Raw genomic sequence first — 72,089 nt, 5'->3', positions numbered from 1 at the left:
TTCCCATACTGAGCCCCTTCCTTCCTCTCCCCCTCGCCCCCCTCTCCATCCCCCCCATCTTACCTCCTTCCCTTCCCCACAGCACCTGTACATATGTATATATGTTTGTACATATTTATTACTCTATTTATTTATTTTATTTGTACATATCTATTCTATTTATTTTATTTTGTAAGTATGTTTGGTTTTGTTCTCTGCCTCCCCCTTTTAGACTGTGAGCCCACTGTTGGGTAGGGACTGTCTCTATATGTTGCCAATTTGTACTTCCCAAGCGCTTAGTACAGTGCTCTGCACATAGTAAGCACTCAATAAATACGATTGATTGATTGATTGAAATGACTCTCAAATCTCCCTCTCCAGTCCCCATCTCTTACCAAATCTGCAATCCCATATCTCCTTCTTCTTCCTCCAAGACATCGTCATGTGGATGCTCCACCAGAACCTCAAATTCAACATGTCCAAACTCATCTCCCCTTCATAATAAGAATAATAATAATAATGATGGCATTTGTTAAGCACTTACTATGTGCAAAGCACTGTTCTAAGCACTGGGGAGGATACAAGGTGATCAGGTTGTCTGTCCCACATGGGGCTCACAGTCTTAATCCCCATTTTACAGATGAGGTAACTGAGGCACGGAGAAGTTAAGTGACTTGCCCAAAGTCACACAGCTGACAAGCGGCTGAGCCGGGATTTGAACCCATGACCTCTGACTCCCAAGCCCGGGCTCTTTCCACTGAGCCACGCTGCTTTTCAATTGTGGTATTTGTTAAGCGCTTACTATGTGCCCAAGCACAAGATCATTCATTCATTCATTCAATCCTATTTACTGAGTGCTTACTGTGTGCAGAGCACTGTACTAAGCACTTGGAAAGTACAATTCAGCAATAAGGAGAGACGATAATCAGGTTGGACACAGTCCATGTCCCTCTTGGGGGTGGGGGGTGTCTCAATCTTGATGTCCATTTGACAGATGTGGTAACAGAGGCCCAGAGAAGTTAAGTGACTTTCCCAAAGTCACACAGTAGACTGTGGCAGAGCTGTGATTAGAACCCATGACCTCTGACTCACGGGCCCATGCTCTTTCCACTAGGCCGGGCTGCTTCATAACCCAATCCTCCTCCTCACTTTTGTATCTCTTCTGATCACCCCACCCTCCTTCCAAAAGCCCACCAGCTTGACGCCATCCTTGACTCCCCACAATCTGTCAGACTTCACATTCAATCAACTGCTAAATCTTGCTGATTTTTCCTGTGTAACATATCCTGGATCATCATCATCATCATCAATCGTATTTATTGAGCACTTACTATGTTCAGAGCACTGTACTAAGCGCTTGGGAAGTACAAATTGGCAACACATAGAGACAGTCCCTACCCAACAGTGGGCTCACAGTCTAAAAGGGGAGACAGAGAACAAAACCAAACATACTAACAAAATAAAATCTGCCCCTGGATCTGCCCCTTTTCTGTCTACTCAAAAAGCTATCATCCTGGTCCAAGTTTTTGTCATATTGGAGAAGCAGCGTGGCTCAGTGGAAAGAGCCCGGGCTTTGGAGTCAGAGGTCATGGGTTCAAATCCCGGCTCCGCCAGCTGTCAGCTGTGTGACTTTGGGCAAGTCACTTAACCTCTCTGTGCCTCAGTTACCTCATCTGTAAAATGGGGATTAAAGCTGTGAGCCCCCCGTGGGACAACCTGATCACCTTGTAACCTCCCCAGAGCTTAGAACAGTGGTTTGCACATAGTAAGCACTTAACAAATACCATTATTATTATTATTATTATTACATCCCAAATAGACTATTGTAGCAACCTTCTGGTCTCCTTGTCCTGGATCCGCCACTTGTCTGCTGTGTGTTCTTGGGCAAGTCACTTCACTTTTCTGGGCCTCAGTTACTTCATCTGTAAAATGGGGATTGAAACTGTGAGACCCACGTGGGACAGAGACTGTGTCTAACCCGATTTGCTTGTATCCACCCCAGTGCTTAGTAATAATAATGATGGTATTTGTTAAGCACTTACTATGTGCAAAGCACTGTTCTAAGCACTGGGGGGGTTACAAGGTGATCAGGTTGTCCCACGGGGGGCTCACAGTCTTAATCCCCATTTTACAGATGAGGGAACTGAGGCCCAGAGAAGTGAAGTGAGTTGCCCAAAGTCACACAGCTGACCATTGGCAGAGCTGGGATTTGAACCCATGACCTCTGACTCCAAAGCCCGTGCTCTTTCCACTGAGCCACGCTGCTTCTCCTTAGTACATTGTCTGACACAAAATAAGCACTTAACAAATACCATAATTATTAGTATTGTTGTTATTATTGAAGCAGCTCTTGGGACTCATCTTCCTATTCCTCAAAAATATCTAACAGCTATCCATCTCTCCCTACATCAAGTAGAAGCTCCTTTCTATTGGCCTCAAGGCTGTCTACCAACTGTCTCCATCTTACATATCAGCTCTCTGCTTCACTCACTTCTCCCTAGCTTGCAATTTTCGTTCCTCCCTACGTCACCTTCTAGCTGTACCTTGCTGTCAACATTTCCGCCACTGATCCCTTCCTCATGCTGTTCCACCAGTCTAGGTTTCCCTCCTATCAAACGAATACACCAGGCCACAGTTCTCCCCCATCTAAAACCCATCTCCTACAAACTTCCCATTTTCCCTGATTACACCACAATACCACAATTACATCAGCCCGACATTCACCCTTAGCTCTTTTGTATTTAATTTCTAACCTCAGTCTTCATGCACATACTTATTCATTTATATATTTTCTTGCACATTCAATTATGGATTCAAGGATGTCACACTGATATATTTGTACTACTTCCTGCTACAGACTTGTTCTTCTTTCTCTTTTTGCTATCTGCAAATTATTATTTGACTCCCCACTGAAGGTAGGGAATGTGTGAATTGTCACTCTTGAGATGGTAGTAGTAATAGTATTTACTGTGCCATGCACTTAGTAAGGCGTTTAGGCACAAAGTAGGAGCTCAAGAAATTCCACTGATTGATTGATTGATCGATCCATTCCAGGTCAGCGCAGGTCACTTCCCATCTCTGGGGTCACCCTGAGGTTCCTGCAGCCTATTCTTTGGGAAACCAGCCCTGAGTGGCTTAGTGTCACTTTTAAGGCCAAGCTGACCACATCAAATTATGAAACACAGAGCAATTTCAACCAAATTTTCCCCAAAATCGTAAGGCTCATAAATCCAGGAGTTAACACTCTGCAGTTATTGATTTTGTCAGTCAGAGTGTCACTGGAAACTGGCACGAGACAGACTTCCGCATGGACTCAGGTCGGCCTTTGAGACGGGGCTGCTCAGGCCAGAAACCAAAGTACAATGGGCCAAAGCTAGTTTTGGGTTAAGGTCCAAGGGGACCACAGAACAGCAGTGGCGGTGCTACTTTCTCCCAGACACAAAAAACATATTTTAAAATGTTTCTTACTCACTGATTTCTGGTTTCTCCAGTTATTGTGCTCCACGCAAGACCTGAAATGCTACTGCCTCCCAGTGGGTTGCCCAACTTTATGGGGCAAAGCTTATATATACACCTCTGGAATCATCAGATGGCATCAGAGTCCATAGATCAAAGATCTTACAGTAATAATAATTGTGGTATTTTCTAAGTGCTTACTTTAACACTATACTAAGCGCTGGGGTAGATACAAGGTAATACAAGATAGAGAAGCAGCGTGGCTCAGTGGAAAGAGCACGAGCTTTGGAGTCAGAGGTCATGGGTTCGAATCCCAACTCCACCACGTCGCCTGTGTGACCTTGGGCAAGTCACTTAACTTCTCTGAGCCTCAGTTACCTCATCTGTAAAATGGGGATTAAGACTGTGAGCCCCCCATTGGACAACCTGATCACCTTCTATCCCCCCCAGGGCTTAGAACAGTGCTTTGCACATAGTAAGCACTTAACAAATGCCATTATTATTATTATTATAATCAAATCCCACATGGACTCACATTCTAAGGAGGAGGGAGCACAGGTCCCCATTTTTCAGATGAGGGAACTGAGGCACTGAAGAGTGAAGTGACTTGCCCAAGGTCCCACAACAGGTAAGAGGCAGAGCCATGATTAGAACCCAGGTCCTCTGACTCCCAAGCTCGTGCTCTTTCCACTAGGCCACGGTGCTTCTCAGCACTTAGTACAGTGCCTGGCACGTAGTAAGCGCTTAACAAATACCATAATTATTATTCCACATGTAGAGGTTTAGTGCCTACAGCTAATTGATGGATTCTTTCTGTGATGCCCATTCCAACTTCCCAGTCAAATAATAATAATAATGATGGCATTTGTTAAGTGTTTACTATGTGCAAAGCACTGTTCTAAGCACTGGGGATGTTACAAAGTGACCAGGTTGTCCCACGTGGGGCTCACAGTCTTAATCCCCATTTTACAGATGAGGGAACTGAGGCACAGAGAAGTTAAGTGACTGGCCCAAAGTCACCCAGCTGACAATTGGCGGAGTGGGGATTTGAACCCATGCCCTCTGACTCCAAAGCCCGTGCTCTTTCCACTGAGCCACGCTGCTTCTCTAGAGACAAAGGAAGATACTATTTCCCCAAATGGACAGTTCCAGCCGTGACTCTCGGGGAAGTGCGGAAAGAGGAAGGAGGTCAGATGGGACAGTCGGTAATTCTCTTTGGGTCTAGTGCTATGGGGAATTGGGGGGTGAGGGTTGGGGGGCTGGGTGGAGGCTGTGACGAGGGGAGAGCTGCCGAAGAATGGAACCCCCAAGATAAACCTTGGTGTGCAGGACTTGGCCCCTGCAGTCCCCTCAGCGTCTCCCCCGGGGAAATGACACACAACTGAACGGACACAGTTGGCGAAATGCAAATTGGTGCTGGGAACACCAGCTCTGTGGGTGCTCGCTGCCACGCTGCCATGTATGTTTGCCAGATTCATTCTCACCCCCACACCGAAACCCCACTTCCTTTTTCCTCCTGTGCCCCTTCCTCTTATGGTCATTACGCCCCCTCCCCCCTCCCCATCTGTTACTGTTTTGCGGTTGGGTTGAAGAAATGTTTGTCATTCAGGAAGTGCACAGTGGTTAAAAATTTCTTGTAACCACCCTTGGTGAACTTCGGAGAAAAAAAGATGTTATGGAGGCTTAGTCTGAAGAGCTTGCTACAGTATGCTGCACAAAGGAAGCACTTGATAATTAACACTGATGGATTGATTGACTGAACGGAGATGGAAGCGATGCCTGCGGAGCTCAGGGAAGGCAATGCCTATCAATAAACTGCCTTGCTCCCCAATTCTGCCCCCATTCATTCATTCAATCAATCCTATTTTTTAAGTGCTTACTGTGGGCAGAGTACTGTACTGAGCTTGGGAGAGTGCAATATAACAATGAACAGACATATTCCCCCACCCTGCGGTTTCCTAGCAGTCTGGTTCCCCAGCTTGGTTCCGGTACCCGGGGGGGAAAGCTTCAAAGTGACCATCCCATTTTCAGACTTTTGTCCCCAGCTTGTCTGCTTCCAACCCGTCACCAAAACCTGCCGGTCTCACCTCCACAACATCGCCGAGATCCACCTTTTCATCTCCATCCAAACCGCTACCTTACTGGTTCCATCTCTCATCCAATCCCGACTGTATTACTGCACCAGCCCCCTCTCTGATCTCCCATCCTCCTGTCTCTCACTTCTTCAGTCTATACTTCACTCTGCTGCCTGGATTATCTTTGTACAGAAATGCTCTGGGCATGTCACTCCGCTCCTCAAAAATCTCCAGTCGAATCAAGCAAAAACTCTTCACTCTCGGCTTCGAGGCTCTCCGTCACCTCGCCCGCTCCTACCTCACCTCCCTTCTCTCCTTCTCCAGCCCAGCCCGCACCCTCCGCTCCTCTGCCGCTAACTTCCTCACTGTACCTCGTTCTCGCCTGTCCCGCCGTCGACCCCTGACCCACGTCCCACCTCTGGCCTGGAATTCCCTCCCTCCCCACATCCACCAAACTAGCTCTCTTCCTCCCTTCAAAGCCCTATTGAGAGCTCACCTCCTCCAGGAGGCCTTCCCATACTGAGCCCTCTTTATTACTCTATTTGATTAATGATATATATGCAGCTATAATCCTATTTATTCTGATGGTATTAACTCCTGTCTACTTGTTTTATTTTGTTGTCTGTCTCCCCCTTCTAGACTGTGAGCCCATTGTTGGGTAAGGATCATCTCTACGTGTTGCCGATTTGTGCTTCCCAAGCACTTAGTACAGTGCTCTGCACACAGTAAGTTCTCAATAAATACAATTGAATGAACGAATGAACCCCATATTCTCTGTCCCTGCTCCCACATTCCCCAGTCTTGAGCTATTGAGCTACCGCTGTTTCCAAAAGACCAGTGGATTTTGCATTAAGGGCAAAGTATCCTATCTCTGAGATGCTGGTCCCCACGTGACCTTGAGTTCCTGGCCAGCTGGGACGGTTCAAAGGCATCAGCTCCTCAACTTGTCATGTCAGCAAGAGGTTTGAGGCCTCTGGTTTATCTGATTCCAGTGATCCTGGAGGGGAGAATGACATAGCCAAACTAGCCTGAGTTGGGGAGGCAGAGCATGTGCCCGGAGGAGATGCAAAGTCAACAAAGTCAACAACCGATTATGATCCCTCAGGCGTTCAGCCGGAGCCTGGCAGGGAGGCCAAACAAGTGGCAGGGCTCTGGGGGCTGAACTGAGAAGCAGTATGGCATAGTGGATACAGCACGGGCCTGGGACGCTGAAGGCTGTGGTTCTAATGCTGGCTCTGCCACTTGTCTGCTGTGTGACCTTGGGCAACTCACTTCACTTCTCTGTGCCTCAGTTACCTCATCCGTAAAATGGGGATTGAGACTGTAAGCCCCACCTGGGGCAGGGACTGTGTTCAACCCAATCTTCTTGTATTTATTCATTCAATCGTATTTATTGAGCGCTTACTGTGTGCAGAGCACTGTACTAAGCACTTGGGAAGTACAAGTTGGCAACATATAGAGAATAGAGGCGGTCCCTACCCAACAGCGGGCTCACAGTCTAGAAGTGTATCCACTCCAATGCTGAGTATAGTGCCTGGCACATAGTAAGCACTTAAATACCACAGTTATTATGGTTATCATTATTATTATTATTAGAGGAGGCTAAGCCAAAGAGCCCTGCTCTGGGCAGCCCCTGGCTCCTGAGAAACCCAAGTCTGAGGGTCAGGTGGGTTTGGGACCCAAAACTTGGTTGCAGGGGGGCTGGTTCAGATTGGCCTGCTCATGCCCCTTTTCAGAGGTTTCAGGCCCGAGAAGGACCACTGCACAGTGGCTAAGGGGAAAATGTTAGGATGTTGCGAAGTTGCTCCCAGAAAATACGTTTATACTCCTCTGGAGTGTTGGGACTACAGAATCCAGAAGCCCCAGGGGCAACTGCACATACGCAGAAGGGTCCCCACAACCTGGGGTTAATTCTGGTCCAAAATGGCTATAGTGGGGGAATTATAATGGGTCAATTCAGGTCAGACCAGGCCCCAGGCCTGCGACCCCGGGCATGGTTCTATAGGACCATATCTGGCCTCTTTTATACCAGTGGCATAACCCCTCCCCAATGATTTTCCTGGCCACCTCTTTCTATCTAGGTATTGGTAGAGTTGAGGGGACTGGGGGGGGAGGTATTGGAGAGGAGGGAGAAGGACCTGACGGCAGAGAGGGATTGAGCCCATGCCAACCCAGCCAAGCCAGAAAGATGCTCTTGTACGGGAAAGCAGAAGGACTGTACTCTCTCTCTGGCGCTCTCTCTGTCTCTATTTCTGTCTATTTCTCTCTTCCTGCCGCTCTTTCTCTCACTGGGGGAAGGTAATGTGTCTGTCTATTGTTATTCATTCATTCAATTGTATTTATTGAGTGCTTACTGTGTGCAGAGCACTGTACTAAGCGCTTGGGAAGTTGGCAACATCTAGAGATGGTCCCTACCCAACAACAACGGGCTCACAGTCTAGAAGGGGGAGGCAGACAACAAAACAAAACATGTGGATGGGTGTCAAGTCATCAGAATAAACAGAAGTAAAGCTAGATGCATATCATTTACAAAATAAATAGAATAGTAAACACAGACAAGTAAAATAAATAGAGTAATAAATCTGCACAGACATTTACAGGCGCTGTGGGGAGGGGAAGGAGGTAGGGCAGAGGGGATGGGGAGGAGGAGAGGAAAAAGGGGGCTCAGTGTGGGAAGGCCTCCTGGAGGAGGTGAGCTCTCAGTAGGGCTTTGAAGGGAGGAAGAGAGCTAGCTTGGCGGATGTGTGGAGGGAGGACATTCCAGGCCAGGGGTCGACGGCAGGACAGGCGAGAACGAGGCCCAGTGAGGAGGTTAGTGGTGGCAGAGGAGCGGAGGGTGCGGGCTGGGCTGGAGAAGGAAAGAAGGGAGGTGAGGTAGGAGGGGGCGAGGGGATGGACAGCCTTGAAGCCAAGAGTGGGGAGAGTTATATTGTACTCTCCCCAGTGCTTAGCTAGGAACTCGGCACCCAGTAAGTGCTCAATAAATAAAACTGACTGACTGGCCTCCAAGGGCACGCTCGAGTCTTCAGGCCCTAGCTCCGGCTGGAGTAGGAGAGAGATTGATTGAGAGAACCTGAGGCTGGGAGTCCCACAGTCTGGGCCGGACCCATCCAGAGAACTCCCGGGTCCTGGACACAGATTCCGCCCAGTACCTGGAGAAGAACTCTTGCTTCATTGCCCGGAGAGCAACTGGAACTGGATTATCTTGTTGGCATTTTGCTGGGGCAAGAGAGTGAGGGCCTGGGTAACCCTGCTGAGATTGTGGGTTCAGTTTTAATAACCAGGCGTCGACCCCTCGCCCACGTCCTATCTTTGGCCTGGAATGCCGTCCCTCCACACATCCGCCAAACTAGCTCTCTTCCTCCCTTCAAAGCCCTACTGAGAGCTCACCTCCTCCAGGAGGCCTTCCCAGACTAAGCCCCCCCTTTTCCTCTGCTCCTCCTCCCTTCCCCATTGCCCCAACTTCTTCCCTCTGCTCAACCCCCTTAATAATAATAATAATAATAATGACATTTATTAAGCGCTTACTATGTGCAGAGCACTGTTCTACGCGCTGGGGAGGTGATCCGGTTGTCCCACGGGGGGCTCACAGTCTTCATCCCCATTTTACAGACGAGGTCACTGAGGCCCAGAGAAGTGAAGTGACTTGCCCAAGGTCACACAGCAAACATGTGGCAGAGCCCCTTCCCCTCCCCACAGCACTGGTGTATATTTGTACATATTTATTGCTCTCCGTCCCCCTCATCTTACCTCCTTCCCTTCCCCACAGCACCTGTATATACGTTTGTACATATTTTTTACTCTATTTATTTATTTATTTATTTTATTTGTACATATCTATTCTATTTATTTTATTTTGTTAGTATGTTTGGTTTTGTTCTCTGTCTCCCCCTTTTAGACTGTGAGCCCACTGTTGGGTAGGGACTGTCTCTATATGTTGTCAATTTGTACTTCCCAAGTGCTTAGTACAGTGCTCTGCACATAGTAAGCGCTCAATAAATACGACTGATGATGATGATGATGATTTATTTTATTAATGATGTGTATACAGCTATAATTCTATTTATTCGGATGGTACTGACACCTGTCTACTTGTTTTGTTGTCTGTCTCCCCCTTGTAGACAGTGAGCCCGTTGTTGGGTAGGGACCGTCTCTGTTGCCGATTTGTACTTCCCAAGCGCTTAGTACAGTGCTCTGCACACAGTAAGCGCTCAATAAATATGATTGAATGAATGAAACCACTGCATTCTTATTGCAAGGTTGTGGGTGGATGTGTCCTGGGTTTCTGGGTGGGGATTCAAGCTAAGAAGAAGGCGGTTCCTCCAGGAAAGTAATCATAGCCCTGGTCTTTCTGAGACACCCTTCTTGTCTCTGCCTTTTTCTCTTCCTCCCTCTGTCTTTCTTTCTCTCCCCCTGCTCCTCACTCCATCCATCAATCAGTAGTATTTATTATTTTGTTATTGATATTAATAATGGTACCTATTAAGCACTTACTATTAGCCGAACACTGTTCTAAGCACTGGGGTAGATACAAGTTAATCAGGTTGGACACAGTCCCTGTCCCAAATGGGGCTCGCACTCTTAACCCCCATTTTGCAGATGAGGGAACTGAGGCCCAGAGAAGTTAAAAAAAAGCAAATACCAAAATAATAATAATAATTATTATTATTAAGCTCAAAGTCACAGAGCAGACTTGCGGCAGAGCCCAGGGATGAGGAGGGTGGAGGGGGTCTTTGCCCTTGGGGTGGGTACACAATGCCAACCAGGGGTCTAAGGCTGGGACTCTCCCTCTCGTCCTCCTCTCCATCCCCCCGTCTTACCTCCTTCCCTTCCCCACAGCACCTGTATATATGTATATATGTTTGTACATATTTATTACTCTATTTATTTTACTTGTACATATCTATTCCATTTATTTTATTTTGTTAATATGTTTGGTTTTGTTCTCTGTCTCCCCCTTCTAGACTGTGAGCCCACTGTTGGGTAGGGACTGTCTCTAGATGTTGCCAACTTGTACTTCCCAAGCGCTTAGTACAGTGCTCTGCACACAGTAAGCGCTCAATAAATACAATCGATTGATTGACTCTCAGGTTCTCATCTTTGCAGCCAATTTGTGCTCCTTCCAAACTTCCAGATTGGCCGTGACCCAGTCAGTGGCCACATCTGGGAGAAAATGGCCAAAATGGCCAGCGTTCGCTAATGGATAGAGCCCAGGCCTGGGGGTCAGGAGGACCTGAGTTCCAGTCCCGGCTCTACCGTTTGTCTGCTATGTGACTTGGGGCAAGTCACTTCATTCTCTGTGCCTCAGTTACCTCATCTTTAAAATGGGGATTAAGACTGGGAGTCTCAAGTGGGACAGGGATTTTGTCCAGACCGATTTGCTTGCATCCACCCCAGCGCTTAGTACAGTGCCTGGCACGTCGTTGTCACTTAACAAATATCAAATTTATATATTCTTCTAGACCGTGCTCTTTCCACTGAGCCACGCTGCTTCTCTATTTGTTACTCTTACTGTACCATGCACTGTACTAAGCGCTGGGGTAGATACGCAACCATCAGGTCCCATATGGAGCTCCCCGCCTGAGTTGGAGTGAGAACAGGGACTGAATCCCCATTGTGCAGAGAGGGAACTGAGGCCCAGAGAAGTGAAGTGCCTTACCCAAAGTCACACAGCAGGTATAATAATAATAATAATAATAATAATAGTGATGGCATTTGTTAAGTGCTTACTATGTACCAGGCACTGTACTAAGTGCTGGGGTGGATACAAGCAAATTGAGTTGGACACAGTCCCTGTCCCAGGTGGGGCTCACAATCTCAATCCCCATTTTACAGACGGTGAGCCCGCTGTTGGGTAGGGACCATCTCTATGTTGCCAACTTGTACTTCCCAAGCACTTAGTACAGTGCTCTGCACACAGTAAGCGCTCAATAAATACGATTGAATAAATTAATGAATGAATATTTACTTACCCCAATGCTTAGAACAGAGCCCGGCCCATAGTTAGAGTTTAGCAGCGTGGCTCCGTGGAAAGAGCCCGGGCTTGGAAGTCAGAGGTCATGAGTTCTAATCCCCCCTCCACCGCTTGTCAGCTGTGTGACTTTGGGCCAGTCACTTGACTTCTCTGTGCCTCAGTGACCTCTTCTGTAAAATGGGGATTAAGACTGTTGGCCCCACATGGGATAACCAGATGACCTTGTATCTCCCCCAGTGCTTAGAACAGTGCTTGGCACATAGTAAGCGCTTAACAAATGCCACCCTTATTATTATAATTATTATTAAAATGTGAGCCCATCGTGGGCAAGGAAGCTGTCTGTTTATTGTTGTATTGGCCTCTCCCAAGTGCTTAGTACAGGGCTTGACGCTTAGTACAGGGCTTGACGCGGTAAGTGCTCAATACGATTGAATGACAATGAATGAAAGAAGAAATGCCATTAAAAATGGGTTTAGTGGCCCCTCAGCCCCCCACCCGACAGCCGCGCTCCCGCCAAAATAGGCCTTGGAACCATTCATTCATTTCATTCATTCAATCGTATTTATTGAGCGCTTACTGTGTGCTGAGCACTGTACTAAGCATTTGGGAAGTCCAAGTTGGCAACATATAGAGACGGTCCCTACCCAACAGTGGGCTCACAGTCTAGAAGGGGGGAACCCTCTGTACACATATATTCATTCATTGTATTTATTGAGCGCTTACCGTGTGCAGAGCCCTGGACTAAGCGCTTGGGAAGTACAATTTGGCAACATGTAGAGACGATCCCTACCCAACAACGGAGTCACAGTCTAGAAGGAGACGGACGACAAAACGCAACATGCAGACAGGCACAGCCTTGCCCCAGCCCGGCCAACCAATAACCCCAGGGCCACAGGGAGGGAGGAGGGAGAACAGTGCCTGGCACATAGTAAGCGCTTAATAAATATTATCATTATTGTCGTTATTATGGGGCAGGGGAAGGGGAGGGAAAGTGGGGGGCAATACAGAGGAGGGACCCCAGCTATTCGGGTGCCCTCGGAGGGGCAGGGTGCGAAAGCAAGCTGGGCCAGGACCGGTTGGGGTCACGGCAGCAATCCCCCTTCATTCATTCAATCGTACTTACTGAGCGCTTACTGTGTGCAGAGCACTGTACTAAGCGCTTGGGAAGTCCAAGTCAGCAACAGATAGAGACGGTCCCTACCCAACAACGGGCTCACAGTGTAGAAGGGGGAGACAGACAACAAAACAAAACATTCATTCATTCACTCAATCGTATTTGAGCGCTTACTGCGTGCAGAGCACTGTACTAAGCGCTTGGGAAGTACAAGTTGGCAACATCTAGAGACGGTCCCTACCCAACAACGGGCTCACAGTCTAGAAGGGGAGACAGACAACAAAACAAAACATTCATTCATTCATTCAATCGTATTTATTGAGCGCTTACTGTGTGCAGAGCACTGTACTAAGCGCTTAGGAAGTACAAGTTGGCAACATATAGAGACAGTCCCTACCCAACAACAGGCTCACAGTCTAGAAGGGGGAGACAGACAACAAAACAAAACATTCATTCATTCAATCATATTTTTTGAGCGCTTACTGTGTGCAGAGCACTGTACTAAGCGCTTGGGAAGTACAAGTTGGCAACATATAGAGACGGTGCCTACCCAACAACGGGCTCACAGTTTAAAAGGGGGAGACAGACAACAAAACAAAACATTCATTCATTCAATCGTATTTATTGAGCACTTACTGTGTGCACAGCACTGTACTAAGCGCTCGGGAAGTACAAGTTGGCAACATATTCATTCATTCAATCGTATTTACTGAGCGCTTACTGTGTGCAGAGCACTGTACTAAGCGCTTGGGAAGTACAAGTTGGCAACATATTCATTCAATCGTATTTACTGAGTGCTTACTGTGTGCAGAGCACTGTACCAAGCGCTTGTAACTATGTACAAATCACTTCCCAAGCGCTTAGTACAGTGCTCTGCACACAGTAAGCGCTCAGTAAATACGATTGAATGAATGAATGAATGAACAAGTTGGCAACATCTAGAGACGGTCCCTACCCAACAGGGGGTTCCCAGTCCAGAATCAATCAATCAATCAATCGTATTTATTGAGCGCTTACTGTGTGCAGAGCACTGTACTAAGCGCTTGGGAAGTACAAGTTGGGGGGCAGACAACGAGACAAAACATACTAACAACATAAAATAAATAGGCAAAATAAAATAAACAGTGGACGGGTGTCAAGTCGGCAGAACAAACAGAATTAAAGCTAAATCCTGCACACAGTAAGCGCTCAATAAATACGACTGAATGGGTGAATAAATCCTGCGCATCATTACCAAATAAATAGCAAATATGTACAAGTAAAATAGAGTGATAGATCTGTACAAACATATATCCAGGTGCTGTGGGGAGGGGAAGGAGGTAGGGCGCGGGGGATGGGGAAGGGGAGAGGAAAAAGGGGGCCCAGTTTGGTCGGGATTCCCCAAGGAAGGGACTACCTGGCAACGCTGGGATTCTCCCTCCTCCCTGGGAGAAGCGACCCGGGAAAATCCCGTCCGGCTCCCGGTTGGGTTTATTATTTTCCTACTTTTCCCCGGGCCACGTGGCAGTCCTGGAACCGAGGCACCTGGGGTGGGAGGGCCGCCTGGCCTGGGCCTGCGAGTCGGGACACGTTCCCTGCCATCGGAATAATAATAATAATAATAATAATAATAATGGCATTTGTTAAGCGCTTACTATGTGCAAAGCGCTGTTCTAAGCGCTGACCTTTTGGGGGAAGATCTGCCCCCCAAATCCCGGGGCAACCAGAGCCCTTCAAAGCCCTGACTGTATAATAATAATAATAATAATAATAATAGTGGCATTTATTAAGCTCTTACTATGTTCCAAGCACTGTTCTAAGCGCTGGGGAGGTTACAAGGTGATCAGGTTGTCCCACGGGGGGCTCATAGTCTCAATCCCCATTTTTTAATAATAATAATAATGATGACATGTATTAAGCACTTACTGTGTACAAAGGACTGTTCTAAGCGACGGGGAGGTTACAAGGTGATCAGGTTGTCCCACGGGGGGCTCACAGCCTTCATCCCCATTTTACAGAGGAGGGAACTGAGGTACGGAGAGGTGTCGTGCCCCGAATCACACAGCTGACAAGTGGGAGAAGTTAAGTGTCTTGCCCCAAATCACACAGCTGACAAGTGGGAGAAGTTAAGTGTCTTGCCCAAAATCACACAGCTGATAAGTGGCGGGGGCCGGGATTTGAACCCATGACCTCTGACTCCAGAGTCCTGGCTCTTTCCACTGAGCCGCGCTGCTTCTCAGAGGACTGGCAATAATAATAGTAGTAATAGTAGTAGTAGTAGTATTTGCGAAGCACTGTTCTAAGCACTGGGGGGGGGGGGGATACAAGGTGATCAGGTTGTCCCACGGGGGGCTCACAATCTTAATCCCCATTTTACAGATGAGGTAACTGAGGCCCAGAGAATAATAATAATGATGGTATTTATTAAGCACTTACTATGTGCAAAGCACTGTTCTAAGCACTGGGGGGGATACAAGGTGATCCCCATTTTACAGATGAGGTAACTGAGGCACAGAGAAGTGAAGTGACTTGCCCAAAGTCACACAGCTGACAAGTGGTGGAGCCGGGATTTGAACCGATGACCTCTGACTCCAAAGCCCGGGCTCTTTCCACTGAGCCACGCTGCTTCTCAGAGGACTAATAATAATAATAATAATAATAATAATAATAATATTTGTTAAGTGCTTACTATGTGCAAAGCACTGTTCTAAGCACTGGGGGCATACAAGGTGATCAGGTTGTCCCACGGGGGGCTCACAATCTTAATCCCCATTTTACAGAGGAGGTAACTGAAGCCCAGAGAATAATAATAATAATGATGGTATTTATTAAGCGCTTACTATGTGCAAAGCACTGTTCTAAGCACTGGGGGGATACAAGGTGATCAGGTTGTCCAACGGAGGGCTCACAATCTTAGTCCCCATTTTACAGAGGAGGTAACTGAGGCCCAGAGAATAATAATAATGATGATGGTATTTATTAAGCGCTTACTATGTGCAAAGCACTGTTCTAAGCACTGGGGGGATACAAGGTGATCAGGTTGTCCCACGGGGGGCTCACAATCTTAATCCCCATTTTACAGATGAGGTAACTGAGGCACAGAGAAGTGAAGTGACTTGCCCAAAGTCACACAGCTGACAAGTGGCGGAGTGGGGATTTGAACCCATGACCTCTGACTCCAAAGCCCATGCTCTTTCCACTGAACCACGCTGCTTCTAGATATATAAGGGAAGTTAAAACAAGAGAGGGGAAAAAAAGGAAAACAACATAAAAGATAAGAATGGTGGAAAATATGAAAAGAGAATCAAAAAAGGAGAAGAGTCCTAGGTTGGAAGAGCAGAGTTTCAGGTGTCGCAAGGCTCAGAGTTCAAGTTCAGAGGCAGCCATAGTAACTGCCACAATTTATCAAGATTACACAGCAGACAAGTGGCAGAGCCAGGATTAGAACCCAAGACCTCTGAGTCCCAAGTCTGAGCACTTTCCACTTACGCCATGCTGGGAAAGAGTATAGGGGCAAGAATTAGACATGGTTTCAGGTCCAAACTAAGAATAAAGGGGAAATAATAATAATAATAATAATGGCATTTATTAAGCGCTTACTATGTGTAAAGCACTGTTCTGAGCGCTGGGGATTATCACTATGCATTATTTTACAGTAATTCATTCATTCATTCAATTGTATTTATTGAGCGCTTACTGTGTGCAGAGCACTGGACTAAGGGCTTGGGAAGTCCAAGTTGGCAACATATAGAGACGGTCCCTACCAAACAGTGGGCTTACACTATTACTTTTACAGTACTATCTCTGCTCCCTATGGAAGAATATCTTTATTATTATTAATTACTATCAATCAAACAATCAATCAATCAATCGTATTTATTGCGCGCTTACTGTGTGCAGAGCACTGTACTAAGCGCTTAGGAAGTCCAAGTTGTTAACATATAGAGACAGTCCCTACCCAACAGTGGGCTCACAGTCTAGAAGGGGGAGACACAGAACAAAACTAAACATACTAACAAAATCAAATAAATAGAATAGATATTTACAAGTAAAATAAATAAACAAATAAAGTAATAAATATGTACAAGCATGTATACATATATACAGGTGCTGTGGGGAAGGGAAGGAGGTAAGATGCGGGGGATGGAGAGGGGAACGAGGGGGAGAGGAAGGAAGGGGCTCTCCATCCCCCCATCTTACCCCCTTCCCTTCCGCACAGCACCTGTATATATGGATATATGTTTGTACATATTTATTACTCTATTTATTTATCTTACTTGTACATATCTATTCTATTTATTTTATTTTGTTAGTATGTTTGGTTTTGTTCTCTGTCTCCCCCTTCTAGACTGTGAGCCCGCTGTTGGGTAGTGACCGTCTCTATCTGTTGCCAACTTGGACTTACCAAGCGCTTAGTCCAGTGCTCTGCACACAGTAAACTCTCAATAAATACGATTGATTGATTGAATGATTGATTGATTGATTGATTGAATGAACCGGTCCCCAAGGCGAGCCGGGAGCCCCGCTCGGCCCCAGACCTCTGCCGCCCTCCTGTGGCCGAACGGCGCATCTGCAAGGGCGCTTCTTCCGCCCAGCCGCGCTTCCCGCCAAGAGGTTACTTTCATTCATTCAATCGTATTTATTGAGCGCTTACTGTGTGCAGAGCACTGTACTAAACGCTTGGGAAGCACTTCATCATAATCATAATCATAATAATGGCAGTTGTTAAGCGCTTACTATGTGCAAAGCACTGTTCTAAGCGCTGGGGGGATACAAGGTAATCAGGGAGAGCTCACCTCCTCCAGGAGGTTGTGGGTTCAAATTGAGACTCCGCCAATTGTCAGCTGTGGGACTTTGGGCAAGTCACTTCACTTCTCTGGGCCTCAGTTAACTCATCGGGAAAATGGGGATGAAGACTGTGAGCCCCACGTGGGACAACCTGATCACCTTGTAACCTCCCCAGCGCTTAGAACAGTGCTTTGCACACAATAATAATAATAATAACAATAATGGAATTTATTAAGCGCTTACTGTGTAGTAAGTGCTTAATAAATTCCATTATTATTATTATTATTATTATTATTATTATTATTATTATTATTATTATTATTATTCCCAGACTGAGACCCCTCCTTCCTCTCCTCCTCCTCCCCCTTCCCATCTCCCCGGCCTTACCTCCTTCCCCTCCCCACAGCACCTGTATCTATGTTTGTACATATTTATTACTCTATTTTACTTGCACATGTTTATTCTATTATTTTATTTTGTTAATATGTTTTGTTTTGTTGTCTGTCTCCCCCTTCTAGACTGTGAACCCGCTGTTGGGTAGGGACCGTCTCTATATGTTGCCCACTTGTACTTCCCAAGCGCTTAGTCCAGTGCTCTGCACACAGAAAGCGCTCAATAAATACAATTGAATGAATGACTGAAAGCAGGATTTGATGAATTCAAGAACCGCTTGCCTCCATGTAACAAAAATGCTCAGAGAGGCCTAGGCCATTCCAATAATAATAGCATGTATTAAGCGCTTACTATGTGCAAAGCACTGTTCTAAGCGCTTGGGAGGTTACAAGGTGATCAGGTTGTTCCACGGGGGGCTCACACTCTTCACCCCCCCATTTTACAGATGAGGTAACTGAGGCCCAGAGAAGTGAAGTACGTATTTAGTACTCTATTTTATTTGTACATATTTATTCTATTTATTATATTTTGTTAATATGTTTTGTTTTGTTCTCTGTCTCCCCCTTCTAGACTGTGAGCCCACTGTTGGGTAGGGACCGTCTGTATATGTTGCCAACTTACTTCTCAAGCGCTTAGTACAGTGCTCTGCACACGGTAAGTGCTCAATAAATACGATTGATTGATTGATATTTATTCTGTTCACTTTATTTTGTTAATATGTTTTGTTCTCTGTCTCCCCCTTCTAGACTGTGAGCCCACTGTTGGGTAGGGACCGTCTCTATCTGTTGCCAATTTGGACTTCCCAAGCGCTTAGTACAGTGCTCTGCACACAGTAAGAGCTCAATAAATACGATTGATTGGTTGATATTTATTCTGTTTATTTTATTTTGTTAATATGTTTTGTTCTCTGTCTCCCCCTTCTAGACTGTGAGCCCACTGTTGGGTAGGGACCGTCTCTACATGTTTCCAACTTGGACTTCCCAAGCGCTTAGTCCAGTGCTCTGCACACGGTGAGCGCTCAATAAATACGATTGAATGAAGTGACTTGCCCAAAGTCAACTTGTACTTCCCAAGCGCTTAGTCCAGTGGTCTGCACACGGTGAGCGCTCAATAAATACGATTGAATGAATAATAATAATAATGGCATTTATTAAGTGCTCACTATGAAGTGACTTGCCCAAAGTCAACTTGTACTTCCCAAGCGCTTAGTCCACTGCTCTGCACACAGTGAGCGCTCAATAAATACGATTGAATGAATAATAATGGCATTTATTAGGTGCTCACTATGAAGTGACTTGCCCAAAGTCAACTTGTACTTCCCAAGCGCTTAGTCCAGTGCTCTGCACACAGTAAGCACTCAATAAATACGATTGAATGAAGTGACTTGCCCAAAGTCACACAGCTGACAAGTGGGGGAGCGGGATTTGAACCCATGACTTCTGACTCCAAAGCCCGGGCTCTTTCCACGGAGCCACGCTGCTTCTCCGGTTGCCCCCGCTGCAGGCGTTTAGAACATAGTAAGCGCTTAACAAATACCATCATTATTATTCTTCTTCTTGGTTTCCTAATTTGTGTAATGTAGATGGGGTAAAGTCCGGCTACTTTTTGGCCCAACATAGTAAGCGCTTAACAAATACCATCATTATTATTATTCTTCTTGGTTTCCTAATTTGTGTAATGTAGATGGGGTAAAGTCCGGCTACTTTTTGGCCCAACATAGTAAGCGCTTAACAAATACCATCATTATTATTCTTCTTCTTGGTTTCCTAATTTGTGTAATGTAGATGGGGTAAAGTCCGGCTACTTTTTGGCCCAACATAGTAAGCGCTTAACAAATACCATCATTATTATTATTCTTCTTGGTTTCCTAATTTGTGTAATGTAGATGGGGTAAAGTCCGGCTACTTTTTGGCCCAACATAGTAAGCGCTTAACAAATACCATCATTATTATTATTCTTCTTGGTTTCCTAATTTGTGTAATGTAGATGGGGTAAAGTCCGGCTACTTTTTGGCCCAACATAGTAAGCGCTTAACAAATACCATCATTATTATTCTTCTTCTTGGTTTCCTAATTTGTGTAATGTAGATGGGGTAAAGTCCGGCTACTTTTTGACCCGAGGGCCAAAATATTTTTTAAAAAAAGGCCAACCCCTTGCCGTGCCATTGCGTTCGCAATGCCGTGACTCGGATTCGAACCGAGGTTGCTGCGGCCACAACGCAGAGTACTAACCACTATACGATCACGGCGAGCTACTGGGGAGATGCCACCAGGGTAGCTGCTGGACGCCACTTCTCACCTGCTCACCCCGCTGCGGCCTTCCCATTTTGATAGAGGAGTTTTCTTTCGATTAATCAATCAATCGTATTTATTGAGCGCTTACTATGTGCAGAGCACTGGACTAAGCGCTTGGGAAGTACAAGTTGGCAACAGAGACAGTCCCTACCCAACAGCGGGCTCACAGTCTAGAAGGGGGAGACAGAGAACAAAACCAAACATATTAACAAATAAAATAAATGGAATAAATATGTACAAATAAAATAAATAAATAGAGTAATAAATATTAAGAGCTTACTATGAGCCAAGCACTACGGTGGATACAAGCAAATCAGGTTGGACACAGGCTGTCATTCACTCAATCGTATTTATTGAGCGCTTACTATGTGCAGAGCACTGGACTAAGCGCTTGGGAAGTCCAAGTTGCCAACATTCACTCAATCGTATTTATTGAGCGCTTACTGTGTGCAGAGCACCGGACTAAGCGCTTGGGAAGTCCAAGTTAGCAACATTCACTCAATCGTATTTATTGAGCGCTTACTGTGTGCAGAGCACCGTACTAAGCGCTTGGGAAGTACAAGTAACTAGGCCCCCTCCTCCCCCTCCCCACAGCACCTGTATATATCATCATCATCATCATCATCAATCGTATTTATTGAGCGCTTACTATGTGCAGAGCACTGGACTAAGCGCTTGGGAAGTACAAATTGGCAACATCTAGAGACAGTCCCTACCCAACAGTGGGCTCACAGTCTAAAAGGGGAAGATGGAGAACAAAAGCAAACATACTAACAAAATAAAATAAATAGAATAGATATGTACAAGTAAAATAAATAAATAAATAAATAGAGTAATATATATGTTTGTACGGATTTATTACTCTATTTATTTTATTTGTACATATTTCACCTCCTCCAGGAGGCCTTCCCAGACTGAGCCCTTTCCTTCCTCTCCCCCTCGTCCCCCTCTCCATCCCCCCCATCTTACCTCCTTCCCTTCCCCACAGCACCTGTATATATGGGTTTGTACATATTTATTACTCTATTTATTTATTTATTTGACTTGTACATATCTATTCTATTTATTTTATTTTGTTAGTATGTTTGGTTTTGTTCTCCGTCTCCCCCTTTTAGACTGTGAGCCCACTGTTGGGTAGGGACCGTCTCTATATGTTGCCAACTTGTACTTCCCAAGCGCTTAGTACAGTGCTCTGCACACAGTAAGCGCTCAATAAATACGATTGATTGAAGTTGGCAACATTCACTCAATCGCATTTATTGAGCGCTTACTATGTGCTCATTCATTCTACCGTATTTAGTGAGCGCTTACTATTCATTCAATCTTAAGACTGTGAGCCCATTGTCGGGTAGGGACCATCTCTATATGTTGCCAACTTGGACTTCCCAAGCGCTTAGTACAGTGCTCTGTACACAGTAACCGCTCAATAAATACGATTGAGTGAATGACAGCCTGTCCAACCTGATTTGCTTGTATCCACCGTAGCGCTTGGCTCATAGTAAGCTCTTAATATTTATTACTCTATTTTATTTGTACATATTTATTCCATTTATTTTATTTGTTAATATGTTTTGTTTTGTTCTCTGTCTCCCCCTTCTAGACTTTGAGCCCACTGTTGGGTAGGGACTGTCTCTGTTGACAACTTGTACTTCCCAAGCGCTTAGTTCAGTGCTCTGCACACAGTAAGCGCTCAATAAATATGATTGATGATGATGATGATGAATAAATACGATTGAATGAATGACAGCCTGTGTCCAACCTGATTTGCTTGCATCCACCGTAGTGCTTGGCTCATAGTAAGCTCTTAATATTTATTACTCTATTTTATTTTTACTTATTTATTCTATTTATTGTATTTGTTAATATGTTTTGTTTTGTTCTCTGTCTCCCCCTTCTAGACTGTGAGCCCGCTGTTGGGTAGGGACTGTCTCTGTTGCAAACTTGTACTTCCCAAGCGCTTAGTCCAGTGCTCTGCACACAGTGAGCGCTCAATAAATACGATTGAATGAATGAATTTATTGAGTGCTTACTGTGCGCAGAGCACTGTACTGAGCACTTGGGAAGTCCAAGTTGGCAACATCTAGAGATGGTCCTTACCCAACAGTGGGCTCACAGTCTAGAAGGGGAAGACGGACAACAAAACAAATTAACAAAATAAAATAAATAGAATCGTAAATATATACGAGGAAAATAGAGTAATCAATCTGTAATCAATCTGTACAAATCAATCAATCAATCAATCAATCGTATTTATTGAGCGCTTACTGTGTGCAGAGCACTGTACTAAGCGCTTGGGAAGTACAAGTTGGCAACATATAGAGACAGTCCCTACCCAACAGTGGGCTCACAGTCTAAAAGGGGGAGACAAGAGAACAAAACCAAAAATACTAACAAAATAAAATATAGTAAGCGCTTAACAAATACCAAAAATAAAAAAGCAGGCCAAAGCCTATGATGAGGACTGTGAGCCCCCTCCGTGGGACAACCTGATCACCTTGTAACCTCCCCAGCGCTTAGAACAGTGCTTGGCACATAGTAAGCGCTTAACAAATACCAAAAATAGAAAAGATCAAAGCCTATGATGAAGACTGTGAGCCGCCCCTCGGTGGGACAACCTGATCACCTTGTAACCTCCCCAGTGGTTAGAACAGTGCTTGGCACATAGTAAGAGCTTAACAAATACCAAAAATAGAAAAGGAGATCAAAGCCTATGATGAAGACTGTGAGCCGCCCCTCCGTGGGAGAACCTGATCACCTTGTAACCTCCCCAGTGCTTAGAACAGTGCTTGGCAATCAACCAATCATATTTATTGAGCGCTTACTGTGTGCAGAGCACTGTACTAAGCGCTTGGGAAGTACAAGTTGGCAACATATACAGACAGTCCCTACCCTACAGTGGGCTCACAGTCTAAAAGGGGGAGACAGAGAACAAAACCAAACATACTAACAAAATAAAATATAGTAAGCGCTTAACAAATACCAAAATAGAAAAGTAGGCCAAAGCCTATGATGAAGACTTTGAGCCCCCTCCGTGGGACAAACTGATCACCTTGTAACCTCGCCAGTGGTTAGAACAGTGCTTGGCACATAGTAAGTGCTTAACAAATACCAAAAATAGAAAAGTAGGCCAAAGCCTATGATGAAGACTGTGAGCCGCCCCTCGGTGGGACAACCTGATCACCTTGTAACCTCCCCAGCGCTTAGAACAGGCTTGGCACGTAGTAAGCGCTTAACAAATATCAAAAATAGAAAAGTAGGTCAAAGCCTATGATGAAGACTGTGAGCCCCCCACCGTGGGACAACCTGATCACCTTGTAACCTCCCCAGTGCTTAGAACAGTGCTTGGCAATCAATCAATCATATTTATTGAGCGCTTACTGTGTGCAGAGCACTGTACTAAGCGCTTGGGAAGTACAAGTTGGCAACATATACAGACAGTCCCTACCCTACAGTGGGCTCACAGTCTAAAAGGGGGAGACAGAGAACAAAACCAAACATACTAACAAAATAAAATATAGTAAGCGCTTAACAAATACCAAAATAGAAAAGTAGGCCAAAGCCTATGATGAAGACTTTGAGCCCCCTCCGTGGGACAACCTGATCACCTTGTAACCTCCCCAGCGGTTAGAACAGTGCTTGGCACATAGTAAGTGCTTAACAAATACCAAAAATAGAAAAGTAGGCCAAAGCCTATGATGAAGACTGTGAGCCACCCCTCGGTGGGACAACCTGATCACCTTGTAACCTCCCCAGCGCTTAGAACAGGCTTGGCACGTAGTAAGCGCTTAACAAATATCAAAAATAGAAAAGTAGGTCAAAGCCTATGATGAAGACTGTGAGCCCCCCACCGTGGGACAACCTGATCACCTTGTAACCTCCCCAGTGCTTAGAACAGTGCTTGGCAATCAATCAATCATATTTATTGAGCGCTTACTATGTGCAGAGCACTGTACTAAGCGCTTGGGAAGTACAAGTTGGCAACATATAGAGACAGTCCCTACCCAACAGTGGGCTCACAGTCTAAAAGGGGGAGACAGAGAACAAAACCAAACATACTAACAAAATAAAATATAGTAAGCGCTTAACAAATACCAAAAATAGAAAAGTAGGCCAAAGCCTACGATGCAGACTGTGAGCCCCCCACCGTGGGACAACCTGATCACCTTGTAACCTCCCCAGCGCTTAGAAAAGTCCTTGGCACATAGTAAGCGCTTAACAAATACCAAAAATAGAAAAGTAGGCCAAAGCCTATGATGAAGACTGTGAGCCCCCCGTGGGACAACCTGATCACCTTGTAACCTCCCCAGCGTTTAGAAAAGTGCTTGGCACATAGTAAGCGCTTAACAAATACCAAAAATAGAAAAGTAGGCCAAAGCTTATGATGAAGACTGTGAGCCGCTCCTCCGTGGGACAACCTGATCACCTTGTAACCTCCCCAGTGCTTAGAAAAGTCCTTGGCACATAGTAAGCGCTTAACAAATACCAAAAATAGAAAAGTAGGCCAAAGCCTATGATGAAGACTGTGAGCCGCCCCTCGGTGTGACAACCTGATCACCTTGTAACCTCCCCAGCGCTTAGAACAGTGCTTGGCACCTAGTAAGCGCTTAACAAATACCCAAAATAGAAAAGCAGGCCAAAGCTTATGATGAAGACTGTGAACCGCCTCTCGGTGGGACAACCTGATCACCTTGTAACTTCCCCAGCGCTTAGAACAGTGCTTGGCACATAGTAAGCGCTTAACAAATACCAAAAATAGAAAAGTAGGCCAAAGCCTATGATGAAGACTGTGAGCCCCCCACCGTGGGACAACCTATCACCTTGTAACCTCCCCAGCGCTTAGAACAGTGCTTGGCACCTAGTAAGCGCTTAACAAATACCAAAAATAGAAAAGTAGGCCAAAGCTTATGATGAAGACTGTGAGCCGCTCCTCCGTGGGACAACCTGATCACCTTGTAACCTCCCCAGCGCTTAGAGCAGTGCTTGGCACGTAGTAAGCGCTTAACAAATATCAGAAATAGAAAAATAGGCCAAAGCCTATGATATAATCGGTGAAACTCGGAGGGGCGGAGCCGAGAACAGAGAAGAAAGCGCGGGAGGAGCGTAGGAAACACCGCCCCAGTAGCTCGCCGTGATCGTATAGTGGTTAGTACTCTGCGTTGTGGCCGCAGCAACCTCGGTTCGAATCCGAGTCACGGCATTGCGAACGCAATGGCACGGCAAGGGGCTTTCTTTTTATACGTCCAATACACTCGGAAAGCCGACAGCGGTCTGGACGCCCAGGGATCCTCCTCGGGAATTCATTCGTTCATTCATTCAATCGTATTTATTGAGCGCTTACTGTTGTGCCCCTGTCCTTCTCGCCCGACCCCAAATCTCTCCGTTTGCCAGAGGCTATATATATGTTTGTGTGTATTTATTATTCTATTTATTTGTTTTATTTGTACACATTTATTCTATTCATTTTATTTTGTTGATATGTTTTGTTTTGTTCTCTGTCTCCCCTCCTAGACTGTGAGCCCGCTGGTGGGTAGGGACCGTCCCTCTATGTTGCCAACTTTGACTTCCCAAGCGCTTAGTCCAGTGCTCTGCACACAGCAAGCGCTCAATAATTACGATTGAATGAATGCACACAGCAAGCGCTCAATAAATACGATTGAATGAATGAATGAAAAGTGAGCCCGCTGTTGGGTAGGGACCGTCTCTCTATTTTTCCAACTTGGACTCCCCAAGCGCTTAGTCCAGTGCTCTGCACACAGTAAGCGCTCAATAAATATGATTGAATGAATGAATGCACACAGAAAGTGCTCAATAAATACGATTGAATGAATGAATGAATGCACACAGCAAGCGCTCAATAAAGACGATCGAATGAATGAATGCACACAGCAAGCGCTCAATAAATACGATTGAATGAATGAATACATGTACACAGCAAGCGCTCAATAAATACGATCGAATGAATGAATGAATGCACACAGCAAGCGCTCAATAAAGACGATTGAATGAATGAATGCACACAGCAAGCGCTCAATAAATACGATTGAATGAATGAATGCATGCACACAGCAAGCGCTCAATAAATACGATTGAATGAATGAATGCATGCACACAGCAAGCGCTCAATAAATACGATTGAATGAGTGAATGAATGCACCCAGCAAGCGCTCAATAAATATGATTGAATGAGTGAATGAATGCACACAGCAAGCACTCAATAAATACGATTGAATGAATGAATGAATGAATGCACACAGCAAGCGCTCAATAAATACGATTGACTGAATGAATGAATGCACACAGGAAGCGCTCAATAAATACGATTGAATGAATGAATGCACACAGCAAGCGCTCAATAAATACGATTGAATGAATGAATGAATGCACACAGCAAGCGCTCAATAAATACGATTGAATGAATGAATGCACATAGAAAGCGCTCAATAAATACGATTGAATGTGTGAATGAATGAACGCACACAGCAAGCGCTCAATAAATACGATTGATTGAATGAATGAATGAATGCACACAGCAAGCGCTCAATAAATACGATTGAATGAATGAATACATGCACACAGCAAGCGCTCAATAAAGATGACTGAATGAATGAATGAATGCACTCAGCAAGCGCTCAATAAAGACGACTGAATGAATGAATGAATGCACACAGCAAGCGCTCAATATATACGATTGAATGAATGCATGCACACAGCAAGCGCTCAATAAATACGATTGAATGAATGAATGCACACAGCAAGCGCTCAATAAATATGATTGAATGAATGAATGCACATAGAAAGCACTCAATAAATACGATTGAATGAATACACACAGCAAGCGCTCAATAAATATGATTGAATGAATGAATGCACACAGCAAGCGCTCAATAAATACGATTGAATCAATGAATGAATGCACACAGCAAGAGCTCAATAAATATGATTGAATGAATGAATGCACACAGCAAGCACTCAATAAATACGATTGAATTAATGAATGAATGCACACAGCAAGCGCTCAATAAATACGATTGAATGAATGAATGCACACAGCAAGCGCTCAATAAATATGATCAAATGAATGAATGCACACAGCAAGCGCTCAATAAATACGATTGAATGAATGAATGCACACAGCAAGCACTCAATAAATATGATCGAATGAATGAATGAATGCACAGAAAGCGCTCAATAAATACGATTGAATGAATGAATGAAAAGTGAGCCCGCTGTTGAGTAGGGACCATCTATGTTGCCAACTTGGACTTCCCAAGCGCTTAGTCCAGTGTTCTGCACACAGCACGTGTGCAATAAATACGATTGAATGAATGAATGCACACAGCAAGCGCTCAATAAAGATGATTGAATGAATGAATGCACACAGCAAGCGCTCAATAAATACGATTGAACGAATGAATACATGCACACAGCATGCGCTCAATAAATACGATTGAATGAATGAATGAATGCACACAGCAAGCGCTCAATAAATACGACTGAATGAATGAATGCATGCACACAGCAAGCGCTCAATAAATACGATTGAATGAATGAATGAATGCACACAGCAAGCGTTCAATAAATACGATTGATTGAATGAATGAGTGAATGCACACAGGAAGCGCTCAATAAATACGATTGAATGAACGAATGAATGCACACAGCAAGCGCTCAATAAATACGATTGAATGAATGAATGAATGAATACACACAGCAAGCGCTCAATAAATACGATTGAATGAGTGAATGAATGAATGCACACAGCAAGCACTCAATAAATACGATTGAATGAGTGAATGAGTGAATGCACACAGCAAGCACTCAATAAATACGATTGATTGAATGAATGAATGAATGCACACAGCAAGCACTCAATAAATACGATTGATTGAATGAATGAATGAATGCACACAGCAAGCACTCAATAAATACGATTGATTGAATGAATGAATGAATGCACACAGCAAGCGCTCAATAAATGCGATTGAATGAATGAATGAAAAGTGAGCCCGCTGTTGGGTAGGGACCGTCTTTCTATGTTGCCAACTTGGACTTCCCAAGAGCTTAGTCCAGTGCTCTGCACACGGCAAGCGCTCAATAAATACGATTGAATGAGTGAATGCACACAGCAAGCGCTCAATAAATACGATCGAATGAATGAATGCATGCACGCAGCAAGCGCTCAATAAATACGATTGAACGAATGAATGAATGCATGCACACAGCAAGCGCTCAATAAATACGATTGAGTGAATGAATGAAAAGTGAGCCTGCTGTTGGGTAGGGACCGTCTCTCTATGTTGCCAACTTGGACTTCCCAGGCGCTTAGTCCAGTGCTCTGCACACAGCAAGCGCTCAATAAATACGATTGAATGAATGAATAAATGAATGCATGCATGCACACAGCAAGCGCTCAATAAATACAATCGAATGAATGAATGCATGCACACAGCAAGCGCTCAATAAATACGATTGAATGAATGCATGCACACAGCAAGCGCTCAATAAATACGATTGAACGAATGACTTTGCAGAGCCCAAGCCTAGCGCACACACTGCGCATGCGCCGTTCGAAGCCCTCCCCGCGCGCCTTGGCCCCGCCGGCGGTAACGGACGGGATGACGTCACCAGAAACCCCGCCTATAGGCGGAGCGGGATCAGGCCACGGCGCTGACTAACCAATCAGGCGCGGCGAGAGACAGAGAAGAGCGCTCGGGGCGGGGCGGCCTCGCACAGCCCCGGTAGCTCGCCGTGATCGTATAGTGGTTAGTACTCTGCGTTGTGGCCGCAGCAACCTCGGTTCGAATCCGAGTCACGGCATTGCGAACGCAATGGCACGGCAAGGGGCTTCTTTTTTTTTTCCTTTATTTTTCTCATTTTTGCCTTCTAAGATAAGGCCCAATTACCCCTCTGGGGTTTTGGAAATCCCCAACTATATCCATAGAGTCGCTAGGAATCGGAAACTACTCGACGGCACTAGACAATAATAATAAACTACTATTCATTCATTCAATCGTATTTATTCCCCCCCTCCATCCCCCCCATCTTACCTCCTTCCCTTCTCCACAGCACCTGGATATATGTATATATGTTTGTACATATTTATTACTTTATTTATTTATTTATTGCTTTATTTATTTATCTTACTTGTACATATTTTTCCCCCTCTCCATCCCCCCATCTTACCTCCTTCCCTTCCCCACAGCACCTGTGTATATGTATATATGTTTGAACATATTTATTACTCTTTTTATCTTACTTGTACATATTTTCCCCCCTCCATCCCCCATCTTACCCTCTTCCCTTCCCCACAGCACCTGTATATATGTATATATGTTTGTACATATTTATTACTCTATTTATTTATTTATTTATTTATCTATTTATTTATTTATTTATCTTGTGCATATTTTTCCCCCTCTCCATCCCCCTATCTTACCTCCTTCCCTTCCCCACAGCACCTGTATATATGTATATATGTTTGTCATATTTATTACTCTATTTATCTTACTTGTACATATTTCCCCCCCTCCATCCCCCATCTTACCTCCTTCCCTTCCCCACAGCACCTGTATATATGGATATATGTTTGTACATATTTATTACTCTATTTATCTTGTACATATTTTTCCCCCTCTCCATCCCCCATCTTACCTCCTTCCCTTCCCCACAGCACCTGTATATATGTACATATGTTTGTACATATTTATTACTCTATTACTTTATTTATGTATCTTGTATATATTTTCCCCCCTCCATCCCCCGTCTTACCTCCTTCCCTTCCCCACAGCACCTGTATATATGTACATATGTTTGTACATATTTATTACTCTTTATTTATTTATTTATCTTACTTGTACATATTTTTCCCCCTCTCCATCCCCTCATCTTACCTCCTTCCCTTCCCCACAGCACCTGTATATATGTATATATGTTTGTACATATTTATTAATCTATTTATTTATTTATTTATCTTACTTGTACATATTTTTCCCCCTCTCCATCCCCCATCTTACCTCCTTCCCTTCCCCACAGCACCTGTATATATGTATATATGTTTGTACATATTTATTACTCTATTTATTTATTTATCGTACTTTTACATATCTATTCGATTTATTTCATTTTGTAGGTATGTTTGGTTTTGTTCTCTTTCTCCCCCTTTTAGACTGTGAGCCCACTGTTGGGTAGGGACTGTCTCTATATGTTGCCAACTTGGACTTCCCAAGCGCTTAGTCCAGTGCTCTGCACACAGTAAGCGCTCAATAAATATGATTGATTGAAAATACGATTGAATGAATGAATGAATCAATCAATCAATCATATTTATTGAGCGCTTACTGTGTGCAGAGCACTGGGCGCTCAATAAATATGATTGATTGAAAATACGACTGAATGAATGAATGAATCAATCAATCAATCATATTTAGTCCAGTGCTCTGCACACAGTAAGCGCTCAATAAATATGATTGATTGATTCATTCATTCATTCAGTTGTATTTTCAATCAATCATATTTATTGAGCGCTTACTGTGTGCAGAGCACTGGACTAAGCGCTTGGGAAGTCCAAGTTGGCAACATATAGAGACGGTCCCTACCCAACAGTGGGCTCACAGTCTAGAAGGGGGAGACAGAGAACAAAACAAAACATATTAACAAAACAAAATAAATAGAATATGTACAAGTAAAATAGAATAATAATAATAATAATAATATATGATATTATAAAGTAATAATATTAGAGTAATTAGAGTAATAATAATAAGAGTAATAATAACCAAAGCAGCAACGTTCTTACTTATTATTCACTTTAGTGAATATTATTTAGTGAATATTATGTGAATATTATTCGCTTTAGTGAATAATTCACTTATTCATAGTAAAGTGAATAACTTAGTGAATAATTCACTTTAGTGAATAATAGTGAAGACTGGAAGCCCACTGTTGGGTAGGGACCGTTCCCTATATGTTGCCAACTTGGACTTCCCAAGCGCTTAGTCCAGTGCTCTGCACACAGTAAGCGCTCAATAAATACGATTGATTGATTGATTATTCATAATAAAGTGAATAATTTACTTTAGTGAATAATAGTGAAGACTGGGAGCCCACTGTTGGATAGGGACCGTCTCTCTATGTTGCCAACTGGGACTTCCCAAGCGCTTAGTACAGTGCCCTGCACACAGTAAGCGCTCAATAAAGACGATTGAATGAATGATGGGCTGAGTAGGTCCTTGCCTGTAGAAGCCACAAGGGGGCGGTGCTCCTACTCCAGGCCCCAGCCGGTCACCTAAGAATAATAATAATAATTATTATTATAATTATTATTATGGTATTTGTTAAGCTCTTACTATGTGCCAGACACTGTACTAAGCGCTGGGGCGGATGGGTTGGACATAGTCCCTTGCCCCACGTGGGCCTCACAGTCTCAATCCGCCTGTTACGGATAAGGTAACTGAGGCACAGATTACTAATAATAATAGATGACATTTATTAAGCGCTTACTATGTGCAAAGCACGGTTCTAAGCGCTGGGGAGGTTACAAGGTGATCAGGTTGTCCCTAGTCCCTTGCCCCACGTGGGCCTCACAGTCTCAATCCCCCTGTTACAGATAAGGTAACTGAGGCACAGATTAATAATAATAATAGATGGCATTTATTAAGCGTTTACTATGTGCAAAGCACTGTTCTAAGCGCTGGGGAGGTTACAAGGTGATCAGGTTGTCCCACGTGGGGCTCACAGTCTTCATCCCCATTGTATAGATGAGGTCCTTTCCACTTGGCAGCACTGTCGATGAGGGATGATTTGAGACTATTCATTCATTCCTTCAATCGTGTTTATTGAGCGCTTACTGTGTGCACAGCACTGTACTAAGCGCTTGGGAAGTACAAGTTGGCAACACATAGAGACGGTCCCTACCCAACAGTGGGCTCAACTATGAGGGAGAGAAGGAAAAAGAGCTTGGAATGGGGAAAACCTCTGTTCCCATAACCCTCCATCTGCTGGGACTGGAAAACCAGGGCAAGAACCCTGTCCCCTTGGTTCCTGTCCCTGGGAACCTACAGAGAGAAGCAGCTTGGCTTAATAATAATAATAATGGCATTTATTAAGCGCTTACTATGTGCAAAACACTGTTCTTAGCACTGGGGAGCATACAAGGTGATCAGGTTGTCCCACGGGGGGGGGCTCACACTCTTCATCCCCATTTTACAGATGAGGGAACTGAGGCACAGAGAAGTGAAGTGACTTCCCCAAGATCACACAGCTGACAAGTGGCTGAGCCGGAATTCGAACCCACGACCTCCGACGCCCAAGTTCTTTCCACTGCTTTTAGACTGTGAGCCCACTGTTGGGTAGGGACTGTCTCTATATGTTGCCAACTTGTACTTCCCAGGTACTTAGTACAGTGCTCTGCACACAGTAAGCGCTCAATAAATACGATTGATTGATTGATTGATTGATTGAGCCATGCTGCTTCTCGTTAGAGCACGGGCCTGGGAGCCAAAAGGACCTGGGTTCTAATCCCAGCTCCACCGCATGTCTGCTGTGTGACTTTGGGCAAGTCACCTCTCTGTGCCTCAGTTACCTCATCTGTAAAATAGGGGTAAGAGTCCGAGTCCCAATTGGGACAGGGACTCTGTCCAACCTGATTCACTTGCATCTCCCCAGTGCTTAGAACAGTGCTTGGCACATAGTAAGTGTATAACAAGTGCCACAGTGAGAAGCAGTGTGGTATAGTGGAAAGAGCACAGGCTTTGGAGTCAGAGGTCATGGGTTCAAATCCCGCCTCTGCCAATTGTCAGCTGTGTGACTTTGGGCAAGTCACTTCACATCTCTGGGCCTCAGTTACCTCATCTGGAAAATGGGGATGAAGACTGTGAGCCCCCCGTGGGACAACCTGATCACCTTGTATCCCCCCAGTGCTTAGAACAGTGCTTTGCACATAGTAAGCACTTAACAAATACCATTATTATTATTATTATCCTGGCTCTGCCAATTGTCAGCTGTGTGACTTTGGGCAAGTCACTTAACTTCTCTGTGCCTCAGTTACCTCATCTGTAAAATGGGGATTAAGACTGTGAGCCCCTGTGGGACAACCTGATCACCTTGTAACTTCCTCAGCGCTTAGAACAGTGTTTTGCACATAGTAAGCGCTGAATAAATGCCATCATCATTATTATTATTATTACTTTGCTGCGTGACCTTGGGCAAACCACTTAACTTCTCTGTGCCTCAATTACCTCATCTGTAAAATGGGGATTAAAACTGTGAGCCCCATGTGGGACAACCTGATTACCCTATATCTATCCCAGCGCTTAGAACAGTGTTTTGCACATAGTAAGCGCTGAATAAATGCCATCATCATTATTATTACTTATCTGCTGCGTGACCTTGGGCAAGCCACTTAACTTCTCTGCGCCTCAATTACCTCACCTGTAAAATGGGGATTAAAACTGTGAGCCCCATGTGGGACAACCTGATTACCCTATATCTATCCCAGAGCTTAGAACAGCGTTTTGCACATAGTAAGTGCTTAATAAATGCCATCATCATTATTATTATTATTACTTATCTGCTGCGTGACCTTGGGCAAGCCACTTAACTTCTCTGCGCCTCAATTACCTCGTCTGTAAAATGGGGATTAAAACTGCGAGCCCCATGTGGGACAACCTGATTACCCTATATCTATCCCAGAGCTTAGAACAGCGTTTTGCACATAGTAAGTGCTTAATAAATGCCATCGTCATTATTATTATTATTATTATCTGCTGCGTGACCTTGGGCAAGCCACTTAACTTCTCTGCACCTCAATGACCTCGTCTGTAAAATGGGGATTAAAACTGCGAGCCCCATGTGGGACAACCTGATTACCCTATATCTATCCCAGAGTTTAGAACAGCATTTTGCACATAGTAAGTGCTTAATAAATGCCATCATCATTATTATTATTATTACTTATCTGCTGCGTGACCTTGGGCAAGCCACTTAACTTCTCTGTGCCTCAATTACCTCACCTGTAAAATGGGGATTAAAACTGTGAGCCCCATGTGGGACAACCTGATTACCCTATATCTATCCCAGTGCTTAGAACAGTGTTTTGCACATAGTAAGCGCTTAATAAATGCCATCATCATCATTATTATTATTACTTATCTGCTGCGTGACCTTGGGCAAGCCACTTAACTTCTCTGCGCCTCAATTACCTCACCTGTAAAATGGGGATTAAAACTGTGAGCCCCATGCGGGACAACCTGATTACCCTATATCTATCCCAGAGCTTAGAACAGCGTTTTGCACATAGTAAGTGCTTAATAAATGCCATCATCATTATTATTATTATTACTTATCTGCTGCGTGACCTTGGGCAAGCCACCTAACTTCTCTGCGCCTCAATTACCTCATCTGTAAAATGGGGATTAAAACTGTGAACCCCATGTGGGACAACCTGATTACCCTAAGCGCTTGGGAAATACAAGTCGGCAACAGATAGAGACGGTCCCTACCCACCAACGGGCTCACAATCTAGAAGGGGGAGACGGACAACAAAATGAAACATGTAGACAGGTGTCAAAACCATCAGAATAAATAGAATTACAGCTACATGCACATCCTGGAATGCCCTCCCTCTGCCCATCCGCCAAGCTAGCTCTCTTCCTCCCTTCAAGGCCCTGCTGAGAGCTCACCTCCTCCAGGAGGCCTTCCCACACTGAGCCCCTTCCTTCCTCTCCCCCTCGTCCCCCTCTCCATCCCCCCATCTTACCTCCCTCCCTTCCCCACAGCACCTGTATATATGTATATATGTTTGTACATATTTTTTTACTCTATTTATTTAATTTATTTGTACATATCTATTCTATTTTATTTTGTTAGTATGTTTGGTTTTGTTCTCTGTCTCCCCCTTTTAGACTGTGAGCCCACTGTTGGGTAGGGACTGTCTCTAGATGTTGCCAATTTGTACTTCCCAAGCACTTAGTACAGTGCTCTGCACATAGTAAGCGCTCAGTAAATACGATTGATGATGATGATGATCCTTAAAAAATAAATAGAATAGTAAATACGTGCCCCCCCACCCCAAGTTCCTTCTTACTGAGTGGAATCCCACCCCCTCCCCCTGCTTGCCCCCAACATGGCCTCCTTGCTACTGAGAACCCCCAACACCAAGCAGGCCAGGCCTTATTAGTGAGGAGAGCCCCCCCACACTTCCCGCCGGCCTCCTTCATTCACAGAGCCCCGGCTTTGGACTCGGAGGTCATGGGTTCAAATCCTGCCTCCGTCAATTGTCAGCTGGGTGACTTTGGACAAGTCACTTCACTTCCCTGGGCCTCCGTTCCCTCATCTGTAAAATGGGGATGAAGACTGTGAGCCCCCCGTGGGATAACCCGATCACCTTGTAACCTCCCCATCATCATCAATCGTATTTATTGAGCGCTGACTGTGTGCAGAGCACTGGACTAAGCGCTTGGGAAGTACAAGTTGGCAACATATACAGACAGTCCCTACCCAACAGTGGGCTCACAGTTTACTATGAAGCAGTGTGGCTCAGTGGAAAGAGCACGGGCTTTGGAGTCAGAGGTCATGGGTTCAAATCCCAACTCTGCCACTTGTCAGCTGTGTGACTTTGGGGCAAGTAATAACAGTAATTATAATTGTGGCATTTTTATTTGTTGACACGGGGCTGACAGCCTAAGAGGGAGAACAGGTATTAAATCCTCCTTTTCCAGTTGAAGCAACTGGAGCAAAGAGAGTCGTGATTGCCCAAGACCACGGAACATACTGTGACGGAGCCAATCAATCAATCATATTTATTGAGCGCTTACTATGTGCAGAGCACTGTACTAAGCGCTTGGGAAGTACAAATTGGCAACATATAGAGACAGTCCCTACCCAACAGTGGGCTCACAGTCCATGGCCAGAAGCCCATGCCTTCTCCACTGAGTCACGCTGCTTCTCAGTGGAATACTGTAGCTATGTACAAGGTAAATTCATTTACGTTTTGCTAATGAAATAGGAAATATATCAAAATCGATCGAAATTATGTACTTTGAATGTCAGAACTTTTTACTTGAGACAGTCTGTATAGAGGAAGTTATAAAAATTCCAACAAAAGGAATCCAAATAATTTAGAAACACATTCACTCCCTGTTCTATCTTCATCTTCCATCCATCTGCCCCGTTGCTTTTAGAAAGTGAGGGGGCCGAAGCGGCGGTACCTCGCAGCATATTTTAGCAGCGTGGCTCAGTGGAAAGAGCCCGGGCTTTGGAATCAGAGGTCGCGGCTTCAGATCCCACTTAGCTGTGTGACCTTGGGCAAGTCACTTAACTTCTCTGGGCCTCGGTTCCCTCATCTGTAAAATGGGGATGAAGACTGTGAGCCCCACGTGGGACAACCTGATTACCTTGTATCTACCCCGGCGCTTAGAACAGTGCTTGGCACGTAGTAAGCGCTTAACAAATACCAACATTATTATTATTATTACTTAACTTCTCTGTGCCTCCGTTACCTCATCTGCAAAATGGGGATTAAGACTGTGAGCCCCCCGGGGGACAACCTGATAACCTTGTAACTTCCCCAGCGCTTAGAACAGAGCTTTGCACATAGTAAGGGCTTAATAAATGCCATTATTACTATTATATTATCTTTGTACAGAAACGCTCTGGGCATGTCACTCCCCTCCTCAAAAATCTCCAGTGGCTGCCTGTCAACCTACACATCAAGCAAAAACTCCTCACCCTGGGCTTCCAGGCTGTCCATCACCTCGCCCCCTCCTACCTCACCTCCCTTCTCTCCTTCTCCATCCCAGCCCGCACCCTCCGCTCCTCCGCCACCACTAACCTCCTCACTGGGCCTCGTTCTCGCCTGTCCCGCCGTCGACCCCCGGCCCACATCCTCCCCTGGCCCAAATGCCCTCCCTCCACACATCTACCAAACTAGCTCTCTTCCTCCCTTCAAAGCCCTACTGAGAGCTCACCTCCTCCAGGAGGCCTTCCCACACTGAGCCCCTTCTTTCCTCTCCCCCTCGTCCCCCTCTCCATCCCCCCGTCTTACCTCCTTCCCTTCCCCACAGCACCTGTATATATGTATATATGGTTGTACATATTTATTACTTTATTTATTTATTTATTTTACTTGTACATTTCTATCCTACTTATTTTATTTTGTTGGTATGTTTGGTTCTGTTCTCTGTCTCCCCCTTTTAGACTGTGAGCCCACTGTTGGGTAGGGACTGTCTCTATGTGATGCCAATTTGTACTTCCCAAGCGCTTAGTACAGTGCTCTGCACATAGTAAGCGCTCAATAAATACGATTGATTGATTGATTGATTGATTGATTGTACATATTTACTCTTCTATTTATGTTGTTAATGATGTGCACAGAGCTATAATTCTATTTGTTCTGACGATTTTGACACCTGTCTCCGTGTTTTGTTTTGTTGTCTGTCTCCCCCTTCTAGACTGTGCGCCCGTTGGTGGGTAGGGACCGTCTCTATATGTTGCCAACTTGTGCTTCCCAAGCGCTTAGTACAGTGCTCTGCACACAGTAAGCGCTCAATAAATACGATTGAATGAATGAATACCAAGTCCTCCAGATTCTAAGCTCGTTGTGGGCAGGGAATGTGTCGATTTATTGTTCTATTGTACTCTCCCAAGTGCGTAGTCCAGTGCTCTGCACACAGTAAGCGCTCCATAAATACGGCTGAATGAATGAATGAACGCTTTGAGCCTAGTAAGTGCTCAATACGATTGGATGGATGAATGAATAAATGAATGACTGTGAGCCCGTCGCTGGGTAGGGACCGTCTCTATCTGTTGCCGACTTGGACTTCCCAAGCGCTTAGTACAGTGCTCTGCACACAGTAAGCGCTCAATAAATACGATTGAATAAATGAATGAAATATGATTGAATGAATGAATGCTTTGAGCCCAGTAAGCGCTCAACACGATTGAATGAACAGATGACTACTGAGCGGAGCCCCGCCCCCCCACCGGCCCTTGTTAACGAGCGGAGCCCCGCCCCCTCTGATTGGCCGCGCCCCACACCAAGCCACGCCCCCCGCGTCCCCCGCCCAATCCGGACTCCTGATTCTGGAGGGGAGCCCCGCCCTCTCTCATTGGCCCCGCCCCACACCAAGCTCCACCTCCCACGCCCTCCCGACCAATCCGGACTCCTGATTCCGGAGCGGAGCCCCGCCCCCTCACATTGGTCCCGCCCCACGCCAAGCCCCGCCTCCCGCGCCCTTCCGACCAATCCGGACTCCTGACTCCGGGGCGGAGCCCTGCCCCCTCTCATTGGCCCCCGCCCCGCACCAAGCCCCGCCCCCCGCGCCCCGACCAATCCGGCTCCTGGTTACCGAGCGGAGCCCCGCCCCCGGCCCCCCGGCTCCAGCACATAGCCAGCGCTTAATAAATGCCATTATTATTATTATTTTTGTTATTGTTAGTGGCCCCGCCCCGCACCAAGCCCCGCCCCCCGCGCCCCTCCCATTGCCCCCTCCACCAAGCCCCGCCGCCCGTGCCCCGACCAATCCGGACCCCTGATTCCGGAGCGGAGCCCCGCCCATTCCCCCCGCCCTATCTTACACCAAGCCCCGCCCCCTGCGTCCCGACCAATCCGGGCCCCTGATTCCGGAGCGGAGCCCCACCCCGACCCCCCCAGAGCGGTCCTTGTTAGCGAGCGGAGCCCCGCCCCTTCCCTCCCCCCTCCCCCGCGCCTCGACCAATCCGGGCTCCCGATTCCGGAGCGGAGCCCCGCCCCTCCAGCGCCTCGACCAATCCGGGCTCCCGATTCCCGATCGGAGCCCCGCCCCTCCCGCGCCTCGACCAATCCGGGATCCCGATTCCAGATCGGAGGCCCGCCCCCGCCCCAGAGCGGTCCTTGTTAGCGAGCGGAGCCCCGCCCCTTCCCTTCCTCCCGCCCCTCCCGCGCCCCGACCAATCCGGTCTCCCGATTCCGGATCTGAGCCCCGCCCCCGCCCCCAGAGCGGTCCTTGTTAGCGAGCGGAGCCCCGCCCCTTCCCTCCGCCCCGCCCCTCCCGCGCCCAAACCAATCGGGACTCCCGATACGGGATCGGATCCCCGCCCCTCCCGCGCCCGGACCAATCGGAGTTCCCCATTCCGAATCGGAGCCCCGCCCCTCCCGCGCCTCGACCAATCCGGGCTCCCGATTCCGGATCGGAGCCCCGCCCCCGCCCCAAGATTGGTCCTTGTTAGCGAGCGGAGCCCCGCCCCTCCGCCCCTTCCCTCCCCTCCCGCGCCCGGACCAATCGGGGCTCCCGATACGGGAGCGGAGCCCCGCCCCTCCCGCGCCTCGACCAATCCGGACTCCCGATTCCGGAGCGGAGCCCCGCCCCCGCCCCCAGAGCGGTCCTTGTTAGCGAGCGGAGCCCCGCCCCTTCCCTCCGCCCCGCCCCTCCCGCGCCCGGACCAATCGGGGCTCCCGATACGGGAGCGGAGCCCCGCCCCTCCCGCGCCTCGACCAATCCGGGCTCCCGATTCCGGAGCGGGGCCCCGCCCCCGCCCTCCCGGGGTCTGGTCCCCGCCGTCGGTCCATCCATCCGTGCATCCATCCGCGCATCCATCCGTGCGGGGCGGTCGCTGGGTTTCCGCGGTGCCCATGCTACTGAGCGGAGCTCCTGCGCCGGGCCCGGGCTCGGGCTCGGGGGACGGCGGGGCCCGGCGGGGCGGCGGGGGGAGCGGCGGCGGCGGCGGCGTGGCCCGCTGGCTCCGGGAGCACCTGGGCTTCCGCGGGGGCGGCGGCGGCGGCGGGGGGGGCGCCGTCAAAGCGGGCCCGCCCCCCCCCGCGCCCCCGGACCCCGACTACCGCCCGCCGCCGCCCCCGGACATCCTGGCCGCCTACCGCCTGCAGCGCGACCGCGACTTCGAGGACCCCTACGGGGGGGGGCGGGGGCGGCCCCGCGTCCTCCTCCTCTTCCTCCTCCTCCTCCTCGTCCGCCGCCGCCGCCCCCCCCGGCCCCGCGCCCCCGCCGCGCCACGGCTCCCCCCCGCACCGCCTCATCCGCGTCGAGACCCCCGGGCCCCCCGCGCCCCCCGCGCCCGAGGACCGGACGCACGCCGACAGGGTGAGTGGAAACCCCCAGACTCGTAGAGGGGAGGGGGCGTCCAGTAGGGTGAGTGGACACCCCCAAATTCGCAGAGGGGAGGGGGCGCCCAGCAGGGTGGGTGGACACCCCCAAATTCCCCGAGGGGAGGGGGTGTCCAGCAGGGTGAGTGGCCACCCCCAAATTCACAAAGGGGAGGGGGCGTCCAGCAGGGTGAGTGGACACCCCCGGCCACCCCAGAGGGGAGGGGGCGTCCAGCAGGGTGAGTGGACACCCCCAAATTCGCAGAGGGGAGGGGGCGTCCAGCAGGGTGAGTGGACACCCCCAAATTCACAAAGGGGAGGGGGCGTCCAGCAGGGTGAGTGGACACCCCCAAATTCGCAGACTGGAGGGGGGCGTCCAGTAGGGTGAGTGGCCACCCCCAAATTTCCCGAGGGGAGGGGGCGTCCAGCAGGGTGAGTGGCCACCCCCAAATTCACAAAGGGGAGGGGGCGTCCAGCAGGGTGAGTGGACACCCCTGGCCACCCCAGAGGGGAAGGGGGCGTCCAGCAGGGTGAGTGGACACCCCCAAATTCGCAGAGGGGAGGGGGCGTCCAGTAGGGTGAGTGGCCACCCCCAAATTCGCAGAGGGGAGGGGGTGTCCAGCAGGGTGAGTGGACACCCCCAAATTCACAAAGGGGAGGGGGCGTCCAGTAGGGTGAGTGGACACCCCCAAATTCGCAGACTGGAGGGGGCGTCCAATAGGGTGAGTGGACACCCCCAAATTCCCCGAGGGGAGGGGGCGTCCAGTAGGGTGAGTGGACACCCCCAAATTCACAAAGGGGAGGGGGCGTCCAGCAGGGTGAGTGGACACCCCTGGCCACCCCAGAGGGGAAGTGGGCGTCCAGCAGGGTGAGTGGACACCCCCAAATTCGCAGAGGAGAGGGGGCGTCCAGCAGGGTGAGTGGGCACCCCCAAATTCACAAAGGGGAGGGGGCGTCCAGCAGGGTGAGTGGACACCCCCGGCCACCCCAGAGGGGAGGGGGCGTCCAGCAGGGTGAGTGGTTACCCCCAGACTCGCCTCTCTATGTTGCCAACTTGTCCTTCCCAAGCGCTTAGTCCAGTGCTCTGCACACAGTAAGCGCTCCATAAATACGACTGAATGATTGATTGATTGATTGAGGGGAGGGGGCGTCCAGCAGGGTGAGTGCCCCCCCCCCGACTCGCCTCTCTATGTTGCCCACTTGTCCTTCCCAAGCGCTTAGTCCAGTGCTCTGCACACAGTAAGCGCTCCATAAATACGACTGAATGATTGATTGATTGATTGATTGAGGGGAGGGGGCGTCCAGCAGGGTGAGTGCCCCCCCCCGACTCGCCTCTCTATGTTGCCCACTTGTCCTTCCCAAGCGCTTAGTCCAGTGCTCTGCACACAGTAAGCGCTCCATAAATACGACTGAATGATTGATTGATTGATTGATTGAGGGGAGGGGGCGTCCAGCAGGGTGAGTGGCCACCCCCAGACTCGCCTCTCCATGTTGCCAACTTGTCCTTCCCAAGCGCTTAGTCCAGTGCTCTGCACACAGGAAGCGCCCCATAAATACAACTGAATGATTGATTGATTGATTGATTGAGGGGAGGGGGCGTCCAGCAGGGTGAGTTGCCACCCCCAGACTCGCCTCTCTATGTTGCCCACTTGTCCTTCCCAAGCGCTTAGTCCAGTGCTCTGCACACAGTAAGGGCTCAATAAATACGACTGAATGATTGATTGATTGATTGAGGGGAGGGGGCGTCCAGCAGGGTGAGTGGCCACCCCCAGACTCGCCTCTCTATGTTGCCAACTTGGACTTCCCAAGCGCTTAGTCCAGTGCTCTGCACACAGTAAGCGCTCAATAAATACGACTGAATGATTGATTGATTGATTGATTGAGGGGAGGGGGCGTCCAGAGGCGACGCTTCAGGGCACGGTGGGCTACCGAAAAGGGTCGGGGGACTGAGGGACCCAAAGGTCAGAGGCAGTGGGGGGGACTCCTCCTCTCCCCCATTCATCCATTCTTTCAATCGTCTTTATTGAGCGTCTGCTGTGTGCAGAGCACTGGACTAAGCGCTTCATCCATCCATTCATTCAATCGTCTTTATTGAGCGCTTACTGTGTGCAGAGCACTGGATTAAGCGCCTCATCCATCCATTCATTCAATCGTCTTTATTAAGCGCTTACTGTGTGCAGAGCACTGGACTAAGCGCCTCATCCATCCATTCATTCAATCGTTTTTATTGAGCGCTTACTGTGTGCAGAGCACTGGACTAAACGCTTTATCCATCCATTCATTCAATCGTCTTTATTGAGCGCTTACTGTGTGCAGAGCACTGGACTAAACACTTCATCCATTCATTCATTCATTCAATTGTCTTTATCGAGCGCTTACTGTGTGCAGAGCACTGGACTAAACGCTTCATCCATCCATTCATTCAATTGTCTTTATTGAGCGCTTACTGTGAGCCCGTTGTTGGATAGGGACCGTCTCTAGATGTTGCCACCTTGGACTTCCCAGGCGCTTAGTCCAGTGCTCTGCACACAGTATGCGCCCAATAAAGACGATTGAATGAATGAATGCAGAGCACTGGACTAAACACTTCATCCATTCATTCATTCAATCGTATTTATTGAGCGCTTACTGTGTGCAGAGCACCGGACTAAACACTTCATCCATTCATTCATTCATTCAATCGTCTTTATTGAGCGCTTACTGTGTGCAGAGCACTGGACTCAACACTTCATCCATTCATTCAGTCGTATTTATTGAGCACCTATTGTGTGCAGAGCGCTGGACTAAGCGCTTGGGAAGGACAAGTCGGCCACAGGTAGAGACGGTCCCTACCCAACAATGGGCTCACAGGCTAGAAGATAATGATGGTATTTGTTAAGTGCTTACTATGTGCCAAGCACTGTTCTGAGCACCGGGATGGATGCAAGGTTATCATATTGTCATTCATTCATTCAATCGTATTTATTGAGCGCTTACTATGTGCAGAGCACTGGACTAAGCGCTTGGGAAGGACAAGTTGGCCACAGACACAGTCCCTACCCAACAATGGGCTCACAGGCTAGATGATAATGATGGTATTTGTTAAGTGCTTACTATGTGCCAAGCACTGTTCTGAGCACCGGGATGGATGCAAGGTTATCATATTGTCATTCATTCATTCAATCGTATTTATTGAGCGCTTACTATGTGCAGAGCACTGGACTAAGCGCTTGGGAAGGACAAGTTGGCCACAGACACAGTCCCTACCCAACAATGGGCTCACAGGCTAGATGATAATGATGGTATTTGTTAAGTGCTTACTATGTGCCAAGCACTGTTCTGAGCACCGGGATGGATGCAAGGTTATCATATTGTCATTCATTCATTCAATCGTATTTATTGAGCGCTTACTATGTGCAGAGCACTGGACTAAGCGCTTGGGAAGGACAAGTTGGCCACAGACACAGTCCCTACCCAACAATGGGCTCACAGGCTAGATGATAATGATGGTATTTGTTAAGTGCTTACTATGTGCCAAGCACTGTTCTGAGCACCGGGATGGGTGCAAGGTTATCATATTGTCATTCATTCATTCAATCGTATTTATTGAGCGCTTACTATGTGCAGAGCACTGGACTAAGCGCTTGGGAAGGACAAGTCAGCCACAGCTAAAGGCAGACGGTCCCTACTCAACAACGGGCCCGCAGTCTAGAAGGGGGAGACAGACAACCAAACAAAACATGGAGAGAGGTGTCAAAATCGTCAAAACAAATAGAATTATTTTATTCTGACGGTTTTGACACCTGTCTACATTTTTTGTTTTGTTGTCTGTCTCCCCCTTCTAGACTGCGAGCCCGTTGTTGGGTAGGGACCGTCTCTCTACGTTGCTGACTTGTACTTCCCAAGCACTTAGTACAGTGCTCTGCACACAGTAAGCGCTCAATAAATACGATTGAATGAATGAATGAATGAACAACGGGCTCGCAGTCTAGAAGGGGGAGACAGACAACCAAACAAAACGTGGAGAGAGGTGTCAGAATCGTCAGAACAAATAGAATTATTTTATTCTGACGGTTTTGACACCTGCCTAACATGTTTTGTTTTGTTGTCTGTCTCCCCCTTCTAGACTGCGAGCCCGTTTTTGGGTAGGGACCGTCTCTATATGTTGCTGACTTGTACTATGGGCAAGTCACTTAACTTCTCTGTGCCTCAGTTACCTCATCTGTAAAATGGGGATTAAGGCTGTGAGCCCCACGTGGGACAACCTGATCACCATGTAACCTCCCCAATGCTTAGAACAGCGCTTTGCACATAGTAAGCACTTAATAAATGCCATCATTATTGTTATTATTACTTCCCAAGCGTTTAGTACAGTGCTCTGCACACAGTAAGCGCTCAATAAATACGATTCAATGAATGAATGATTGAATTCTAGCTATGTGCACAGCATTATTTATTTATTTTACTTGTACATATCTATTCTACTTATTTTATTTTGTTAGTATGTTTGGTTTTGTTCTCTGTCTCCCCCTTTTAGACTGTGAGCCCACTGTTGGGTAGGGACTGTCTCTATATGTTCCCAACTTGTACTTCCCAAGCGCTTAGTCCAGTGCTCTGCACACAGCAAGCGCCCAATAAATACGATTGATTGATTGATTGATTAAGAAAATAAATAGTGCACAGACTTGTACCCCAGACTCTCAGGTGGGGCTTGAACCCCCCAAATCCCCTTCTGCCAGAAGGGCGCTGAGCCAAGGCCTGAGGTAAGCAGGGCACTTTCACTCATTCATTCAATCGTCTTTATTGAGCGCTTACTGTGTGCAGAGCGCTGTACTGAGCGCTTGGGAAGTCCAAGTTGGCAACATCTAGAGACGGTCCCTACCCAACAACGGGCTCACAGTCACTTTCATTCATTCAGTCGTCTTTATTGAGCGCTTGCTGTGTGCAGAGCACTGGACTAAGCGCTTGGGAAGTCCAAGCAGGCAACATCTAGAGACGGTCCCTACCCGACAGCAGGCTCACAGTCAAGAAGGGGGAGACAGACAACAAAACAAAACATGTGGACTGGTGTCGTCAGAATAAATAAAAGTAAAGCTAGATAATAATAATAATGGCATTTATTAAGTGCTTACTATGAGCAAAGCACTGTTCTAAGCACTGGGGAGGTTACAAGGTGATCAGGTTGTCCCACATGGGGCTCACAGTCTTCATCCCCATTTTACAGATGAGGGACCTGAGGCACAGAGAATTGAAGTGACTTGCCCAAAGTCATACAGCTGACTCCTCCTCCCCCTCTCTATCCCCCCCGCCTTACCTCCTTCCCTTCCCCACAGCACCTATATATATGTATATGTGTTTGTACAGATTTATTACTCTATTTATTTATTTTACTTGTACATATCTATTCTATTTGTTTTATTTTGTTAATATGTTTGGTTTTGTTCTCTGTCACCCCTTTCTAGACTGTGAGCCCACTGTTGGGTAGGGACCGTCCCTATATGTTGCCAATTTGTACTTCCCAAGTGCTTAGTACAGTGCTCTGCACGCAGTAAGCGCTCAATAAATACGATTGATTGATTGATTGATTGATTGAAGGGGCTGAGAGGAGCTGTGGGGTCTGGTCCCAGTGGCCAGCTGTCCACTTGGGTAGGAGGGAGAGTAGAGCATGGCTGGCTTTCAGTGTCTCCTCCTCTTACCTCCCCCCACTTGCCCTTCCCGCTTCATCCAGAAAAGGGGTTGTGGAGGACGACGCTCCCAGACCAGGGGACCGAGACAGGAGTGACCCTCTGTCCATGCCCCACAGGCCCCCAGGGCAGCCACTACATCTCCCAGGGCAGCCACTACATCTCCGTAGGGCCGGTGTGCTCTCTCTGTGTGTGCTGTTGCCATTGTCCTGCCCCTAGACCGGACCAAGAGAGGCCAGACGCGGTGATGAGTAGGGGTGGTCCCTTTAATTCATTCATTCGATCATATTTATTGAGAGCTTACTGTGTGCAGAGCACTGTACTAAGCGCTCAATGCCCTCTCTCTGTGTGCTGTTGCCATTGCCCTGCCCCCAGGACCGGACCAAGAGAGGCCAGACGCGGTGATGAGTGGGGGTGGTCGCTTTAATTCATTCATTCAGTCGTATTTATTGAGCATTTACTGCGTGCAGAATACTGTACTAAGCGCTCAATGCGCTCTCTCTGTGTGCTGTTGCCATTGTCCTGCCCCTAGGACAGGACCAAGAGAGGCCAGATGCGGTGATGAGTGGGGGTGGTCCCTTTAATTCATTCATTCAGTCGTATTTATTGAGCGCTTACTGCGTGCAGAGCACTGTACTAAGCGCTCAATGTGCTCTCTCTGTGTGCCCCTAGGACAGGACCAAGAGAGGCCAGACGCGGTGATGAGTGGGGGTGGTCCCTTTAATTCATTCATTCAGTCGTATTTATTGAGCGCTTACTGCGTGCAGAGTTCTGTACTAAGCGCTCAATGCGCTCTCTCTGTGTGCTGTTGCCATTGTCCTGCCCCTAGGACTGGACCAAGAGAGGCCAGATGCGGTGATGAGTGGGGGTGGTCCCTTTAATTCATTCATTCGCTCGTATTTATTGAGCGCTTACTGCGTGCAGAGCACTGTACTAAGCGCTTAATTCTACCGAGGGGTGGGTGGGGACAGAAAGGATGGAACCAGATCTCACCTAGCAGCCGTCTGGGGTTTGCAGCCAGGACTCGGGGAGGGCCCCAGAGGAAGCCGGGGTGTCGGGGCACCGGGGTCCTGTCCTGGCTGCTGACCAGGCCCCGGGAGGCCCGTTGTTGGGTAGGGACCGTCTCTATATGTTGCCAGCTTGTACTTCCCAAGCGCCTAGTACAGTGCTCTGCACACAGGAAGCGCTCAATAAATACGATTGAATTGAATGAATGACTGGAGGCAGCTCCAGCCCAGCCGGGGTGCCCTCGGCCCAGCTTGGTTCGCTTCCTATCTCTCCGCACCCGCCTCCTGCCCCCATGGGGAAGATCATCATCATCATCATCAATCGTATTTATTGAGCGCTTCCTATGTGCAGAGCACTGTACTAAGCGCTTGGGAAGTACAAATTGGCAACATATAGAGACAGTCCCTACCCAACAGTGGGCTCACAGTCAGAAAGGGGGAGACAGAGAACAAAACCAAACATACTAACACAATAAAATAAATAGAATAGATATGTACAAGTAAAATAAATAAATAAATAGAGGAAGATGCTGCCTTGCTGTTCCTGGCAGGGAGAGTCCAGTCTGGATCAGGGATCCAGTCTGGCCTGGATCAGGGATCCGGGCTGGAAGAAATAGGGGGAGACTGGGTTGCAGCTAAGCAAGAAACCTCGGGCACGGGATTGCCTGACCCATGCCACCGCATGCCCATCTCGTGCCGGGATCCTTCAAGGGACATCGTGTGCCCTCAGAATAGCCCTGGAATAGGCTGACTGCGCTCGGGGGATGGCCCCCCATCCCAATCCGCCATTCCCACTGGCTCCTTGCGGTTGGATTAGTCCGAGGGCCTTGATTGTCAGGCGCTGCCCGGCCAGTTTCAACCCTTGAGGGTCAGGGCCAGGCTGGGGTCCGAGCCGGACTCGAGCAATGGGTTCATCTGACCACCTGCGGGTATTGTGTCTCCACGGCCTTCCAGCCCACTTCCAAACCCCAAGTTTGGAATATATACCTGTATATATGTTTGTACATATTTATTACTCTATTTATATATACCTGTATATATGTTTGTACATATTTATTACTCTATTTTACTTGTACATATCTATTCTATTTATTTTATTTTGTTAGTATGTTTGGTTTTGTTCTCTGTCTCCCCCTTTTAGACTGTGAGCCCACTGTTGGATAGGGACTGCCTCTATATGTTGCCAATTTGTACTTCCCAAGCGCTTAGTACAGTGCTCTGCACATTGTAAGCGCTCAGTAAATACGATTGATGATGATGATGATGAAGGGACTTTGTCCCTCCTGCCCTAGAACCGGTGGGTCTCTGTAATAATAATAATAATGGATAATAATGGTATTTGTTAAGCACTTACTATGTGGAAGCAGCGTTGGCTCAGTGGAAAGAGCCCGGGCTTTGGAGTCAGAGGTCATCGGCTCAAATCCCGGCTCCGCCACTTGGCAGCTGGGTGACTTTGGGCAAGTCACTTCACTTCTCTTCTAGACTGTGAGCCCACTGTTGGGTAGGGACCGTCTCTATATGTTGCCAACTTGTACTTCCCAAGCGCTTAGTCCAGTGCCCTGCACACAGTAAGCGCTCAAGAAATACGATTGAACGAATGAAAAGACGGGGTCAGGGAAGGGCCTGGTTTCTGCCCCTTGAATGGGGTTTGGGGAGGTGTCGGGGCCGGAGGGAGCTCAGACATTGTCTCCAGAAAGAGCGGGACCAGAACTGCATAGTGGGGTGGCACAGGGGGCAGCCCCCTTGCCCCTCTGCCACCACCAGGACCACCTTGCTCTCCGCTGAACCCCTCCCCTGAGGGAGGGCTGACCATCTGGGCCGGTCAACAGTGGGGCAGGTGGCAGGGCGGCAGGATCAGGGCACCTGGGGGGACGGAGGCGTGTCCTTGGGAGCTGGCTGTGGCAAGAAGGCAGATGGTACGGCAGTCTGGCAGCACAAAGGACCTGGGAAAGAGACTGGCCGCCAGATCCTCGGCCCCGGGGGCTGGCAGAGCCTAGACAGGAGGGGTGGAGGGTGGGGATGGAATAGGGGATGTTTCGGCTTTCCTAGGGAGGGGGAGGCCAGGCCTGGGGGTGGGCACAACTGGGCTGAGCCTGGCCAAGGAGGAGTGCAGCCTGGGACTGAGCCCGGAGTCCTGGAGGGTGGGACGGAGCAGAAAAGCAGGCGGGCAGAGAAGCCGGGACGCGTGCACGAGCGGACCAAAGCCCACAGGCGCATGTGCCCACCCAGATGACGGTGTGCCCAGGCACGGATGCGCGTACAGATCATCATCATCATCATCAATCGTATTTATTGAGCGCTTACTATGTGCAGAGCACTGTACTGAGCGCTTGGGAAGTACAGATTGGCAACATATAGAGACAGTCCCTACCCAACAGTGGGCTCACGGTCTAAAAGGGGGAGACAGAGAACAAAACCAAACGTACTAACAAAATAAAATAAATAGAATAGATATGTACAAGTAAAATAAATAAATAAATAAATAAATGTGCACTCAACCCCTCTGTCTCGCATGACACGCATGCTGCCCTTCTGCTTTACGCTCTCAGAAACCTGGAACCTGTGCCCTGACTTTGCCCAGTCATTCATTCATTGTCGTATTTATTGAGCGCTTACTGTGTAAGCACTTACTATGAGCAAAGCGCTGTTGTAAGCGCTGGGGAGGTTACAATAATAATGACGATGGCGTTTATGAAGCGCTTACTATGCGCAAAGCCCCGTTCTAAGCGCTGGGGAGGTTACAAGGTGATGAGGTGGTCCCACGGGGGGCTCACGGTCTTAACCCCTGTTTTACAGATGAGGTAACTGAGGCACAAAGAAGTTCCAAAGTCACACAGCTGACAATTGGGTCTGAGCCCGTGACCTCTGACTCCAAAGCCCGTGCTCTTTCCACCGAGCCACGCTGCTTCTGAGCTCTGACCAGCTATTGAGATCCCACCTGTGCCCTCGGGATCACCAGGGGAAGGGTTTGGGATCCTCTGTCGGTTTCTGGCTCAGAGAGCGAGGGTCAGGCCCCTGTGCTGGCGAGAAGGGACAGGGTACAGTGGGCTCTCAGTTGATCGGGTCAATACCCACCCTCCTCCTACTATGACCTGCTTAGGGGGGCCTGTAGCTCTCTCTTCCCCCACTGCCTCTGACCTTGGGAGCTCAGAATTGCCAGCACACCACCCCTCCCTTCCCCTTAGCAGTCTTCTAGACTGTGAGCCCACTGTTGGGTAGGGACCGTCTCTATACGTTGCCAACTTGGACTTCCCAAGCGCTTAGTACAGTGCTCTGCACACAGTAAGCGCTCAATAAATACGATTGATTGATTGATAGTGGCTGCAGGAAGCCCCTTCCCCAGCCAACTTGAAAAATCCCGTCCCCCCTCTGCTGCACCCGGGGCAGATTGGTATCCTGGGCCTGGGGGCTGCGTGGATTCACGGATGGAGCTAGATAGGGGCTTGGCCATCTGGGAAATAATTATACTAATTATAATAATGATGGCATTTATTAAGCGCTTCCTATGTGCCCAGCACTGTTCTAAGCACTGGGGAGGTTACAAGGTGCCCAGGTTGTCCCACGGGGGGCTCTCATTAATCCCCATTTTACAGATGAAGGAGGCCCAGAGAAGTTAAGTGATTTGCCCAAAATCACACAGCTGACAATTGGCGGAGCCAGGATTTGAATCCATGACCGCCGACTCCCAAGCCCGGGCTCTTTCCACTGAGCCACACTGCTTCTAATTATAATTATAGTATCTGTTAAGTGCTTACTGTGTCCCAGTTCTTTTAGACTGTGAGCCCACTGTTGGGTAGGGACTGTCTCTAGATGTTGCCAACTTGGACTTCCCAAGCGCTTAGTACAGTGCTCTGCACATAGTAAGCGCTCAATAAATACGATTGATTGATTGCCAAGCATGGTTCTAAGCGCTGGGGTAGAGACAAGGTAATCAGGTTGTCCCACGCGTGACTCAGTCTTAATCCCCATTTAACAGATGAGGTAACTGAGGCACAGAGAAGTGAAGTGACTTGCCCAAGGTCACCCAACAGACAAGTGGCAGAGCCGGGGTTAGAACCCTCTGATTTCCAAGTCCGGGCTCGGGCCACCAGGCCATGGGGATCGGTCTCTAGCGTAGGGGCTCCAAGGTAGGAAATAGTGTCGGGGACGGGTGGAGTCCACAAATGTGACCCCCTGCCTTGGTCTCTGTTGGGGGCGAGGGGCCAGCGGGGAGGGTCGAGGGGCATCTGCCCAACCAGGACAAGGGAGGGACGGGGTTAAATAGAGAGCCAGCCTGGAATCCGGTCTTGGTGGGTAATAATAATGATAATAATAATAATAATAATAATAATAATAATAATAATAATAATGGCATTTATTAAGCACTTACTATGTGCAAAGCACTGTTCTAAGCGCCGGGGAGGTTACAAGGTGATCAGGTTGTCCCACGGGGGGGGCACATAGTCTTAATCCCCATTTTATAATAATAATAATAATAATGATGACATTGATTAAGCGCTTACTATGTGCCAAGCACTGTTCTAAGCGCCGGGGAGGTTCCAAGGTGATCAGGTTGGCCCACGGGGGGCTCATAGTCTTAATCCCCATTTTATAATAATAATAATAATAATGATGACATTTATTAAGCGCTTACTATGTGCAAAGCACTCTTCTAAGCGCTGGGGAGGTTCCAAGGTGATCAGGTTGTCCCACGGGGGGGCTCATAGTCTTAATCCCCATTTTATAATAGTAATAATAATGATGACATTGATTAAGCGCTTACTATGTGCCAAGCACTGTTCTAAGTGCCGGGGAGGTTACAGGGTGATCAGGTTGTCCCACGGGGAGCTCATAGTCTTAATCCCCATTTTATAATAATAATGATGACATTTATTAAGCGCTTACTATGTGCCAAGCACTGTTCTAAGCACTGGGGAGGTTACAAGGTGATCAGGTTGTCCCACGGGGGGCTCATAGTCTTAATCCCCATTTTATAATAATAATAATAATGATGACATTGATTAAGCGCTTACTATGTGCCAAGCACTGTTCTAAGCGCTGGGGAGGTTCCAAGGTGATCAGGTTGTCCCATGGGGGGCTCATAGTCTTAATCCCCATTTTATAATAATAATGATGACATTGATTAAGTGCTTACTATGTGCCAAGCACTGTTCTAAGCGCTGGGGAGGTTCCAAGGTGATCAGGTTGTCCCATGGGGGGGCTCATAGTCTTAATCCCCATTTTATAATAGTAATAATAATGATGACATTGATTAAGCACTTACTATGTGCCAAGCACTGTTCTAAGTGCCGGGGAGGTTACAAGGTGATCAGGTTGGCCCACGGGGGGCTCACAGTCTTAATCCCCATTTTTACAGATGAGGTAACTGAGGCCCAGAGAAGTGAAGTGACTTGCCCAAAGTCACACAGCTGACAAGTGGCGGAGCCGGGATTTGAACCCATGACCTCTGACTCCAAAGCCCGGGCTCTTTCCACTGAGCCACGCTGGTGGCTGTCCGGGCAGAGGTGGCTGTGCCAACAGGCTGGTTACCTCAGGGGTGGGAAACACAGCATCCCCCTCTAGACTCTTAAGGGAATGTGTCTGTTGTTATAGCGTACTCTTCTTAGCGCTTAGTACAGTGCTCTGCCCACAGTAAGCGCTCAATAAGTACAATTGACCCAGACCCTGCCTCTGTCCCCTCCTGATATACCAGCCCCAACCAAGGAGCAGAAGCAGCAGCGTGGCTCAGTGGGAAAGAGCCTGGGCTTTGGAGTCAGAGGTCATGGGTTCAAATCCCGGCTGTGTGACTTTGGGCAAGTCACTTAACTTCTCTGGGCCTCAGTTACCTCATCTGTAAAATGGGGCTGAAGACTGGGAGCCCTCCCGTGGGACAACCTGATCATCTTGTAACCTCTCCAGCGCTTAGAACAGTGCTTTGCACATAGTAAGCGCTTAATAAGTGCTATTATAATAAATGCTATTATAAGGAGCTCTCCTGAGCCCACCCAACGCTGCCTTCCGTCCTCTGCCCGCTGTCCTGGCCCCTCTCCCCAAGGAGATCCGACCCCACCCTCCTGACTCCATCCCAACGGCCCCACGAGGATGACGGAGGCCTGGGTGACCGAGGGGGAGATGGGTGGGCTGGCATTGATACTTAGTACAGTGCACTGGATCAAGTGGGCGCTCAATAAATACCACTGCTGGCAGCGCCATGCCGACGGCGGGCCGGATGTGCGCTGCGCCCTGTGTGGGCCCAGGGCTGGGCCGTGGCGTCTGCCCACGTAGCAGGGCCGTGGCATCCCCGTGGGTGGACCCTGGAGTGCCCAGCCCAGGGTGGGGGCAGCTCTTTCCTGCAGCAGGGTGTGGATGCCAGGAAGGGAACAGTGCGGGCATTGAGGGGCTGCCACCCTGCCACCTGTGCCGCCTCGGGGGGAAACCCACGCCGCCTGGCTGGGAGGGGATCGGGCACCGGTCCAGTGCTCCAGTGGCTGGGAGCAGGGCACAGAACCAGGCAGGGAGGGTGGCATAATCCCAGGCCCCATGGACAGTGACCAATCCTGGCCCATCCCTACCCTTCAGGGAACAACAGGTGCCACTACCCTGGAGTCCGGGAAGGGCAGCCGACCTTCCCCTTGGGGGTGAGGGGGGCTGTTGTGAGGGTCTTGGCTTCCAACTTGGTGAGATTCCCCAAATCGGGGGCATGGGGCCCCTGCCTCTCCCTTTGCTCCAGCAGGCAGGGCCGGTCCTCTCCTGGCACCAGGAGTGGGGCCGATAAACACGTTATTGTTGCCAGGGTGAGCCAGGTGTCCCCGGGTTCTCCCAGCCCAGTCCCCACGCGGCTTACAGGGTGTGGACCGGATTTAAATTTGGGCCTCTTCTCCCAGTCTGTGCCCTGGTGCTTTGCTTTTGGGAATGCCCTGCCCCACCCCGGTAGGGCCTTCTGACCTCCCCCGGCCCTGTCCCTGGGGCAGCCTCCTGGATGCCCCCTGGATGAGGGGAAAGGCTTCCCAACGTCGGCCTCCCTGCCCAAGTTGGGTGGCTTGGCCCCAACCGGGCCCGAGGCTGGAGCAGGTGGGACTCCACCCGGCGTGGCAAAGGGGTGGGCACTCTCAGGCGGGCATCGACTGTCCCCCTCCTCCGGGAGCCCCAGCTGGCTCCCGCAGCCGAGTTTGGGGCTCAGAGCTAGGCCCGCGGGCCGGCGGCGATGTCCGGGCAGAGGCAGATGTGGGTCGGGGCTGGAATGGAGCCTCCGCGGGCACCTCTCCCCGAGCTGGGCAGCTTCCTGCAGGGTGGCACTCCTCCCGCTCCTGCTCACCCCTTCCGGTCTCCCGCTCGTCCCGCTCCCACCCCCGCGCTCTGCTTGAAAAAGGGCCCATTGTGCCTTGGCTGCACCCAGCTCCACCCTAGGGAGGAGGGTGAGGAGCCGGGCACCTCCTGGACGGGGCAGGCAGGGAAATAGCAGGTCCAGGCCCGGACCGGTCCCTGGCTACTGCTGGGCTTCCTCGAGAGCCGTGCGCCGGGCAACCGTTTCCCGTCTGCGGCTCGCGGGGAGCCAGCCCGGATGGTGCCCACCCGGCTGAGCCCCGTGCCCTCTCTGGCAGCTGGCGATCGTAGAAGACTACGCGGACCCGTTTGATGCCCACGGTGGGGGCGGAGGGGCGGGGAAGCCGGCGGACAGCCCCCCCGAGCAGGTGCCCGAGAACGATGGCTACATGGAGCCCTACGAGGCTCAGAAGATGATGGCTGGTGAGCAGGGGTGGGGTTGGGGGCTGCTCTCTGATGAAGCACGGTCACATGCCCCCAGAATAAATAATAATAATGATGGCATTTGTTAAGCGCTTACTATGTGCAAAGCACTGTTCTAAGCGCTGGGGAGATACCAAGGAATCAGGGCGTCCCACATGGGTCTCACAGCCTTAATCCCCATTTTTTAGACTGTGAGCCCACTGATGGGTAGGGACTGTCTCTATATGTTGCCAACTCGTACTTCCCAAGCGCTTAGGACAGTGCTCTGCACACAGTAAGCGCTCAATACGATTGATTGATTTACAGGGGAGGTAATTGAGGCACAGAGAAGTTCAGTGACTAGCCCGAAATCACACAGCTGACAAGTGGCGGAGCCAGGATTAGAACGTGTGACCTCCGACTCTCAAGCCCGGGCTCTTGTGGTGTTCGTTAAGCGCTTATTAGGTGCCAGGCACTGTACTAAGCGCCGGGGTGGATACAAGCACATGGGGTTGGACCCAGCCCCCGCCCCACGTGGGGCTCCCGGTCTCAATCCCCATTTTACGAATCCATTCATTCATTCGATCGTATTTATTGAGCGCTTACTGTGTGCGGAGCACTGTACCTAGCGCTTGGGAAGTCCAAGTTGGCAACATATCGAGACGGTCCCTACCCAACAGTGGGCTCACAGTCTAGAAGGGGGAGACAGAGAACAAATCAATCAATCAATCGCATTTATTGAGCGCTTACTGAGTGCAGAGCACTGTACTAAGCGCTTGGGAAGTCCAAGTTGGCAACATATAGAGACGGTCCCTACCCAACAGTGGGCTCACAGTCTAGAAGGGGGAGACAGACCAATCAATCAATCAATCGTCTTTATTGAGCGCTTACTGAGTGCAGAACACTGTACTAAGCGCTTGGGAAGTCCAAGTTGACAACATATAGAGACGGTCCCTACCCAACAGTGGGCTCACAGTCTAGAAGGGGGAGACAGAACAAATCAATCAATCAATCGTCTTTATTGAGCGCTTACTGAGTGCAGAACACTGTACTAAGCGCTTGGGAAGTCCAAGTTGGCAACATATAGAGACGGTCCCTACCCAACAGTGGGCTCACAGTCTAGAAGGGGGAGACAGAACAAATCAATCAATCAATCGTCTTTATTGAGCGCTTACTGAGTGCAGAGCACTGTACTAAGCGCTTGGGAAGTCCAAGTTGGCAACATATAGAGACGGTCCCTACCCAACAGTGGGCTCACAGTCTAGAATGGGGGGACACTGAGGCCCGGGAGCGGGAAACCAGAGGGTGCGAGATCCGTCCGCTTCAAGGGCACCTTTCCAGGCCTCAGTCTCCCCTCGTGTCCCATCCCCTTCCCCCAGAGATCCGGGGCTCCAAGGAACCGCCCCCCCCAGCTGCTGCCCCTGTACGATACGCCCTACGAGCCCGGGGAGGACGGCCTCAGTCCTGAGGGCGAGAGCGGGGGAAGGACCCTGGAGCCTCGCCTCCCAGCTGGCGACGAACGGCCCCCGGAGGAGTACGACCAGCCATGGGAGTGGAAGAAGGAGAGGATCTCCAAGGCCTTCGCAGGTGAGGCGGCGGAGGGGCCGGGGCCGGGATCCAGAATCTGGATCTGAATCGGGATCCAGTGGGCCCACCCCCATGGATAATAATAATAATAATAATGTTATTTGTTAAGCGCTTACTAGTTGCTGAGCACCGTTCTGAGCACTGGGATAAATACAAGGTCATCAGGTTGTCCCACATGCGGCTCACAGTCTTCCTCCCCATTTTACCGATGAGGGGACTGAGGCCCAGAGAAGTCAAGTGACTTGCCCAGAGTCACACAGCTGACAAGTGGCGGAGCCGGGATTAGAACCCACGACCTCTGACTCCCAAGCTTGGGCTCTTTCCACCGAGCCACGCTGCTTCTCCAGTCTTCAGTGGTGTTGATTAAATGTCTGCTGGGCGCAGGGTACTGTACTAAAGGCTTGGGAAGGAGGGATGACTAGAAGACGCAAACCCCATCTTCAAGGATTCATTCATTCAATCGTAGTTATTGAGCGCTTACTGTGTGCAGAGCACTGTACTAAGCGCTTGGGAAGTCCAAGTTGGCAACATGTAGAGACGGTCCCTACCCAACAGTGGGCTCACAGTCTCCTCCCTGGTGCTTGGAACAGTGCTTGGCACGTAGTAAGCGCTTAATAAATGCCATCATTATCAATCAATCAATCAATCGTATTTATTGAGCGCTTACTGTGTGCAGAGCACTGTACTAAGCGCTTGGGAAGTACAAGTTGGCAACATATAGAGACAGTCCCTACCCAACAGTGGGCTCACAGTCTAAAAGGGGGAGACAGAGAACAAAACCAAACATACTAACAAAATAAAATAAATAGAATAGATATGTACAAGTCAAATAAATAGAGTAATAAATATGTACAAACATATATACAGGTGCTGTATATCTACCATTATCGTTATCTACCATTATCTAGAGAAGCAGCGTGGATCAGTGGAAAGAGCCCGGGCTTTGGAGTCAGAGGTCATGGGTTTGAATCCCCGCTCTGCCATTTGTCAGCTGTGTGACTTTGGGCAAGAAACTTCTCTGTGCCTCAGTGACCTCATCTGTAAAATGGGGATGAAGACTGTGAGCCCCCCGTGGGCCAACCTGATCACCTTGTAAGCTCCCCAGCGCTTAGAACAGTGCTTTGCACATAGTAAGCGCTTAACAAATGCCATGGTTATTATTATTATTACCCCAGCGCTTAGAGCAGTGCTTGGCACATGGAAGGCGCTTAACAGATACCACAATTCTCCTTCTTAGGTCAGGGAGGACGGAGGGGAGGATCTTAGCAGGGGCTTTAGGGCTGGTGACCAGGACAAGTGCTGAACAAAAAAAGGGTGGGGTCCAGGTGGCTTTAGGATGGAGACCCTACCCCCCAAGCCTTACTCCTAAAATAGGTGATTCATTCATTCAATCGTATTTACTGAGCGCTCACTGTGTGCCGAGCACTGTACTAAGCTCTTGGGAAATGCAATTCAACAATAAACAATGGCATTCCTTGCCCACAATGAGGTCACAGTCTAGAGAAGCAGGGTGGCTCAGTGGCTTGGGAATCAGAGGTCATGGGGTCTAATCCCGGCTCCCCCACATGTCTGCTGTGTGACCTTGGGCAAGTCACTTAACTTCTCTGAGCCTCAGTTACCTCATCTGTAAAATGGGGAATAAGACTGTGAACCTCCCGTGGGACAACGTGATTCATTCATTCATTCAATCGTATTTATTGAGCGCTTACTGTGTGCAGAACACTGTACTAAGTGCTTGGAAAGTACAAATCAGCAACAGAGACAATCCCTACCCAACAACGGGCTCACAGTCTAGAAGGGGGAGACAGACAACAACACAAAACATGTAGACAGGTGTCAATACTATCAGAATAAACAGAATTATAGATCTCTCTCTCTCATTCATTCCGTCACTTACACATACACAAAAAATCCTGGGTTGGTTACTTCTTTCTCTTCCTTAAGAGGATATTTAGTAAACAAATACTGACCTTCATGTAATGTAGTTTGCAATTGACATGATTCTCACTTCAGGGATGTAATTGACGGCTTGTACCCACCCCAGCGCTTAGAACAGTGCTTCGCACATAGTAAGCACTTAACAAATGCCATTATTATTATTATTATTATAGAGCCTGGGAGACAGACATCAGCACAAGTAAATAAAATTACAGATATGTACATAAGTGCTGTGGGAGGGGGAAGAGTAAAGGGATAAATTAAATTACAGATATGTACATTGGTTCTTTGGGGCAGATCAGGTGGGGGCAGAACCAGGGTGGGTGCTGGGGTGTTAACTGTGGTCTTTGTTAAGCACTAACTAAGTGTCAAGCACTATACTAAGCGCCGACGTAGGTACAAGATAATCAGGTCACACACAGTCCCTGTCACAGTCTAAGGAGGCGAGGGTACAAGTTTTGAATCCCCATTTTGTAGACGAGGAAACAGGCCCAGAGAAGTGAAGTGATTTGCCCAAGGTCACCCAGCAGGCAGTTGGCAGAACCGGAATTAAAGCCCAGATCCTCTGATCCCCGGGCCTGTCCTCTTTCAGTTAGGCTTCCCAAGGGGTCAGATTTGGGTGCGTCGACCGGCCGGTGCTCTCTGGGGTGGGCAGAGGCAGGGGCAAGGGATGGTTTTGGGCAGGATGCTGAATGCCTTCTCCAGCAGTGAGGGACTGAGACCCCTTTCCCTGTTATTTGAAACTGAAGGGATGGTGGAGACTGGAGGGGATCGATAACTCAGGCTGCAGACATAAATCCCTCGAGCCATTAGCCATCACTGCCTGTCCGGTTGCCTCCCCCTTATCATCTGCCATTCTCCTCTCGCCTTCCATGGCCTAGAGAGGAGGGCAGGCGGGAGGGCAGCCCCAGAACTGGCTCTGCTCCTTTCTTCCACCAGATCCTGGGGAAGGAGATGGGATGACCCCCAGGCCTCCCCACATCACTGGTCTCTCAGCGTGCCTTGCGGCCAAGGAGACGTTAATCCTGGGGTCTCCTTGGAGAATCGATAGCGTTTGGATTGCTTAATGGGAAAATCTATCGTCGTCATTAGGAAACCTCGTTAGGAGCTCTGCAGCTCCAGTGTGGCTCCAGTCAGGAGCCACTCGGGGAACGGGAAAATCAATGGAAGGCTCGCTCAGGGCTCCAAACTGGAAGGGCGAGAAGATCCCTGGGTTTTGGGTGGCGAGAGCCTGGCCGCTCTCCCTTCCATTTCTTCATCCCTGGGGCTGAGTAGGAGAGCCCTTCCGAGGTTGAGGGCAAGAGCAGGCCCTGTTATAATAATAATGATGGTATCTGTTAGGCGCTTACTGGTGTCAGGCACCGTTCTGGATACAAAATAGTCAGGTTGGACATAGTCCCTGTCCCAAATGGAGCTTACAGTCTTAATCCCCATTTTACAGATGAGGTACTGAGGCACGGAGAAGTTAAGCGACTTGCCCAAGGTCACACGGCAACAGCCGACAGTGGGTTGGTGGGGGTGAATAGGCTGGAATGAGCTGGTTTGGGTGGAAATAGCCTGACTGGTGGGCTTTCCAGTCCCACATTCAGAAGCTCCTGGCTCTTTTCAGCCCTCAGGAAAAGTGGAGTTCAGATGAAAAGGCACAGCCCCAGGGGAGGGCAAAATCCATGGTTTCTAGCCAAGTATGGGAAATCCAGAGGGCATCAGCCCAGCCTCCACTAGAGCTGGCATCTATACACTCAACTCCGCTGCCCCCATTCCCAGACCTCTTTGTCTTTAAGCCTTTCCCCTCTCCAACCTCTGCACTTTCCTCCTCCCTGGGCCGCCCTTGGCCCTGCTTGTGTTCGGGCTTGGGTTTCAGTATCTCAGTATCTCTGTTTCTCTCTGTGTCTCTCTCTGTCTCTGTCTCCTCTCCTGCTGGCTCCAGTTGACATTAAGGTCATCAAAGACCTGCCGTGGCCGCCACCCGTGGGACAGCTGGCCAGCAGCCCCTCCCCCGGGGACGGGGACACCTCCGCTCCGGCCTCGCCCCCCCCTCCAGCTTCAACCCCAGCCCGGCTTAGAAGAGCGCAGCGGTGGGTTGTGTGGGGTCATAGATGCCCGGGCGAGGTCGGCCCCGGGTGACCCTGGCACCTGCCCCTGCCGTCTTCCTCTGTCAGGAGGCCTGGTGGCCGTGGGGGAACGGTGGAAGCCCAGTACCAGTCTTGGGATTGTTCGGGGGTGGAAAGGAGCGTGTCAGTGTTCACGTGTGCGCTCGCGTGCATGTGCATGCATGAACAGTGATGGGATATTTTATTTACTCCTGGGCGGCGGTAGTTCTGCAGCTGTGCATAAGTGTGCTACTGAGTTTGTGGGTGAATCTGCCTAGAAGTATACATGTAAATGTACAAGCAGTCCCAAGAGAAATAATAGTGCGAGTCTGGGACCGGGTGTGCATATGTCGGGTCGGAGTGTAGGAGGGAAATGCTTGTGGGGAGGAACCTGTGATAGGAAGAGAGGTGCAGAGAAGGGGAGATGTGTATTCGGGAGAGGGATGTGGGATGTGGAAGGGGCTGGGGGAGAGGGATGCGTGACAGGAAGGGATGAGGGGAGCGGGATGTATGGTGGTGTGGGGAGGAACCTGTAATGGGAAGGGGTACAGAGAGGAGAAAGTGAGGGGAGAAGGGCCGTGTCTTGAGGAGTGGTCTGGTGGGGGGGGGCAGGATATGGGATGAGGAGGGGTGCCTGGGCAGGATGTATGGTGCTGTGGAGAAGAACCTATGGTGGGGGTGGAGGAGAGAGGGAATGCCTGTGGGGAAAGGAGGAGTGCTGGGAAGAGGGGAGGGGATGAATATAAACCCAGCTGCTGGGCTCGGCCCCCTGGGCCAGGCGAAGAAAGAAGGATATGAGAGTGTGAGCAGTTGGAGGAGGGGAGGGAAGGGGGTGGGCAGAAGGAGGGTGGGGAGGGAGCTGGTCCCTGGGATGGGGGCTCTGAGTGGGATTAGCCTGGCAGGAGGCCCAGGCGATTCCGTAATGGCTTTGCAATCGATAAGTCATTTCAGCAGAGTGGTTTGGCCGGGTTTAGCGGTGAACTCAGGCAGGGAGAGGAGAGGGACAATATTGGCATCCTAAGAGCCGCTCATTGTGGGTGACTCGGTGAGAGGCAGGGAAAAAGAAGGCTGGCCAAGGGGCCCCGGGGCCTTCTCCACACTCGGCCCAGTCCCTGTGTCCTGGGTGCCGGCCTGGCGGCGTTCGGTGTTCCTCTGGGGCTGAACTCGTTATGGTGCGGTCCGGGCCTCCCCCACACCACGGTGCCACCTAGGTGCCCACCTTCCCCGAGAGTAAGAAGTCCCAAGTCCAGGTACGGTTGGCAGAGCTGGAGGGTGGCAGGATGGGGAAAAAGACCAGCCGGGCCTGGCCCCGCTTCCTCCAGCCTCAGCCACGGCCCGTCCGGTGACCACACGTCTTTCTCCCACAGCCCAGTTCGAGGCGTTGGACAAAGGTTTCCTGTCTCCCGGGCGGGAAGAGAAGGGGCGCCCTGTGGCCAGGCTGGCAAAACCTGGAATCGGTGACCCCACCAGCCCCCTGGGGGAGTGGACGGATCCAGCTTTGCCACTGGAAAACCAGGTGTGAGTGTCTGGGCTGGTTGGGGGGACCAGTCTTTGGCTCTGCCCCTTTTCCGCTCCCCATGGACCCCCAGTCCAGTTCCCCTCCTGCCTCCCCCCGGGTTCCCCGCTGGAAGAGAGCCGGGGCTGGGGCCTCTGAGCGGGTGGCAGCATCAACCCGGAAAGGGGTAGACTGACTTGCCATCTTCCCCCCGACCCTGTATATATGTATATATGTTTGTACATATCTATTACTCTATTTATTTATTTTACTTGTACATATCTAGTCTATTTTATTTTGTTAATATGTTTGGTTTTGTTCTCTGTCTCCCCCTTCTAGACTGTGAGCCCACTGTTGGGTAGGGACCGTCTTTATATGTTGCCAACTTGTCCTTCCCAAGTGCTTAGTCCAGTGCTCTGCACACAGTAAGCGCTCAATAAATATGATTGATTGACTTCCACTCCCACCCGCAGCTGGTACCACGGAGCCATCAGCCGCACGGATGCCGAGGCCCTGCTGAGGTTGTGCAAGGAGGCCAGCTACCTGGTGCGAAACAGTGAGACGAGCAAAAATGACTTCTCCCTCTCCCTCAAGTAAGTGCCGGGCAGGGACCTTCCCGAGCTTCCAGGTTTGGGGATCGGGATGAGGGGGCGAGTGTACCCCGTGAGCACAGCAGCGGTAGCCACCTTTCCCACAGTGTGGAAGCAGGTCAGCTCAGTGGAAAGAGCCCGGGCTTTGGAGTCCGAGGTCATGGGTTCAAACCCTGGCTCCGCCAATTGTCAGCTGGGTGACTTTGGGCAAGTCACTTCACTTCTCTGGGCCTCAGTTCCCTCATCTGTAAAATGGGGATGAAGACTGTGAGCCCCCCCGGTGGGACAACCTGATTATCCTGTAACCTCCCCAGGGCTTAGAACAGTGCTTTGCACATAGTAAGCGCTTAGTAAATGCCGTCATCATTATTATTGTAACCTCCCCAGCGCTTAGAACAGTGCTTTGCACATAGTAAGCGCATAATAAATGCCATTATTTGCTTTGCACGTAGTAAGCACTTAATAAATGCCATCATCATTATTATTGCAACCTCCCCAGCGCTTAGAACAGTGCCTTGCACATAGTAAGTGCTTAATAAATGCCATCATTATTCAGTGCTTAGAACAGTGCTCAGCACTTAGAACAGTGCTTTGTACATAGTAAGTGCTTAATAAATGCCATTATTATTATTATTATTACCCGGCTCCTACTCCACTGCTATTCCCAACTCCCTCCACCTCTGCTTAGTACAGTGCCTGGCACATTCATTCATTCATTCAGTCGTATTTGTTGAGTGCTTACTGTGTGCGGAGCACGCCTGTCTGGGCGGGGGAGAGGGGGTTGGCTCCAGTTCTTTTTTTTTTTTTTTTTAATGGCATTTGGAAAGAGCCCGGGCTTTGGAGTCAGAGGTCATGGGTTCGAATCCCAGCTCTGCCAATTGTCAGCAGTGTGACTTTGGGCAAGTCACTTCACTTCTCTGGGCCTCAGTTCCCTCATCTGTCAAATGGGGGTGAAGACTGTGAGCCCCCCGTGGGCCAACCTGATCACCTTGTAACCTCCCAAGCGCTTAGAACAGTGCTTTGCACATAGTAAGCGCTTAATAAATGCCATTATTATTAGTATTATGTGCCAAGCACTGTTCTAAGCGCTGGGGGGATACAAAGTGATCAGGTTGTCCCACGAGGGGCTCACACTCATCATCCCCAGGAGGCCTTCCCAGACTAAGCCCCCTCCTCCCCCTCTCCATCCCCCCCGCCTTACCTCCTTCCCTTCCCCACAGCACTTGTATATATGTTTGTATGGATTTATTACTCTATTTTACTTGTACATATCAAGTCTATTTTATTTTGTTAATGTGTTTTGTTTTGTTCTCTGTCTCCCCCTTCTAGACTGTGAACCCACTGTTGGCTAGGGACTGTCTCCTTGTGTTGCCAACTTGTACCGGATTTATTACTGTATTTATTTATTTTACTTGTACATATCTATTCTTTTTATTTTATTTTGTTAATGTGTTTTGTTTTGTTCTCTGTATCCCCCTTCTAGACTGTGAGCCCACTGTTGGGTAGGGACCGTCTCTGTGTGTTGCCAACTTGGACTTCCCAAGTGCTTAGGGCAGTGCTCTGCACACAGTAAGCGCTCAGTCAAGACGATTGATTGATTGATTAAGGGACTCGCCCAAGGTCACAGAGCAGACATGTAGTGGAGGCGGGATTCGAACCCACCCCCTCTGACTCCTAATAATAATAGTGGCATTTGTTAAGCGCTTACTATGTGCAAAGAACTGTTCTAAGCGCTGGGGAAGTTACAAGGTGATCAGGTTGGCCCACCGGGGGCTCACAGTTTTAATCCCCGTTTTACAGATGGGGTAACTGAGGCACAGGGAAGTCAAGTGACTTGCCCAAAGTCACCCAGCTGACAGTTGGGGGAGCCGGGATTTGAACCCATGACCTCTGACTCCAAAGCCCGGGCTCTTTCCACTGAGCCACGCTGCTTCTTTTTAGACTGTGAGCCCCCCTTTTAGACTGTGAGCCCACTGTTGGGTAGGGACCGTCTCTCTATGTTGCCAACTTGGACTTCCCAAGCGCTTAGTCCAGTGCTCTGCACACAGGAAGCGCTCAGTAAATATGATTGATTCTCTGAGAGAGGCCGGTCCCATCTGGGGCCTGACGGCGTCTGGCAGCCGGAGCCTCGTTTGCATATAAATGGGCTTCTCTGAAACCCAATTACGGTTTCCCGGCTCTCGGTAATTGAAGGGCTTTCACTGGTAATTAAACCCGCCTCCTCCCTCCTTCCCTTCTAGTCTAGCCCACTGTTGGGTAGGGACCGTCTCTATATGTTACCAACGTGGACTTCCCAAGCGCTTAGTACAGTGCTCTGCACACAGTAAGCGCTCAATAAATACGATTGATTGATTCCCAGACTGAGCCCCCTCCTTCCTCTCCCCATCCCCACAGCACACAGATTTATTACTCGATTTATTTTACTTGCACACATTTACTATTCTATTTGGGAAGCAGCGTGGCTCAGTGGAAAGAGCCCGGGGTTTGGAGGCAGAGGTCGTGGGTTCAAATCCCGGCTCCACCACTTGTCAGCTGTGTGACTTTGGGCAAGTCACTTCACTTCTCTGGGCCTCAGTTCCCTCTTCTGGAAAATAGGGATGAAGACTGTGAGCCCCTCATGGGACAACCTGATTACCTTGTACGCACCCCAGCGCTTAGAACAGTGCTTTGCACATAGTAAGCGCTTAACAAATACCAACATTATTATTATTATTATTTATTTTGTTAATGATGTGCACAGAGCTATAATTCTATTTTGTCCTGACGATTTTGACACGTCTGCATGTTTTGTTTTGTTGTCTGTCTCCCCCTTCTAGACTGTGACCCCCTGTTAGGTAATAATAATGATGGCATTTGTTAAGCGCTTACTATGTGCAGAGCACTGTTCTAAGCGCTGAGCACTGTTCTAAGCGCTGTTCTAAGGTAAGGACCGTCTCTATATGTTGCCAACTTGGACTTCCCAAGCGCTTAGTACAGTGCTCTGCACACAGTGGGCAAGTGCTCAATAAATACCGTTGATTGATTCCCTACCGCACTGGCCCCTCCACCCTGCTCCAGGCAGGGCAAGACTGGCGGAGCAACCGCAGCCCTCCCCAGCTTCCCCGAATGAGGGGCGTGACATACAGGGAAACTGAGGCAGGGACCACCACCCCCTCCCCTGTTTAGCCCGAGGCCTTAGAGGAAGAGAAGCACGTGGCAGGGCCCCCCCGGGGAACGCCAGTGTAGACCCTAGGGTTGGAGCTGGGTCCCTGAGCACCAGTGCCTCAGTTTACCCGTGTGAATGCCTCCTCCCCATTCATTCATTCAGGCTTATTTATTGAGCGCTTACTGTGTGCAGAGCACTGTACTAAGCGCTTGGGAAGTAATAATCATAATGATGGCATTTATTAAGCGCTTACTGTGTTGCAAAGCACTGTTCTCCTGTTCCCCCTCCCTACCCCCGCCTTACCTCCTTCCCTTCCCCACAGCACCTGTATATATGTATATATGTTTGCACGTATTTATTACTCTATTTATTTATTTTACTTATACATATCTGTTCTATTTATTTTATTTTGTTAATATGTTTTGTTTTGTTCTCTGTCTCCCCCTTCTAGACTGTGAGCCCACTGTTGGGTAGGGACCGTCTCTATATGTTGCCAACTTGAACTTCCCAAGTGCTTAGTCCAGTGCTCTGCACACAGTAAGCGCTCAATAAATACGATTGATTGATTGATTGTTCTCCTGTTCCCCCTCCTCCCCCTCTCCACCCCACCCCCGCCTTCCCTCCTTCCCTTCCCCACAGCACCTGTATATATGTATATATGTTTGCACGCATTTATTACTCTATTTATTTATTTTACTTGTACATATCTGTTCTATTTATTTTATTTTGTTAATATGTTTTGTTTTGTTCTGTCTTCCCCTTCTAGACTGTGAGCCCACTGTTGGGTAGGGAGCGTCTCTATATGTTGCCAACTTGTACTTCCCAAGTGCTTAGTACAGTGCTCTGCACACAGTAAGCGCTCATACGTTTGATTGATTGATTGTTCTAGGCGCCGGGGAGGTTACAAGGTGATCAGGTTGTCCCACAGGGCGGTTCACAGTCTTCATCCCCATTTTACAGATGAGGGAACTGAGGCACAGAGAAGTGAAGTGACTTGCCCAAAGTCACCCAGCTGACAGTCGGCGGAGTCGGGATTTGAATCCATGACCTCTGACTCCAAAGCCCGGGCTCTTTCCACTGAGCCACGCTGCTTCCCAGTTGGCAACATACAGAGACGGTCCCTACCCAACAGTGGGCTCCCCAGGCACTCTTTACAAGGCTGGATGAAGTAGGAGGAGACCCCGAGGGAAGGGGGTTGCTGCAGGAACCAGCCAGTTAGTCAATTATATTTATTGAGCGCTTACTGTGTGCAGCGCACTGTACTAAGTGCTTGGGAGGGTGTAGTATAAGATCCCTCCTCAAATCCAACAATCACTCTCCCCCAATTCAAAGCCTTATTCAATCAATCATATTTATTGAGCGCTTACTGTGTGCAGAACACTGTACTAAGCGCTTGGGAAGTACAAGTTGGCAACATATAGAGAAGGTCCCTACCCAACAGTGGGCTCACAGTCTAAAAGGATGTGCTTATTGATAAGCACATCCCAAGAGGCCTTTCCTAAAGCCCCCATTCCTCATCTCCCACTCCCTTCTGCGTTGCCCTGATTTGCTCCTTTTCTTCATCCCCCTCGTCCCAGCCCCACAGAACTTATGTAAATATCTGTAATTGATTTATAATGATGGCATTTATTAAGCGCTTACTATGTGCAAAGCACTGTTCTAAGCGCTGGGGAGGTTACAAGGTGATCAGGTTGTCCCACGAGGGGCTCACAGTCTTAATCCCCATTTGACAGATGAGGGAACTGAGGCCCAGAGACGTGAAGTGACTTGCCCAAAGTCACACGGCTGACAACTGGGGTAGCCCGGATTTGAACCCATGACCTCTGACTCCAAAGCCCGGGCTCTTTTCCACTGAGCCCCGTTATTTATATTAATGTCTGTCACCACCACGCCCGCAGCCCCCAGACTTTAATCTCGTACGGGCAGGGAATTTGTTTATTGTTGTATTGTAATAATAATAATAATAATTGTGGTATTTAAGCGCTTACTGTGTGCTAGGCACTGTACTCATACTCTCCCAAATGCTTAGGATGGTGCTCTGCACACAGTAAGTTGCTCATTAAACATGATTGAGTAAATGAATATGAATTACAGATATTTCCGTAAATTCTGTGGGGCTGGGAGGGCAACGCAGAAGGGAGTGGGAGAGGAGGAATGGGGGCTTTAGGAAAGGCCTCTTGGGATGTGCTATCAATAAGGCTTTGAATTGGGGGAGAGTGATTGATTTGGATTTGGATTGTTGGATTAAATGAATGAACAATAGACATATCCCTGCTCTGCTGCTTGTTAGCTGAGTGACTTTTAGACTGTGAGCCCACTGTTGGGTAGGGACTGTCTCTATATGTTGCCAACTTGTACTTCCCAAGCGCTTAGTACAGTGCTCTGCACACAGTAAGCGCTCAATAAATACGACTGATGATGATGATGATGATGATGACTTTGGGCAAGTCACTTTACTTCTCTGTGCCTCAGCTACCTCATTTGTAAAATGGGGATTAAGACTGTGAGCCCACGTGGGCTACTCTGATCACCTTGTACCCCCCCTCAGCACTTAGAACAGTGCTTTGCACATAGTAAGCACTTAACAAATGCCATTATTGAGAAGCAGCGTGGCTCAGCGGAAAGAGCCCGGGCTTTGGAGTCAGAGGTCATGGGTTCAAATTCCAGCTGTGCCAACTGACCGCTGTGTGGCTTTGGGCAAGTCACTTCACTTCTCTGTGCCTCAGTTCCCTCATGTGTAAACTGCGGATTAAAACTGTGAGCCCCCCGGGGGACAACCTGATCACCTTGTCACCTCCCCAGCGCTTAGGACAGTGCTTTGCACATAGTAAGCACTTAATAAATGCCATCATTATTATTATTATTATATTCTCTGCCCACAGCCCGTGAGGGACTCCCCTGATTTCCCATGTCCCCCCCAAATTTAAGACAAATGTTTCCTGCCCTCCTATTCTGCCCAGCTCCTGGTTTCCCTCCCGCTCCTCTGTACTGCCTGGCTCGACTCCCAATCGCTATTATCTCTGACAGATGGACACACTCCCATTCCCATCTCCCTCCCTGGATGCCGGGGGGTCTAGGGGGGCGGTGGGGGCTGCAGGCGGGAAATCTGTCAGAGCTGCAGGGCTCGGAGCGGGGCAGGAAGAGGCTATTAGCCCAGGCCTGCCAGGAAAGGGAAGGGAAGACTTGGTGGGTAGGGGAAGACCCCCTGGCACAAGCCAAGTCGGGAAATAAAGTCGCTGAGGGAGCCGGCAGGCAGCGGGAGGACGTCGCAGGAACCGGCTTCCTGTGGGCACAGAATGTGTCTTTTTATTGTTCTGTGTACTGTTGGGTAGGGACTGTCTCTATATGTTGTCAGCTTGTACTTCCCAAGCGCTTAGTACAGTGCTCTGCACACAGTAAGCGCTCAATAAATATGATTGATACCTGTTGTCCTCTCCCAAGCAGCGTAGCTCAGTGGAAAGAGCTTTGGAGTCAGAAGCCCAGCTCTGCCAATCGGCAGCTGTGTGACTTCGGGCAAGTCACTTCACTTCTCTGGGCCTCGGTTCCCCGAGCCCCCCCGTGGGATAACCTGACCCCCTTGTAACCTCCCCAGCGCTTAGAACAGTGCTTGGCACATAGTAAGCCATCGTTATTATTATTACAGTGCACACAGTAAGTGCTCAATAAATATGACCGACTGGATAGGGTGGTGCGGGGAACCTCGCGCCTGAGATAGATAACGGCAGGGCCCAGGGCCCAGGGAGGAGAGGATCTCCATGCGGGACTTGGACCCGCATGGGTCCCTTCTTTCCTCTCCCCCTCGTCCCCCTCTCCATCCCCCCGTCTTACCTCCTTCCCTTCCCCACAGCACCTGTATATATGTATATATGGTTGTACATATTTATTACTCTATTATTTATTTATTTATTTATTTATTTTACTTGTACATTTCTATCCTATTTATTTTATTTTGTTGGTATGTTTGGTTCTGTTCTCTGTCTCCCCCTTTTAGACTGTGAGCCCACTGTTGGGTAGGGACTGTCTCTATGTGTTGCCAATTTGTACTTCCCAAGCGCTTAGTACAGTGCTCTGCACATAGTAAGTGCTCAATAAATACGATTGATTGATTGATTGACCAGTGGGTAGGGGAGGGAGAGAGCGAAGCCCTGAGTCTCCCTCTTCCCCGAGAGCTAACGCTACCAGAACCGCAGGGCCCCAGCCAGGCCAGGGATGGAGACATTTTATGCAGCATAAGAAAATTGAACACAACTGCTCCTGCAACTGGTGCATTCACCGCCCACGATGTAATAATAATAACAATGATGGCATTTGTTAAGCTCTTACTATGTGCAAAGCACTGCTTTAAGCGCTGGGGGGGATACAAGGTGATCAGGTTGTCCCACGTGGGGCTCACAGTCTCCATCCCCATTTTACAGATAAGGGAACTGAGGCACAGAGAAGTGACTTGCCCAAGGTCGCACAGCTGACCATTCATTGTCGTATTTATAATAATAATAATAATAATAATGATGGCATTTGTTAAGCGCTTACTATGTGCAAAGCACTGTTCTAAGCGCTGGGGAGGATACAAGGTGATCAGGTTGTCCCACTTGGGGCTCACAGTCTTAATCCCCATTTTACAGATGAGGTAACTGAGGCCCAGAGAAGTTAAGTGATTTGCCCAGAGTCACACAGCTGACAATTGGCGGAGCCAGGATTTGAACCCACAACCTCTGACACCCAAGCCTGGGCTCTTTCCATTGAGCCACGCTGCTTCTCTTCACAGTTGTAGACTGAGCCCGTTGTTGGGTAGGGACCGTCCCTATATGTTGCCAGCTTGTACTTCCCAAGCGCTTAGTACAGTGCTCTGCACACAGTAAGCGCTCAATAAATATGATTGAATGAATGAATGTCAGCAGCCTACCTGCACACTTCCCCGTCCCCAACCCCCCCAGGACAGCGCTAGCTCTGGGCCCACTCCCCCCTTGTCATGCATGCATGCATGCATGTATTTGGTAATAATAATAATAATGGCATTTATTAAGCCCTTACTATGTGCAAAGCACTGTTCTAAGCGATGGGGAGGTTACAAGATGATCAGGTTGTCCCACGGGGGCTCACAGTCTTAATCCCCATTTTACAGATGAGATAACTGAGGCACAGAGAAGTTAAGTGACTTGCCCAAAGTCACACAGCTGATAAGTGGTGGAGCTGGGATTTGAACCCATGACCTCTGACTCCAAAGCCCGGGCTCTTTCCACTGAGCCATGCCGCTTCTCTTAAGAGATAGGGAAGCAGCTGTCCCCTTCAGCTTCCTGCAGCCCACACTGCCCCCCAATAATAATAATAATAATGGTATTTTTTAAGCACTTACTATGTGCCAGGCACTGTACTAAGCACTGGGGTAGATACAAGCTAATTGGGTTGGTTGGACACAGGCCTTATCCCACAGGGGGCTCACAGTCTTAATCCCCATTTTACAGATGAGGTAAGTGAGGCACAGATGAGGTAAGTTGCCCAAGGCCACACAGCGGACAAGTGAGCCCACTGTCAGGTAGGGGCTGTCTCTATATGTTGCCAACTTGTACTTCCCAAGCGCTTAGTACAGTGCTGTGCACACAGTAAGTGCTCAGTAAATACGATTGAATGAATGAATGAAAGTGGCAGAGCCAGGATAGAACTTAGAACAGTGCCAGTGCTTAGAACAGTGCTTTGCACATAGTAAGCGCTTAATAAATGCCATCATCATTATTATTATTACAGAAGCCAGGTCCTCCTGATTCCCAGGCCCGTGCTCTATCCACGAGGCCGTGCTGCTTCTCATCCCGCTCTCTGCTCTCCCCACAGGAGCAGCCAAGGGTTCATGCACATGAAACTGTCACGCACCAAAGAACACAAGTACGTGCTGGGCCAGCACAGCCCGCCCTTCGCCAGCGTGCCCGAGATCGTGCACCACTACGCCAGCCGCAAGCTGCCCATCAAGGGGGCGGAGCACATGTCGCTGCTCTACCCGGTCGCCATCCGGACTCTGTAGGCCATGAGCCCGCTCCCCGTCACTCCCTTGTCCCCCAGGCCCGGACGAGGGCTGGGACTTGTGTTAATTTATTCTAAAGGGGAGCAGGCCGAAACGGCGCGGGGATGGTCCGCTGGTCCTCGCCCGGATGCCGGTCCACCACCCTTGCTGCCGGGCAGTGACCTGCCTCCAGGCACGGCTAGCCAGGGCTTGGTCGGCGGCGGCAGCAGCAGTGTCCCAGTGACAATGCCGCGGACCTCGGCTTCCCCGGCCTGACTCACTTTGCCTCGCTCCCCACCTCTCTGTACCCGGGGAAGAGGGGGCGGGGACCAGACGGGCTATAAACCACCGTTTCCAAGCAGACGCCGCGGCTCTGAGAGCACTTTGTGAGCACCGAGCTCTTGGTGCGGCGCCCAGCTGCCCACTGTCCGGCCTATCCGATGGAAGGGGCTGGGGGTGGGCGCTTCTGCCCTAGCCGGGAGGGTTGCTAAGTCAGTTGCCACCCTCCGTGGGGAGGCAGAGCCCTAAAGTGGGACAGGGATGAGTGTGCCTGGTCCTCCCTTCGGAGCCAGTAGGGAAGTATCTGGATCGAGGGTGGGCCTAGTCTGACCCCACCCTCACTGCCGCCTCTTCCCATGGGAGCTCCCCAAGTCGGTCAGCGGGCAGACTGATCCCTGCAGCCGGAACCTGTTCTCCCGGGCTCCTCCTCCTCCCCAACATTCCCCAGAACCGTGACCTGGAATTTAGTGGGC

The 72,089-nt window shown here is 49.0% G+C and overlaps 1 protein-coding gene and 3 non-coding genes across 4 annotated transcripts; 3 read left to right on the top strand and 1 right to left on the bottom strand.

Annotated features, from left to right (window-relative positions):
• Nucleotides 1-19,934: 19,934 nt before the first annotated feature.
• TRNAH-GUG lies at nt 19,935-20,006 on the bottom strand. The gene has a single exon. It is a non-coding gene; the product is annotated as a tRNA-His (tRNA).
• Nucleotides 20,007-25,177: 5,171 nt separating this feature from the next.
• On the top strand, nt 25,178-25,249 carry TRNAH-GUG. Its single transcript has one exon. It is a non-coding gene; the product is annotated as a tRNA-His (tRNA).
• Nucleotides 25,250-28,797: 3,548 nt separating this feature from the next.
• TRNAH-GUG lies at nt 28,798-28,869 on the top strand. The gene has a single exon. It is a non-coding gene; the product is annotated as a tRNA-His (tRNA).
• Nucleotides 28,870-39,597: 10,728 nt separating this feature from the next.
• On the top strand, nt 39,598-71,700 carry SHF (Src homology 2 domain containing F). The gene is given in 10 exon segments (XM_038750433.1): nt 39,598-39,945; nt 39,980-40,124; nt 54,377-54,521; nt 55,880-55,899; nt 55,901-56,087; nt 59,953-60,068; nt 60,070-60,100; nt 61,483-61,633; nt 62,084-62,203; nt 71,172-71,700. Coding segments are annotated over 10 exon segments (1,389 nt in total). The 5' UTR covers nt 39,598-39,658; the 3' UTR covers nt 71,359-71,700.
• The last annotated feature ends 389 nt before the right edge of the window (nt 71,701-72,089 follow it).

Source organism: Tachyglossus aculeatus, chromosome 8 (assembly GCF_015852505.1).
Source record: "Tachyglossus aculeatus isolate mTacAcu1 chromosome 8, mTacAcu1.pri, whole genome shotgun sequence".
NCBI lineage: Eukaryota > Metazoa > Chordata > Mammalia > Monotremata > Tachyglossidae > Tachyglossus > Tachyglossus aculeatus.
This window is presented reverse-complemented; position numbering and strand designations above follow the sequence as displayed.